We start from the raw sequence: 72089 nt of genomic DNA on the forward strand, positions 1-72089 counted from the left end.
TTCTTGAATCATGTCTTGAGTTTTGGATCCATGCCCTGATTAAAAGTCAACTATCCAGATGAATTAGGTTAAAAACCCTAATTGTCGACCAGATGAAATTGGTGACTGTGGATCTTGAATTGAGGTGTGATGTCCAGTGGATCTTATTGTATGGATCATTTGAAGATGATTGAAGTCTTTAATAGATGTCCTGGAGCTTTTTAGGGTTTCCCAAAGGTGATCCCTGATTTCAGTCCTTGATAGGCTAAAAAACTCTAGTCTGGTGACCTGAGTAAACCTGTACTCAGAGGACTGGGTGTCTAATCAATCATAGGTGAACATAAAAGTGAAGCTTTTGACTCCTATGATTGTGTTAGAGACTAATCCTTTTACTAATTGATCCTTTGCCTGAGTTTTCTTGTCTTTGAACATCCTTGATTAAATGTCAGATGAGGAAGTGACTGCTCTGGGTACTTGCTTTGACTTGATGAAAATCCTGAAGATATGTCATCTCAGGGGGGTCAAAAATTAGGGTATGACACGAGCCTAGTCGTCCCTAGTCTCCGTGATCCCTTCCCTCGTACGGGAAATTTTTTCAGATCCAACCCCTGTGTTGTGCATCCCTCGCCTCTCGTCCAGGCACACCATTTTCAAATCCAATTCCCAATCCCCAGTGGGTCCAATAGCCCAAAATCTTAAATCTGAATCTTCTTTTGATGCTCGTATGTGTCATTCCTTCGATACTCGTCTGTATCTCCTTTTGATGCTCGTCTGTGTCATTCTTACGATACTCGTCTGTATCTCCTTTTGATGCTCGTATGTGTCATTCCTTCGATACTCGTCTGTATCTCCTTTTGATGCTCGTATGTGTCATTCTTTCGATATTCGTCTGTATCTCCTTTTGATGCTCGTATGTGTCATTCCTTCGATACTCGTCTGTATCTCCTTTTGATGCTCGTATGTGTCATTCTTTCGATACTCGTCTGTATCTCCTTTTGATGCTCGTATGTGTCATTCCTTTGATACTCGTCTGTATCTCCTTTTGATGCTCGTATGTGTCATTCTTTCGATACTCGTCTGTATCTCCTTTTGATGCTCGTATGTGTCATTCTTCCGATACTCGTCTATATCTCCTTTTGATGCTCGTATGTGTCATTCTTTCGATACTCGTTTGTATCTCCCTTTTGATGCTCGTACGTGTCATTCTGTCGATACTCGTCTGTATCCCCTTTAAAACACTTGTCTATCTTACCTTCCCACCAGGCATACTTCCGCTCCGACCACTTCCATGTAGTAAACATTTCCTTTGAGAACCTTGTATTGGCACCTTGGGCTACGTTACAAGCTCTCACCATTCATCCAATGACTCGCTGTAAATATTTCCATCAGAAAAACAAAAATTCTCTTTCCCCAGCAGATATCAAAACAAAAATAAAAGAATAAAGACCACTCCATCTCCTCAGGACAAATTTCAGGTCTTCGGTATTTAATCTTCTTCTACTTCGAACGTTCGAAAGGCTGGCGCCAATCTCACATTCGATTATAAGACGATTAAATAGGGGCAGCTGTCATACCCCAAATTTGTCCTACCCTTTAACTTCTAACTGACTTAGGCTTTGCATTCATGTACATACGTCACTTAGGTCATAACTCACACCCATGCATTCATATCATTGGTATCAATCAAAGACCAGCAGGAAAGAACTTTTGTTGCAAGGAATATCCTACCAGATGTGTGGATCTAAGGTAATCAGGTGGCTCTACGTTCATGGAAGTCCTCCTGGATTAGGTTTTTCTCAGTCTCAATCCAAGGCATTGGTTGAAGGATACTGGCTTGCAAATCATCCGGTTCTTTAAATCAGGGTTTCCTTGACCAAAGTCAGCCAGTTGACCTTCTGGTCAACATTTAATCAGGAATGGTTTCTATGTGTGAAAAGCTTCTCATACTGACTATGTGGATGTGTTTGTTTGACTGGATTTGATTGGAGGAGATTTAATCGGGAATTTCACCAATAGTCGGAAAAATCAGAACAGTTGACTTTTGGGGTCAAAATCAGAAGAATTATTCAAATATTGACTTTTGGTGGAAAATCAGTCAAGAAAAGTCAAAGAATGGATAAAATCAGGAGGTTTGACAAAAGTTGCCAAAAATAGCAAAAGGGCAAATTTTCAACACTTAGAAAATCTTTGGTGCCTTAAAATCTTGGTGAGCAGTCCACTTCAGCACTAGATTACACGTGGCAAAAGGCATTTTCTGAAAAAATTTCCAACATCAAAGTTGTTCCTCTCATGGAGGAGAGCAACTTTGTAGTTGGACACTTTTTCATATGAAGCTTGTATGAAGAGTTAAAGTGTTGGGAAGTTGCTGAAAACTCATTCTATCCAAGTCACAATCTAGGTCACAAGTCAGGTCATGACCTGGCATTTTAACAAACACATGGCATGCCAAATCTCCAGCCATTTTTAGAGCTCTACAGAAATGCCATGAATGCAAACTTGATATCATTCTCTTCCTTGCCATCTCCTCTATCCATTGAAAGAAGAATTGGAACGATCGAACAAATAATGAGTGAGATACAAGTCCTCAAAGTGATGCCCCAACACTGGCCAAACTTTGCAGGCAGCCGAGGCAGATTCTTAAGGCACACGCATGCATTTCAGCAAACACATGGTGGGCCAAATGTCAATGCCTCTTTCTTCCTCCACAAGTCACTATCTTGAACAAGCTTGATTCTAAGTCACTCTTTGCCATGTCCTCTATCTATTGAGCCCAGTATCACCAATTTTGGACATGCATGGGGGCAAGTTGCAAGGCTACAAAGTCACTCCTCTACCCAACTGCATTTCTGCCAAGGCCTGTGCACAAGTTCAAGCCACACGCCCAGGCACTCAAGTGTTTTGAACCAGCATGTTTGCAAGCCCCTCACTCCATGTACAAACCTCATCTCAATGACTCTCAAACACCAAAGTTCTCTAATCACATGCCCTCTTCATGATGCACTTGAGTTTGGAAGGATTGGTGCTTTATAGCTTGAGATATCAAAACTCAAAGTAGGGGCATGAACATGATTTTGTCACTACCATTGTTGCTGCAGCATAGTGTACAAAGCCATTCCACACACCATCACATTGCCACACATAGCCATGCAAATACCCTGCACCTTGAAAGCTTGCCTAAGACTTTGCTCTATAGGGGATACTTGTTCATTAAGCATTGTAAAGCCTTTCACTACAACACATACATCACACCATAGAAGTCCCACATGGAAGAAATGAAAAGAAACTTGCTGCAAACCACTCTAGAGTCCCACATTCAAGGAATGTGAATCACAAACTAATGGTTGGCAATATATAAACAAGCATGCTGTAATCATTACACGGACTCCTCACTACACACACTCTCATTCTTTCTCTACCCTCTCTCATTTTTCTTTCTCTTCACCCTCTCATCAATCTCATCTTCATTCTCTCGGTTCTCTCTCTCTTCTCTCTCCCAAACCACCTTCTCACTAGCCTAACCGCCTCCATAACTAATTTCTCCGGCCACCGTAACCGCCATAAGCCAACTGCACCTTCAACTCATCTCCATTGCAGCGTCGTCATCTTCCTCAAGTAGCAACCACCACTGCCCTCATCTAAGCCTCGAGATTCCCCTCAAGCTCTGGCTAAGCATCGTCACCATTGTTGTTGCGCATCAGCATCATCATCAAGCATAGTTGGAGCTCGTGGAGTTGTCCTCATCATCCTGCGTAAGACTTCATCAAGTAAGCTCTTACAAACTCCTCATGCATCCATACGCGTGCTCTATGATCTTGCTAATGTGTTTATTATGATGATGCTTGGAGTGAATGCTTGCTATCCATTGTATGAAGTTTGTTCTATCTTTTGGACTCTGCTAAGGTGACTATGTAGTTTCTCGGAATTAATCCATGAGTGTGCACGTTAGAGTGTATAGGGGAGCCATTGATGCATTTTTCTGAGTTTTAGCATAGGTCTTGTACGTTAGGGTTTTAGATCTGGGCTCGGTCTTAAAGATTGAGCAAGAACTGATGGGAACTGAGGCCAGATCCGTGACCTACGCAAAATTCCGAGCCAGTTGATGCTAGCCTCGTCGATTTCTGCAAACAACCATATAGCGCCGCCGTGAGAGCCACCGGAGAAGATGATCGGGGAACGGCTCCGGCGGCTGGGCATGTTTGGATTGTTTTTCCCTCAGGTGCAGACGTGGCAAGGTTTCGTTGGCTCCCCCTCCCATTCAATTGTTATTTTTGGTTGTATTCCAATGATTAGATCTCGTGATGGCGAATGCTGATTGGTCTTTTGCTATTTTTGTCCTTTAGTCACTTAGAGTATAGTGCACCAATTGATTTTGTTACTAACATCCTCATGTCACGCTGCAGATTTTATTTTCACATGTTATATAATAGAAATAAAAGAATAGAGATGAGAATATGGTTTAATGCGTTGGGTCTCGCGTACTATGGGCCTATAACATTTCCGGATTGCACCCCTGTGTTGCTAGTGCACACATTCTCTTCATGGACCGGGCCTGAGCGCCCCTGCTACTTCCACCCCCTGCTTTAAGCCCATGTTTTTACTATGATCAATTCCTAGTTCATTTTAAAATTACCTGTGCGCCCCCTTTTTTGCACTAATAAAAATCATAAATAGTTGATTTCCTTTAATTCTTTTTGCACATTAATTCACTTTTTTCCTTAAATAAAATTAACAAAATACTTTTTCATCCAATTAGATTTTTGGAATATTATTTTCTTTTAATTGTTTTTAATTGATGCTTCTCTTAGTTTTGATTGTTTGGAAACTCATAAAGACAAAAATAGATAGTTTCCTTTGTTAATTCAAAATAGTTCTTAAACATGAATAAGCTTTGTTTGTGTAAGTACTTTCATAAATTGTTTAGATTTTAGTTCTTTTCCTTTTGTGATTGTTTTTTTTCTTTTCTATTAGAATAATCAACAACAATTAGGATTAAAGTTAAGATAGTCCCCCACTTTCATTCTTTTTCTTTTACAACATTAAAACATCTAAAAATACTTGAATAAAAATCCCCTTTAAAAAAATACAAAGAAAATACTTAAAACACTAATAACCAAAGTGAAAATTCTTAAAAAGGGAATGGAAGCTTGAACGTCCCTTGCTTAAGGGAATGTTCGAGTGCTTGGATCTCCCTTGCTTAAGGGTCCCATTCAGGCGTAAGTTCCCAACTTCTAAAAAACACCAACCAAAGAGTAACTCGAGTTTCCCTTGCTTAAGGGATTTCCTCGAAACACTCAAAATCACTCTCTCACCTCCTTTCTTAAGGGCATTGTTATCTCCGCTCTATTGCATCCTAGGCTGTCCCTTATGCAAGAGCGCGAGCGTTAACTCCGCCCAACTAAAAAACACAAAAACAAACAAAAAATCTTTAGCCGAACTACGGCGCTCTGATTCCTGAAAAGGATACGTAGGCATCAAGTCGCGGGGCTTGAACGAGCACATTTGTAAATATTCCTTCTTTTCCCCGTATTTCTTTTGCATTCATTCGCATGTAGACATAAACATAGATCACACCCTTTAGATAGAAAGAAACATAGGTGGATACCATCGAGTACGATGGGCGTGAGGGGTGCTAATACCTTCCCCTCGCGTAACCGACTCCCGTACCTAGATTCTCTGGTCGCAAGACCCTGTTCTTTCCTTTGTTAGGTTTCCTGGTATTCCTTTCCCTTATGGGATAAATATATTAGTGGCGACTCTGTTCCTTTTTCACGAGCGTGCGACAAACACGTATTCACTATTTCTGGAAAAGCATGCGTGCAGTTGAGGGGACGCCTACTTAGGTAACTGTGCTAATCACTTCTTTTGTCATAATTATCTCTCCTCACGTCATGTAACATTAAATGCTATCCATCATTTCTTTTTATTTCTTTTCTTTTATATTCTTCAAACGTTTCTTTTCCCTCTCATATTTCTCTCTCTTGCATTCAGTTTCTTTCTCTCTCTCTCTCTCTCTCTGCATTCATATCATAAACCCTAGCGGTTCTTCTCTATCTGCAACTTCACCATGAATCCTTCGTCAAGCTCATCAAATCAAGCAACTGATCGTAAACAAAAGAGAAAGGCAACCGAAGAATCTGAAAACAAACCAAAAAGGATAAGGATCACCTACGATCCTCTCAAGGTGAATCCTTTTGAAGCTATGATGTCTGGAAACTACTCTAGACGTGTGTTTAAACCCCTTGAAGGTATCCCTCAATCACCTCCCTCTTCACAGACCTCTACCACCTCTTCCTCTTCATTCATCTCTCTGCAACCACCATCATCACCGTCTGATATCTCTTCCCCCTTAACCCATCTCACAGATATCTCCTCATCTCTCTCACACCCTTTTCCCACCAGAACATCTAACCCCTACAGCTGTGTGTATCCTGATTCCAGATTCACAGTCAACCCTCCAACACCTACCACTCATACCTATCTAGAGCTTTTACACTCAGATGTAAATAGATGGTTGGAGATTCTGGGTGCTGCACACCTTAACCATCTGGATGAGCCTGCTACCTGCAACCTCTAGGAAGCTTTTCGCCAGGATTTTCTAGTTAGGGCTATGGATGTCCAGAGAAGGATCATGATTGAAGCACCTGGTGCTCGTGGTCTTCTTTTAGAAGTTGGTGAAAGCAGCTATCACCATCTCATCAGGAACAGAAGAGTTCTTAAAGAGAGGATACCTGCAGATGAGATGGAAGAAGGAAATCCCTGCAGAGACATCGTGGTATGGAGACCATGGAATCCAGTGCTGACTGGAGATTTTCAATGGTTGTTTAATTGGTTCAGAATGAACCCTTCTGAAAGCGCTCCTCACATGGTCTTTCCAGAAGTGGTTTATCCTGCAGAAGTTGTTGGTCCAACTCCTCCAACAAACCTAGCAGCTATTCTTCAGGCGTTGGAAGTTGGAGCTTCTGAGTTGCCTGAACCAGAATATGCTGAGGCTGCTTCTGAGTCAGACTCAGATGTTGAGATGGAAGGTGCAGAAGCTGAAGACCCTTCAGAAGATCGCCCTGCTGAGATTGTTTTCCCTGTTGGCAGAAGCTCTGGCGCTTCTTCTTCTGGTGAACCCTCAGCTCTGATGAACACTTTGGATGCTCTACATCAGAATCAAGCCATGCTAGCTTCTCGTTTGGACACGCAAGAAGCAACCAATGCTGAGTTTCGCTCCTTCATGGCAAGGCAAATTGCAAGCACTGACAGGATTCATGACATACTGGCGCAGATTTTTTCTAGGCTAGGGTCTTAGTCTTTGGTCACTGTAGTTTTCTTTCCTTGTTGCATCTGTTTGTTCTGCATCTTTTTTTGTGTACTTTCTCTTTCAAATCAATGAAAAAGTTTAATTCTGTTTCATTCCTATTGTCTTTTGTTTTTCATCTGAATCTTTTATATTCTTTTTGATGTTATGACAAAAAGGGGGAGAAAATGTGATAAATGATCTGATTAATATTATCAGTTACCGAGTAAAAAGGCCCCACATTTCTAACAGAATTTGCAAAGTTCTATGCTTTAAGTTTTGTTGTTGCAGGAATTGAAGATCCTCTTCAAGGAGAAGCAAGTCTAAAGAATCAAGCTCTTGGATTCTTGAAGCAAGCTGAGTGCTATGAAGCTTCAGAATCAGAAGCAAGAAGCAAGAAGGAAGAATGTTCAGATATTCTGATGATAGAATATGCTCTGAAACATTATGTCTATTTGTTCAGATACATATTATGTGGCTCTGATACATATTATGTGTTCTGAAACATATTCTATGTTCTGACTCATTCATGCTGACTTTTGTCGTTTAGCTTTGTTCTGTAACATTTCAGGATGTAGAGATGCTCTGATGATGCTCTAGTACATTCAACAATGTTCTGATACAATCTAGCATGAAGTGATGTAAGAAGAAATTCAAGCTCTAAAGCTGTCCTGATGGAAGCAAGAATCAGAAGCTGTGAATGTTCTGAAGATCAAAGAAATTCAAGTTCTGAAGCTGTCCGATGGAAGCAAGAATCAGAAGTTGTGAATGTTCTGAGGATCTAAAGAAATTCAAAGTTCTGAAGATGTCCTATGGAAGCAAGAATCAGAAGTCATGAATGTTCTGAAGATCAAGCATATGTGAACGTCTCTACTGAAATACTCAGGGAAGTCTTTTATTATTAAAATTCTTCTAGTATTTATTTCAGGGGGAGATTATCTATCTCAGGCGGAGATTATAAATCTCAAGGGGAGACATATTCACATGCTTATGCTTTAGCTGTGTAATTGTCTTTAGCCGTCTGCTCTTTCTGATCGCAAATTCATATCATTTATATATGTTTTTGTCATCTTTAAAAAGGGGGAGATTGTTAGAACAAGATTTGTTCTGATCAATATTCTTAGTTTTGATGATAACAAGGATATGAATTTTGGATGAGATAATGTGGTACTCTAATACACTGCAATTTCCCTTTCAGGAAATATATAAAGAGTATGCACAAATCAGCACTCAGAAGCTTTGACTCAGAAGGTTCAGCATGCAACATCAGAACATGGTCTGGCAAGACATCAGAAGATGGTCAAAGCAGAATCAGAATATGGGTCTATGGAAGCATCAGAAGAACTTGAGTTCAGAAGCAGAAGCACTGAAGTTCTCATGGTATCACGCCCAGAAGCTCTTCAAGGTCAGAAGACAAGAAGATGATATGCACCAAGCTGTTTGACTCTGATGATATTCAAACTTTGTATACACAAACATCAGATCAGAAGCAAGTACAAGATGGCAGGCTACGCTGACTGACAAAAGGAACGTTAGAAGCTATTAAAGGCAACGTCAGTAGACACAGCGTAAACAAGGCTCGAGGTAGTTGACAAAAGAGTGAAACATTAAATGCAATGCTGTACGGAATACGCAAAGCATTAAATGCTCCCAACGGTCATCTTCTCAAGTGCCTATAAATATGATGTTCTAATGAGAAGCAAGGTTACCGATTCTGACGAATTCTGTGAATACAAACTTGCTGAAACACTGTTCAAATCAAAGCTCACAAACTTCATCTTCATCAAAGCTCACTACATTGCTGTTGTAATATATTAGTGAGATTAAGCTTAAACTTTAAGAGAAATATCACTGTTGTGATTATAGCTTTTCAGAAGCATTGTAATACTCTTAGAATTGATTACATTAATTTGTAAGTAACTAGAGTGATCAAGTGTGATCAGGATACTCTAGGAAGTCTTAGCTTGTGTCTAAGCAGTTGTAACTAGAGTGATCACGTGGTGGTCAGGATACTCTAGAAAGTCTTAGCTTGTGTCTAAGCAATTGTTCCTAGAGTGATCAGGTTGTGATCAGGATACTCTAGAAGAATTAGTCGTGGGCTAAGTGGAAAACCATTGTAATCTGTTGAGATTAGTGGATTAAAACCCCAGGTGAGGTAAATCACTCCAAGGGGGTGGACTGGAGTAGTTTAGTTAACAACGAACCAGGATAAAAATAACTATGCAATTTGTTTTTATCGTTCAAGTTTTTAGACTACACTTATTCAAACCCCCCCCCCCTTTCTAAGTGTTTTTCTATCCTTCACATATATTGGGTGAACGTATGCACCTTATTTCTTTGGATCCCCTATGTATTTTTCAAAAGCATCATTCCACTTCCTCTTTCTTCATATGAATTTTTAAGGTACAATTCATATTCCTAGTTGTTGATATATTATTTGGATATTAGATATAATCCAAGTTATATAAGCTCAAGCCCAATCTGGGTTGTATATAAATAGTCATAGTTTGTATCATTATTTGTACAATTCAAGTGAATAATATAATCCTTATTTCCTTTATTCTCTCTATTCTCTCCTCACTTAAAGTGTCTCACACACTAACAAATTGGTATCCAGAGCTTTCGGTTATTTTTCTTGATCGTGTTTTCAAGAATTTCACGCCAGATGTCGTGTTTCCAGGGAACGTAAATCAATCGATGCAAAGATTGATGGTATTAACGGCATTTCGAATTCTCTTTTAATGCTTGATGGCAAGAATTAGATTCGATAGAGAAAACAGATGCAATCTTTGTTTGGCCTTCATGAAACTCTAGAAGTGGTTACTAATGGAGTTCCTGTGTTAGCGGCAAATGCATCCGACGCATGAAAAACTGCCTATGCCTAAGCCAAGAAGGACTGCAAGGCTGCGTATTGCATTCAGACAGCGGTCGATACGGCTAACTACGGCATAATCTCTCATGCTAAATCGGCGAATAAGGCATGGGATATTCTTGTCAATTATTATGAAAGAGGTGAGAAAGTCAAGGTTATTAAGTTGCAGACCTTGCATCGATAATATAAATTATTGTCAATAGGAGAAGACGAAAAGGTTGCAGAGTATGTGTCGAAGGTGCATAAACTTGTCCATATCATGAAGGGTTGTGGTGAAACCCTAACTGATAAGATAATAGCTGAGAAGGTAATGCATACTTTAATCTCTCACTTTGATCAGGTTATCGTAGCTATTCAAGAATCCAATCAACTTGAAACCCTAAAATTGGAAGATTTGGTTGGTTTGTTGGAAGCACATGAGATTAGCATTGTCGAAAGGAAATGAGTGCAAGATTTGATACAATATTTATAGGCTCAGTCATGGAAAAAGAATGGTGGTTCCAACAAATTCAAAGGCAAAGTCAATAAGACCCAGGGCAAGAAGCCTTGGTCGAACTCTCACAAGCAACAAGTCAAAGATAGAACTTCTGAATCCTCGAAAAAAGGAGGTAGAAACTATCGAAAAGAAAAAGAAGATAAGAAAGGTGTGCAGTGCTATAATTGTGAGAAGTGGGGTCACTTTATCAAACATTGTTGGTACAGGAAAGACAATGGATTGACAAAAGGCAAGGACGAAGGAGCGAACCTTTCACGCCAAGATTCAGATGATTCTGAAGGTATGATGGTTATGGCTGCAGTTCCAGATAACCATGTCGAATCTAAAATCTGGTTTCTCGACTTAGGATGCTCGAATCACATGACTGGTCAAAAGGTGTGGTTGGCAGATTTCGACGAGTCGAAGAAGAGTAAGGTAAAACTTAATGATAACAGTTCGTTGCAAGCAAAAGGTACTGGCAACATAGTCTTTAAAATGAGTAATAGAGGGAAAGATATGATCAAAGATATGATCTATCTACCTGGAATGAAGTGCAACCTACTAAGTCTTGGATAACTAGTCAAAAAAGGTTTCTCAGTTGTCATGAAAGGTTGAGCTTTAAAATTGTTCCACACCGAACAATTTGGTCTTGAAATATCCTATGTCGAAGAACACGACGTTTAAGACCATGATTAGTTCGACTGAAATACAAAGTCTAAAAACTGTCGTCGACCACAAGGATAGTTGGTTGTGGCATTTAAGGTTTGGACATTTGAATTTTTGATCACTCAATCGACTAATTACTCAAGATATGGTTACTGGTATTCTAAGTCTTGAGATGCCTGACAAATTTTGTGAAGGTTGTTTAGTTGGAAAGAAATCCAAACATTATTTTGCTTCGACTATGCCAATAAGATCATTCTGCATACTCGAAGTGGTACACTCAGATGTATGTGGTCCATTCGAAGAACATACCATTGGTGGAAATATATATTTTGTTTAGTTTGTCGATGAGTTAAGTCGAAAGCTGTGGATCTATGTGTTCAAGAGAAAGGACGAAGTATTTGAAATCTTTAAGAGATTTAAGATATTTATCGAAAACCAGAGTGAGAAGAAGATCAAAATTCTGCGAACAGAGTGAGGTGGCAAATGCACATCCAAGGTGTTTGATGATTTCTGTGCAGAACATGGTATCGATCATGAGGCAAGTGCTCCTTATACGCCTCAACATAATGGAATTGCATAAAGAAGAAATAGAACCATACTGCATATGGCGAGATGCATGCTAAAGCAAAAGAATTTGCCAAAGTCCTTATGGGGTGAAGCTGTTTCGGCTGCAGTTTATATCCTGAACAAGTGCCCTACCAAGAAGTTGAAGAATAAGATTCCTGAAGAAGTGTGGAGTGGAAAACAACCATCGGTGAGTCATGTGAAGGTGTTTGTCTCTATGTGTTACAAGCATGTTCCTGATACAAGAAGAAGGAAGCTTGATGACAAGAGTGAACCTATGATTCTGGTAGGATATCACAAGACTGGTGCATATAGGCTGTTCAATCTAGTTAATACAAAGATTTTGTTGAGTCGAGATATTGTGGTTGATGAAGATTATACTTGGGATTGGAATTCGAGTAATTCAGTTAACAAGCCATTGATGAGCTCTAACTTCAACGAGGAAACTACTGAAGTCGAAGTTGATGAAATTTTCAAAACTCTAGTCGAAGTTGAAGCGGTTGCCAATACTCACGACACAGTCGAAGTCAAAGAGGGTGTAGCTGATACAAGCCAAAGACCTCAAAGAACTCGAATTCTTCCAGCAAGACTTCAAGAATATGAAGTGACTGGTGATGATAAAGTCACATCTGATGGAGAATTAGTTCATTTTTCTTTACTTGCAGGTGATGAACCAATCAACTATAACGAGGCTTTAAAAAGTCAACAGTGGAAGTTAGCTATTGCCTAAGAGTTACAGGAAATCGAAAGAAACAACACATGGGAGTTAGTCGAATTTCCAGCACATACAAAAGCTATTGAAGTAAAGTGTGTGTTCAAGTTGAAACACAATGCTGATGGTTTGATAGCAAGACATAAAGCAACATTAGTAGCTCGAGCTTTTCTTTAAAGAGCAGAACTCGACTACTCTAAAGTATTTGCTCCAGTAGCAAGATTGGAGATTGTTCGACTAGTTGTAGCATTTGCATACAGTCGAGGCTTGTCGATATTTCATCTAGATGTGAAATCAGCATTTCTAAATGGTCTTTTAGACGAAGAGGTCTATGTCACTCAACCTCCAGGGTTTATGATTTAGAAGGAAGCGAGTAAAGTATATAAGTTGCACAAAGCGCTCTAGGGCCTCAAGCAGGCACCTAAGGCGTGGAATAAGAAGACCGACTCATACTTAGTCGAATTAGGATTTGTCAAATACAAATCTGAGTATGGTGTCTAAGTTCAGGTTGTAGCACAAGTTATAACAATCATCTGCTCATATGTTGATGACTGCTTATATGTCAATGACTTATTGGTGACTAGCAATAGCTTAGAAAACTTATCAAAGTTCAAGGAGGTGATGATGAAGGAGTTTAAAATGTTGGATCTGGGAAAATTGTATCATTTCCTAGGCATGGAATATCAAATGTCTAAGCAAGGTATGGTGCTATATCAAAGGAAGTATGTTAAAGAGATACTAAAGAGGTTTAAAATGGATGATTCGAATCCTGCATCCTCACCTGTCGAACCAAATTTGAAGTTGGAGAAGAATGGAGAGGAAGACAAATTCGATGTAACTTTGTTCAAGCAAATTGTGGGATATCTGAGGTGTATCTGCTTACTAATCTCAATATTTTGGTACATGAGCTTATATGTGCAACAATCGACTTGATATAGGTTTCGCAGTCGGATTAGTGAGCATATACACGAGTGAACCAAAAGTGTCACACATGAAGGCTGCAAGTAGAATTCTAAGAGACTTAAAAGGATCGATAGAGTATAGAATTATATTTCGATGAAACTTTAAAGACAAAGAAGCAACAGTTACTTGTTTTTCAAATGTTGATTAGTGTGGAGACAAGGAAGATCGAAGAAGCACAACTGGATATTTCTTTTAAGTATTTGGTGCCCCAATATCATGGTGTTCGAAGAAACAACCTGTGGTGGGATTATCATCATGTGAAGCTGACTATATAGTAGGATCCTATGCTACATTTCAAGCAATTTGGATCAGATCGGTACTTGAAGAAATGGATGTCGAAGTAAAGAAACCTCTTGTGTTACAAATCGACAACAAGTCAACCATAAATCTGGCGAAGAATCCAGCTCTGCATGGAAGGAGTAAGCATATCGAAGCTAGATTTCACTTCTTGAGGGAAAAGGTAAATCGAGGTGAACTTGAAGTTAGGCATTGCTCGAGTGAAGCACACTTAGCCGATATTTTCACCAAAGGATTGAAGATCGACAGATTCCTAAATTTGAGAAAGAAATTAGGAATAGTTCAGATTCACTATTTTTTTTTAGTATGTTCGACAACTTGGATTATAGGGGGTATGTTGAGATATTATCGAGATATTAGATATAATCTTAAATATAATCAAATCTAATAATATTAAATACTTCATCCATCCCAAAATAAGTGTCATAGTTCACAGTTTCACCCAGATTTAAAAAAATGCAATAAATTAAAGAGAGAGAATACCAATTTTACTTAATTATCCTTATTAACTATTTGTGTATTCGAATTAGCATTAATGCAAAGTGAGAAAATAATAAATTAAGAGTATTAATTACAGGGTATAATTGGAAGATAAAAATTAAAATTACTACAAGTATTTGGGGACAAATAATTTTTCTAATTGTGACATTTATTTTAGGACGGAGGAAGTATAATCCAAATTGTGTAAGCTCACGCTTAATCAGAGTTATATATAAATAGTCATAGTCTGTATATTATTTATACAATTCAAGTGAATAATATAATTCTTATTTTCTTTATTTTCTTCTCACTAAAAGTGACTCCCGCACGGGTAAATAATTACTATTAGACTACACAATATCACCAATTATAAGTTAGCTTCTATGAGTCTTAATTGTACATGACTACACAATATCACCAATTATAAGTTAGCTTCTATGAGTCTTAATTGTACATGATTTGATGTTAGTCGTAATTGTGTCACCTTTTCCTTAATGGTTGGCTTAAATAAGTTTTGTTATCTTTCCTAAGTGCTTTTTAGTTTTTTGCTTATTGTTCTTGTTGTTGTTGGGGCATAAGCCGTGTTAGCTTTCCCAATAATGAATATCATGTTTTCATTCCAAACCAAATGATTACTTTGATTCTTCCTAATTAAATTAACAAATAGACCTCATAATTACCAAGCTTCGCATGCACACATATGATATTGATCATCATCATACCCGCTAGCTTTAGTCATTTTCAAAAGAAATAAATCCCACAAAACACAATGGATTTAACGTTTGTTGTGTACTCTGTAGACAATATAGACCAGTGTTCATTGTAGACCCTTTCAAAGGTTCACATATAAAATTTTAATTATTTTCTACATGCTTTTATTAATTTATTTGGATATATACATTGATACATAAAGATGGAGAAAAGAAGGGTTATGGGGTAGATATATGAGCTTGTCTCAAGGAGGAGCGTCTAGCTAGCTAGTGTGGATTGTCATGTCGAGGTGTTCTTTGCATTATTAAAGTTTTGTGATAGTGCAAACTATATGGACATGCATGGACCTCTCCATATTATATAGTGACAATATGGAGACAAAAGAGTCGTTTCTTCAATTATCAAAAACCCTATAGCCACCATCCACCCTTGGTCACCACCTATATATTGTGTTTGAAATAACATATATATATATATATATATATATATATATATATATATATATATATATATATATATATATATATATATATATATATATATATATATATATATATATATATATAGGGTTTGTTAAGGTAGACGCAACTATTATTGTGAATGTTTATTTTAGCAACATGCATTTTCGTGTGTATTTAACTTTTTTTTTACTTAAAACTTGTTAAAACACACTTTCATAAAAAGAATTAGTTGTATTTTGACAAACTCCATAGAAGTTTGTTAAAATACACCCACTTATTTTTTATGAAAGAGTATTTTAAAAATTTAACTAAGAAATTTAACTAGTGTTGTAATTTCAAGTGCAACACTTTTAAACTGTCATCGACAATCCTATTTCAGATGAAATATAATCTAATATTCACAAAATTGTTGATGAAAATGATGGTGGCACAATTGATATAAGAGTCAAATCTAAGTGTGACATAAACATGATCAAGAGCGTGAATGGAAAGTGACATGAAAAGAAAAGAAAAAATTACTTGTAGAGGATGTATCTTATCTCTACGGGGATAGATCAATCTAAGGATTCATCTTTACTAGTGCATCATGGACCATGTTTTCATCTTGTCCATAATAAATCTATGATAATGGGAAATAAAAACTCGTTTTTAATATGATATATCCATGTAAAATAAAGTACTACTTAGCCTAAAGTTATATGTCTTGGCATGGTTTTTAATTTTGTCAAGTGCAACACACTATTCACATTACTTTATTAGATGCATCTCGAGTTTATAACTTTGGAAGCTTAAATAAAAGTTGGTAGTACTTATCTTCATTGGGATTCTTAATAAATTGGTTAATTGATTTAATAGACATGGCTAATTATATAGTTATTGGTTAATAGGATATTTGTATATGTAAAGGAAAAGAAAGTAAGAATCATATTTTGTCATGTTCAAATGCGACATTCTCTTTCTTGTTTCTTTTTGGTCGGAAGTGAAAGATTACGTAACCTATTTTCATAGTATAATGGGAGTTAATTATTTGTCTAAAGTTATTCTTTTTCTCCTCTACATAGTATCCCAACAAATACTCCATTATTGAAATAAACTAGTGAGATACTAGTACATTATGGGGAAATTTTGATTATGAATCATTTCCTTCATAGCTTTCTATCTGGTTCTTCCTTTGTTTGGTAATATAAGGTACTTGTTTTAAAAAATAGTGTATAGACTGATCGTTTGGTTTTGACGTGATTGACGTTCGACTTGGTAGGGAGAACTACAGTTCAATCTCACGCAACTGTGATATGGAGGAGGATAGAACCACTTGATGTCAGAACTGACCCTCAAACCGGACTAAATCGATGGTGAAAAACAAAAAAATATAGAAAAAGTACACAGGTGTTACTTTATCAGCTAGGATGAGTAAAGTCTTAGTAAGATTATTTGAGATTCTAAGCATTTAACATTCATTAAAAGCCATTAAAATTTGATGTGTTAGGAACACTCTCTTTTCAATACTCTTTCAAACACTCAATTTTTTATTGGTTGAAACATGTGTAGCATTCCTTGAAAGATTAAGTAAAGTCTAATTAAGTGTGGTTTCTTAATGAATATTAAACCCATGGTTCCTTCCTCATCACGGTCCATAATATTGATTAATTTGTCTAAAATGCACTCTCTATGCATTTAATTTTTTTTATTCTACTATCCCCTTAGTTTTGGATCAGATGGGTCTACCTAGTCTTTATTTCATTTAAACCGGCTTTGTTATCTTGAGCCGGACATTCACTAGTCTTGGATAGGGCTCTTGTTAATTTTGGGCAGACTTTTTCGATTTCATCCTACATACCGACTCACTTCTAAGGTGTGTGCTCTTCACTATACTACCAAATCCATCTGCACAAAATAGATTTAATGGTACACAATCCTCTAAACATGAGTTGCGTAATGGCGAATTCTTTTTTAGATATATTAAAAGACAAAAAAATTACACATTCCCCAAGCATGAGTCAAGTAGGAGAGAAATGCTTTTCTGACACCGATTAAGAAGTCGAATATTTACACAATTCTCCAAGCACGAGTCGCGTATGGGAGAAATAATTTTCTAAGACCGATTAAGAGTTCAAAAATTTATACACTCCCCCAAGCATGAGTCGCATAAGGCAAAATTCTTCTTAGAAACCAATTGAAAAGTCAGTAATTTACACGGTCCCCGAGCATGAATCTTGTAGGGGAGAAGTTATTTTTGAAGATCGGTTAAGAGGTCATACATTTACGAAATCTCTCAATCATGAGTTGCATAAGGGAGAAATACTTAGATATTGACATTCCTCGCTGGTGAGTTTCTTCTAATTTCATGGATTGATGAACTATGGTTGTGATCAGCTATTGTGTGTTGTTTACCCAAACTTAATTTCTAACTTTTTTATTTATCGTAGGTATAACAACTTTGAATTAGCTGTAATGATTATCAGATGATTTAGAAATCTTAGAATCATCATGGATTACTCCCATTCTATGCATTATTTGGATAGTAGCTTTTAATGTTGTCATTTTTTTCTCTTCCACTTATATCTTTAAGTAGGCTCATGATGCTCATTTCCCTTATTTTATTAATTCAAGTTTCACTTTTCTTTGCACCACCTTCCATTTCCTTCTTACAATTTCTTCACCTACTCTTAACACCAGATAACGTCTTATTGTTTTTGTAATTATTTTTGTCTCTTATTTCTACTCATGGTTTTTATTCGAGAGTGCTATTCATTTTGGAGGGTCACAAAACCCCAAAATTATTCTTAGAGGTGAGCGTTGTGGATAATGTTTGAGGGGCTCAAAACGGGGTACAGGGAATATATATTGGAAGTTTGTTCAATGGAGATCTTTGGTAATTATGATAGTTTATATATTGATAGCTCAAATTTCAGATTTCCTAGTGATATAGACATTGACTTAGTGTCTTCTTCATTGGGTTCAAATAGATCCTTCATGGCGCTCTCCACTTCTTATCATAGATGCTTTTGCGAATAGGTCATGAATATTGAATCCATATGTCTTAAAGACGAATGGGTGCAAGCCTATCAAGTAGGTCAGCAATTCTCTCAATCTTGAAATGAGGCTGACATGATATTGGAGTCATATATGGTAGGCAAAAAGGTTTGCATATGGGAACCTCAAGGGATGATAGATGAGTATTTCAATTTCTATATTTAGGTTTTTGTTGTCTTTAAGGTTGGAATTCCATTTGCCATTTTTAGGCCAATATTCTATGGAACGTCAATGTTTACCCTAACATTTTTCAGGCCAATAATCAAATAGTTGGCTCTTTATTTGAGGATTTAAGATTCTTTACTAAGGCCTTAACATAACATCCAGGCAAGGTATATTCTTCTCATTTTATGATACAAAATGCATAAACCAGGGCAGATGGGTATCTGTGAGTATCATCCCAAGGCGAATAGGTTGCTTTATTGACCATAGATTTAATGTTACATATCATCTTGCCTCAAAGGCATTGTTCAAATATAATATTGTCTTAAGTTTAAAATGTTCCAAGTTATGGGAACCTCTTCTCATTCTAGGCTTTCTAATTTATAAGCTCCTCGAGATAGCTTATTTTGTACTCAGTAGGGCCCTTCCCATTTAGGGAATAACTTTCCAATCTTGGTCGGTGCAATTTCCTGCTTTAACATCAAGGTGCCCTCTTTCATTGTTATGGATTTCACCTTGGTATTATATCTCCTTGTTGCTCTCTATTTTGCTATGAACTCCTAAATTTAGGCCTTTTCTCATATTTCTTCTATTAGGTCATAAGAACTTCTCATCTCATCCTTGTTTCATTCATTATCAAAGTGTTCTTATCTCCATCTGAGAGTGTTGATTGCAACTAAAAGCAGCACATCTGAGCCATGGACCATTATAAAGGGTGTTTCTTTGGTTTATGAGTGTGGGGTCATATCATACAACCATAATACATGTAATACTCAATGAAGTTCTCCATGATTATGTAATCTAATAGATAGGATATTACACATAGAAATTTATAGCTCCCTTTATTTTGATTAGAATAGAAAATAGAATACCTCGTGTATATCTTCTGCTATAGCCCCTTCACCTCATCAAGCTTCTTTTTCATCCTAGTGAGTATGATTTTGTTAGTTGATTATGCCTGACCATTTTCCCGGAGGTTATCTAACAAAATGAACTTCATCTCAATTTAAAAATGTGGACAAAAGTCAACCACAAAATAGCTGACAAATTGTGTGCCATTTTCTTATACGATAGTCTTTGGTAACCCGAATCTATAGATTATATTCCTATAATAGAAACACGGAATCCACTCTTTTGTTATTTTTGCTATTGTTTCTACCTGTATCCACTTTGTGAAGTTGTTCACCCCCACAAGTAGAAATTTGAGTTGACATGGGGCTAACAGGAAAGGTCAAAAGATATCCATTACCCATTGATATAATAACCAAGGTGACGTGAATGAGTGTAGTATCTCGATTGGGGTGTAAATAAAACTAGATATTATTTGGCATTTATCACATTAGTCCGAAAATTCAATTTTGTCCCTCAACATGTTAGTATGAATTCAAGCTTCTCCAACATTATGTTTTGATGAAGACAACTTTAATCTCTCAAGAACATATGCATATATCAAAGGATGAGAAAAATCATCATGAGCCAAAGCTATGGAATCAATACTTGTATCTCGAGTAATATTATCAAATATGACCTTTGGCCTCTTTGGATCTTGATCATCATCTTCTAGGTAAAAGTTGTAATCCATTCTATGATATACTATATGTGCTCAAAAATATGTTGTTAATTTCATACAAATGCATAAGTTGTTTCCAAATATCATGGCAATTGCGTACAAATTATTTTTATAAGTATTTTTTTAAAATTATAGCAAGTGTAATCGGTTACACAAATTGGATAACCGGTTACATGAACGAAATTTTTTTTTTTTAGAAAATTGTTTCAAACATTTTGTTTTTGGTCAATTATGGCACAATTCGACCGGTTTGTAAAATTTCCTTGTTTTGAAAAAGTTAAAGGTGTAACCGGTTACACATTTAAAAAAATTAATTTTCACGCTTTACTTTTGCTGTAACCGGTTAAGATGATGTGTTAACTAGTCACCACCGAAGCAGTGGCACTTTTGGGTGAAAAATATGATTCAAACGTATTTTAAACTTCATACATCAAGGTATGATGCATGTATAAATATCATACGTTTCATATTTCAAAAACTCACCTCTTTCAATTCAATTCAAACTCATTTTCTCTCAAATTTTTAAACAAGTGTTCTATATGTAAAACCTTTGTATGAAACTTTCTGCATTCAATTTTCATTGCATCATATAAAGTCTTAACATTATTCAGAGCACTTGTGTATCATATTATGAATTGGCTACTTGAAAGGGAAGAATAATTCCTATAATTGATAAACATCTTGCATCTTCAAACTTCCTTTAAAAAATCCAAAATTGTGTGTGCACCTTGTTGTCCAGGATTGTTGAAAATAAGATAGTGGAAAAGAAAGGATTGTTTTATTTTTCTACTTGATTGGTGTAGATAACTTGTTGTCCAGGATTGTTAGAAGCAAGAGAGTGGAAAAGGAGAGGATTGTTCTCTTTTCTACTTGGTTAAATCATAATGTGTTTTGCCTTACTAATTGGTTAGAAGCTTGTGTCTAGCAGTCTAGGATTAGGCTTGTACAAAGTTCTAACAACTATTGAAATCTCTTACATGTTATAAAGGTACTATACGTACTCTCAGACAGTGAGAGGAACTAGTATAATCCCTCTGTGTTCTTTATTTTTTTGCATTTACCGCTTTATTCACTAAACCTTAAACCAAAAAAATGACCACACTTTTTTCTAAAAACCATAAAATTTTAAAGTGCCTAATTCACCCCCTCTTAGGTGCACTCCATACTTACAGTTAGGCCAATTGTATTTAACCCTTAACACTATGCTTGCTAAAGCTCTCCCATTATGTGGCCTACACACATGCCCTCGTGACTAAGACCCAACTTACTTCATCCTTTGATAAGCTTTCAACATAGGTGTAAATCTCCTCATCTTATGTAGTTTGTTAGCAACCATGATGTACTTGGCAGAGAGGCTTTTGATCTTCCTTGCTTTCGGTTCGTCATTGGTTATTTGTTCACTTGTCATATATCTAATTATGGGCAACATTCATCCTTCATAGTTACCAAGATTCACCATTTATATGGCCTCGCCCTCTCTACTAAGTTTGGATAAGGTTTCTTGCATTACTATTTTGTTGAGGCATGGTTTTTTGGTGCTGGAAAGACTTGACAATATATCGGTCCTAACATTATCTTCTCATGGGTATGTGGATCTCTTCAAATAAACATAAAGATTTTATCCATCTCTCGAGCCTTCTTCAAGTATTTTAACATTTGGTATTCCTTTTTTGGGTAGTCGCCCTTAATTTGATTGGTGTTTAGCTGGGAGCCGTTTCTTACACATAGATTGGTCGCCCCTATTTCTTTTGCTAAATCTATTCATACAATTAGTTCTTCATAATCTTCCTGGTTGTTATTGGCCTTAAAACCATAATATAATGATTGTTCGATTAATATTTTTCATGGTCCTTCTAACAATATTCATGTTCCACTTCCCTTCAAATTGGAGGATCTGTCTACTAACAAAATCCATATGCGAGGCCTCCTTTTTTATTAGTGAGCTAAACTTGACTAAAAGTCAGATGGGGGTTTAATTTGATTCTTCTTCTTAATACAAAATATATTTCATACTCCGAGAGCTTGACTACCACACCATGCTCCCAACCAGACCTGACTTCTTTAGCACTTAAAGGATGGGATAGTCGAATGTCACTTTGATGGAGTGTCCATGGAAATAAGGATGCAAATTCCTTTTTATGAAAACAATCTTCAAAGAAAGTCATTATATCTTTTGATAACACAGGCCTTTATCCTTCTTATTCTTCTTGGACTAGGACCGAACTTATTACATTGTCAATGATCGACAAATACAGCTAAAGGGGTATAGTTAGTTTCATGGTTTTGGGGTTGGCAACAATTTTTCTAAAACGTGGTTCTTGACAGATGCTGAGCAAGATTTCGTAACATCTTGATTATACTGAAACTGTTGAATTTATGCTTACATTGAAGACGGATGTTCTAACAGAGGTCATAACATTCAGAACCAGAACATCAGTACATGTTGTTTTAAATCTTGACTTATTTGATTTGATTTTGTGATATTTCTTTCAGATATATCTCAATAATATTCGCAGGTCAAGAAGATTTAATATGGAAATACATAATTAAATCAAGTTAGCATTAAGGTTTCTAAAATTGGTTGATTGGACAATTTAGGAACCTTGAAGATTTATTCCATGATTAGAAGAGAATTTTCTACAGACTTATTGCAATTCTCAGCGTGTGCATCAAGTAATATTTGGGTAGAAGTTTCGAAGCCCATGGACTGCTAAAGACTATTTAAATAGAACCCTAACCTAATTTAAAATAACTTACACAATTGTTAAATTAAGGGAAGTCCTAGGTCTGCAGTTTTGAGAGTCTCTCTCGTGAGTGTGTATGTGTGTGTGTGTGTGTGCAAGTCTCCATTTTATCTTTTGATACTTGTGGTATATGTTTTGTTCTCACTCAGAAGCCTTTAGGTAATTAGTTAAGTGTTTTCCATACTCTTTAATATTTTAAGAATAGAGTTTAGTGTTGTTTTTTATCAAAGCTTTTAAGCAAGATCAAGTTTTGTTCTTAGTTGAAGTTGTGAAGCAAGACTAAGTATATTTTACTGGAAGTGTAGTCTTCCTTTGTCACTAGTTTGTGACAAGTTTTGTCACTAAAATTGTGACTTGTTTTGATCCTTTTTGTTTTGATTGTAACAAGTTGTTTGTACAGTTGTTGGATTGTAACTGTCTTTTATCACTGTGGTGATTGGAAGTGGGATGTCGACTTCCTAGGTCTAGATGTTGACTTCTAGGAAGAAGTAGAATTGGGTAGTGATTAGGCGAGAAGTTGTAAACTGGGAGTATTTAGCTTTGAATTAATACTGCTGATAGTGGATTTCCTTCCTGGCTTGGTAGCCCCCAGACTAAGTGTTGTTGCACTGAACTGGGTTAACAATTCCTCTGTGTTATTTATCATTCTGCAATAGCTTTCTACATATCTTTCAGTTTGATAAATATGTGTTTTGTCACCAGATGATGTAAAGACATCTGTCCTGACATTGTTGTTTGAGTTGAGACATTATTCTAAACTTGTGATTTGTGATGGTTGTCATTCTGTGATTTATCTGTTTGCAAAAGTATTAGGTGAACGCTATTATTCTATATCAGGATCAAATGTCATAACAAATGTCGTGATGTCATGTTCTGATGTTGGAACATAAGTATCAACATGTAGTGACCATGTACTAGAGAAAAATCAATTAGCATCAGAGCAAGCACCTTGTGTGTTTATTGGGTGAGCTTTAGGGAGATAATTTTCTGGTAGTGTATGTCTCAGAAAATCTAGAATGATAGCATTTTGGAATTTACTAGACAGCATAATCTTGAAGGTTGTCAAGATTGTATCTTTGAAGGTGTAATCAATGGATCTGATGAGCATTGTTCAGACTGATCATCACAAGTGGTGTGACCAATGATACTTGGGAGATTCTCAAATCCACTCATAAATTCTCAAGTGAATGCTATTATTTTGTATCAGGATCAGATGTTATAACATCTGTCTTGATGTCATGTTCTGATGTTGGAACATCAATATCGACATGTAGTGACCCTGTACCAGAGAAATTTCAGGTATGGAACCATGTTTTGCAATTCAACTAAATAAGTGATCAAAGAAGCTCTTGTCAATGTGATTTTGATTATGGCTACTAAAAGGAGCGTTTGTTGATGCAACCTATGTGGCAAAAATATTTACAACCTATGAGGATTCAAGCATAACAAATGGTTAAAGATGCAAGCAGATAAGTTTGAGTTTGATGATCACTACAAACATCCTCCAATGATGGTCCTCAACTTAAATAAATCTAAATAATCATCTCCAAGAAGAATTCAGGAAAGTGTCTATATGATTGTGTTGCTTGACAAGTTTTGAAACTTCAAAGTGTTAAAGAGAGGAAGTGCGAAAGCTCACCCCGATGCGTCTGAGTGAACAGTGTGTTATAAAAACACAAGGGTTTATTTTTTAAAGTGATACGGCTAAATCACACAAACACATAAATTTTTAAGCCTTTATTTCTTAATAAAATACAAAAAATGCTTTGGAATCGTGGCAGTTGAATGATAAACTGTCTGAATGGTTTTTGACAAAAATTGTACTATTCAATCAATTGACACTCATACTCAATCGGTTGGGTTAATTCAAAATGTCCTTAAACATTTGGGACAAATGAAGGACAATGAATTTATATCCTTTATTTCCTTTTTAAACATTCTAAATGTTTGTTGTAAGGTCTTCCAATTGATGGAGCAAGGTGCCAATTGATTGACACATTAAATTTTGCCCAAGAAAATTCCTTTTTTGTGTCACCCTCTAGCTTATAAATAGAGGATCTTCCCTTTATAATTTCACATCCAGAAACATGAGCATCGTATCTCACTACTCACTATAAAATATTTTTCAACTTTCTCTCACATAATTTTAGTTGTAGTGCTTCGAGAAAGTCCTTTAGTTTAGTGAGGTATTTTTGTATTATGGAAATGGACTTGTTGCGCTTCGAGAAAGTCCACTTACAAAAAAATTTCCCTTGAAAGTTACTTGAAGGAAAAATCTCCAAATAAAACTCTCTCATCCGACTCTCGAGCTTCAACGTCACATTTCTACCAGCAGGTCCTCCTCATACTACCTTCACTGAAGCAATCTCCTTGCCTCTCAAGTTCTTGATTTTGTGATCTCCAATCCGCAAAGATGATGTCAAAACAGTAAAGTTCTCTCGAACTTGTACATCATACAATTGGATCACATGAGACGGATCAGGAATGTACTTTAGAAGCTGCGAGACATGAAAGAAATTATGAAGATTTGAAAGAGACGGTGGTTATGCCAACTCTGTATGCCATCTCTCCTACTCTCTAAAGGATCTAATATGGTCCAATGAAACAGGGCATAAGCTTTCGAGACTTTAACGCTTGACCAACACCAGTTACCGGAGTCACTCTCAAAACACATAATCCCCCTCTTGGAATTCAAATGTTTTCCTTCGTTTATCATGATAACTCTTCTGGAAACTCTGTGAAGCCTTCATCTTCTCTTGAACCTCCTTATCGTCTCAGTGGCCTACTAAACAATCTCATGTCCAAGCATGGTACTTTTTCCAGATTCATACCAACACAAAGGATTCATACACCTCCTTCCATACAAAGTCTCATATGGTGTCATTAAAATAGTAGAATGAAAACTATTGTTGTAGGTGAAATCAATCAACGACAAGTAACTATCCTAGTTACCTCCTTCTTCATACCTAGCCACCAAAACATCTTCTTGAGATCTTGATTCATTTTCGTACACCTGGATGAATACTCAAACCACTTTTTTAACCTTCCTCAAGAATCTTCTTCTTAAGATTTGGAAAATCTGGTACACAGACCCTGTCCTTGAACCTTATAACATCACTCTCATCAATCATGAAATCCACCTCTTTACCTTGATTGATCAGCACTAATCGATCAATCAATCCCAAATCTGATTCCTAGCCCTCTTTGATCTCGTCTAGAACATTGCTAATCAACTTCAACATACCAAACTTCACACTCTGCGGCGTCATCTCGCATACCAAACTAAGATCTTGGAACTACACAATCAAGTCCATAACTCTAACCATTAATGTCGACATATGCAAGGACTTCCTAGTCAAAGCATCTGCACCATATTAGCTTTTCCCGGATGGTAACTCAACTCAAAGTTATAGTATTTCAATAACTCAAGCCACCTTCTCTGCCTCATGTTCAATTCTTTCTGATCAAACAGGTACTTCAAACTTTTATGATCGTTGAACACTTCAAACCTCACACCGTACAGACAATACCTCAAAATCTTAAGCATAAACACAATAGCTGTCAACTCTAAGTCATGGGTAACATAATTCTTTTCATGAACCTTATGCTATCTCGACGCATAAGCTACCACATTATTATGTTGCATAAGCATACCACACAAACCCATTTTCGAAACATCACAAAAAACCACAAAAGATTCATTAGCATCTGGTTGAACCAAAACAGGAGTTGTCGTCAACCTCTTCTTCACCTCTTGAAAGCTTTCCTCACATTGAGCATCCCACGCATAAGCTTAACCCTTTGGAGTCAACTAGTCAAAGGCAAGGCAATCCTCAAAAAGCCTTCTATAACGTTCTAGAGGCAAGTCATAAATATCTTCAGGATAAACTTCAGGAAATTCACACACTGCCGACATATCACTAACCTTCACATCATTCTCCATTCTCAAAGAAGCAAATATCAGCAATATATGATCATTCTCCCTTAAAGATATCTAAACTTGACCGCCAAACAAGAATCTCGAATATGCATTCTCTCCAGGTTTAAGAAACAACACAGTCTTGTTAAAATAGTTGATGTCTAGTTGAACTATATCCAATTTATCCCTAAAATTACATCAAGATGACTCAACAGTAGACAGACTAAGTCCATCCCAAAGTCCTTACCAAAAATCGTCAAAGGACAATTCAAACACACTTGCGAAGTAGTCACTGAACCATTAGCTAAGGTATCAATAACCATTTCCCTATTCACAGAGGACACTTCAAGTTTCAACTTGTAAACACACTCAAGGGAAATAAATGAATAAGTAGCACCAGTATCAATCATAGCAACCAGGGCAACATCGTGAATAAAACACGCACCTCAAATTAAGTTATCTATTTTTGAGACATATGCCCCACTCAAGACAAACAATCTACCATTAGTCTGAGCAATAGTAGCTGGATTCTTCTTTGGTTTCTGCCATTGGGTGCTAATGTGATCCGGCTCGCCACAGTTATAACACGTAGGAACAAGGCTCTTGCACTCAATAGAACGGTGTCCCTGCTTGCCACATTTGAATCACTTCAGGCTCGCACTTTTGCACTCAGCAGCACAATGACCTACACTATCACATCTGAAACATCTCACAGTAGCAAGGACGCTTCCCTCACTTCTCTCTTTCCCACTTGCGGATTTTTTATCAGCCTTCTACTTCCACTAATCTGCTAGATTACCATAAGGCTTCCCACGATTATGATATTTCCCTTTCTTCTCAATAATACTCTTGTAGTGAGAATATTGGGCTCTATTATCTTCATCATAAGTCCTACACTTATTCACCAGTATAGAAAATTGGTGAATTTCCTGATACCTAATACCTTGCTTGATCTCGGAACGTTAGCATCTTTTGAACGTGATGCACTTCGACCTTCAGCCTCTGCACTATTATAGTGTGAAAAAAACTTCACTAGCTCTTTGAACTTAGCGGAATACTCAGTAAGTGTCATATTTCCTTGTTTTAGCTCGAGGAACTCGATCTCTTACTTAGTGCGCACGTCCGCTGGGAAATACTTCTTTAAAAATTCAGCTCTAAACAGAGCCTAAATAACCTCAGTACCCTCATCTTCCATTCTCTAACGCCCATCATCCCACCGGTCTTTAGCCTCCTCTAACAGCATATGAGTACCAAATTGCACTTTTTGGTCATCAGTGTAAGCCATCACTCGAAAAATCTTCTCGATCTCTCTAAGCCATGTCTGAGCACCTTCTAGATCATATCTTCTCTTAAAGGTAGGCGGATAGTTTCTCTAAAACTTCCATAATCCACGAAATTCATCAACAACTCCTCCATTCTAATTCTGTGGAGCCTGCAGCGCCTGAGCCATTGCTTCTAAAGCATCAGTAATAGCTTGGTCGTTTCTTCCTCTAGCCATATCTCTGCACATCAGTAAATAGCCATTAGAAGAAACATTACACTGATAATGTTCATACACTTATCGCCTACTAGGGAATAGACAATATTACAAAAAACCTGGTCGGATGGACTAATCAGGCTCTGATACCACTATGTAACACCCTAATTCTCGACTCGACATAAAGTAGAATAATTTAATACATAATTCAAACAATTAGAGTGTCACACTTGGTTTACCAACCATAAAAGCAACCAACTAAAAATAATTTCAATTACGCAGTGGAAAACAATAACGCTTTGACATAAGTCTCATCAAACACAGAATCACCAAAATGGTTCAACAATACCAAAATGAAATAAAATATGCAACAACAAAATAGAACAATATGTCCCCCAGCGTTACATATCAGAGCGACTACACTAAAGACCCAAACAATATAAGCAACTAAAGAGGTATCAACGCTGTCTTCTACCTCAAGTATTTACTCATTAACCAAATCATATGTGCTCCAAAGGAGCACAGACACCACAACAAACAAACAGAGGTGAGAATATGTTCTGCAAAAATTATCAGTGCATAAAATTGTTAAAGGGTAAACATATACAACATATCACGTATTCATATTAATCACCCTCATCACTAACATGTTCATAACTCAAGTACAATCATCACCAAATACAAACACATATGTCACCAATTATATTTACATTCATCACTGACTATCAATGCGGATATATATATACAATGTACTCTTCACCTCATCACCATATGCATGTGGACCAACCCTACTTACCAATTTGGATGTAAGATTTATATTGCTGAACAATCCCATCACCAATTCATCACCAATCCCTAACTCTGATATAAATGATACATGAAAATATCGCAACAATATAATATAAAAATCATCACCAATAGTTCGTATCTGAACAACATACTTCACCATAATGTACACCATATAATGACCCACCTATACATATGTAATATCACGCGACGCATCATCAGTACAACACCATAAAATTCACCATCAACAATGTTATACTCATAACATACATACAACCATATGTCACGGCTAATCATACAATTTTCATAATTAACACAATTAGTATTTCATCATGACAATAACTGATAAATCCATATTAAACAGTATCAGATAGTGATGATCAATACTCTACACAACCAAACCATCACAAAAACAGAGCTCTATCGTGTAAATCGAGTTGAAACGAATCGGCTTTGTGGGGTCAACCTCGCTAGGCAACACACCAGCTCGATGGGCGAGCTCTCGCCATGCGAAGGATCTCCTCGCTAGGCGAGATCACCAGAATTAGACCCCCTTCTCTTTGCACAGCTCGCCAAGCGAGCCTCTGTTCTCGCTTGGCGAGAACACACAAACCTGCCAAAATCAGATTACAATTTTCACCATCGGAGCTTCCCCAAAGCTTCGATTTCGCCCCCGATTCACCCAAATAAATAAAAAATTCACCACCCATAATACATTAACCATAAACCTCCTCTAAAAAACACCAATTATACATCACCATCAATTAAATCATGCAATTTCATCAATAATTTTTATCAACACCAAAGTATAACACAAGATAGCACCAATTCAGATTTTTCCATACATATGGCATACGAATTTCAACATATAACCATTGCATAAAAAAATTAAATCACTACAATTGAGAGATAGTATACATCGCCATCTCATGAGGTCAATCTTATCAATAATGGAGGAAGAAGGTTAGGATCCCTCAGACCCTTTACAATGACATACACCCATTAGAGAATAATTTCCCCAAAGCTTTGATTTTTAGCAATGGTAGTTCTTTTTCTCCCTCATGCCCTTATAGTTACATTGCCTCTTTTTCTTTCAAATTGCTCAGCTTCTACGTACTAACAAGTTTTGGCTCCCACTAATCCCTTTTAATCAAAAACCTAATTTAATCTTTTGATTATTACACCTTGACCTAACTCACTTTTCAATTATCACCACTTACCCCATAATTCTCATGTTTTCTATTTTCTACCCAACCTTCTAATTTCTCTATTTTCTTTTTATTTATTATCACTCTAATATTTTTAATCAAATAAAATTAATTAAAATTCTAAAGAATTCTTACCACTCTACATAAGTCCCACAAAATACCCACCAATGCCAAATAATCACATATCACATATCATCATAGAGATAAATAATTAAAGGCGTGCAAAATCACCCAAATAATTTGAATAAAATGTATTTATATAATTTAATTGAATTCGGGGTGTTACAAGATGCATCTTCGAATTAACCCTTGGCAAATTGAAGGGAACTCAACAATTTGCACTTATTTTATGTGAAAATTGTGTGTCCGAAAATGCATCTCCAAGAACTTGAGGCATTTTTAACTTTTTGCCAGAAGTTGGGAAGAACATATAAGGGTGAAAAAGAAAATTTACCATTATACTCTTGCCTAAAGTCACAAATTTTCAAAAAATATACGTTTCTACTGAAAATTTGAGGGGTATACGGAAATTTCGAAAAAATACCAGATTTTTAAAAATTTCCGTGAGGATTTACCGAAAAATTTGAAAAATTACCGGCTTTTTAAAATTTCCGATATTTTTTGCAAACAAAAAATTGTGATACTATAAATTTAAAATTTCTGGTTTGTACCAGAAATTTCAAATTAACTAAAATTTCCGGTATGATGTACCAGAAATTTAGAAAAAATTACTGGATTTTTCGAAATTTCCAGTACTTTTTGCAAAAAAAAAACTGTGATACCATAAATTTGAAATTTCGGGTATGTACCGGAAATTTCAAATCAACTAAAATTTCCGATATGATGTACCAGAAATTTAGAAAAAATTACCGGACTTTTCGAAATTTTTTGCAAAAAAAAAATGATATCATTAATTTGAAATTTCCGGTATGTACTAGAAATTTCAAATTAACTAAAATTTCCGGTATGATGTACATGAAATTTTCGGTATGTTGTACCGAAAATTTAACTGCATAACAGAAATTTCTTCCGAAAATTTTTTGTATCTCAATATTTTTCAATAAAAATAAAATTGGATTAAAAGAATATGAGGGGTTGCCAATGCCAAGTATAGAAAAGGAAGTGGCATTTAGATTTCTCCAAGATTAATCCACATATCTATTTACTACCCCCTAATCTTCCCATAAGAATTTGTTCTTCATAGTGCATTTCAGAAAGAAAAATAAACATAATTTTTATATAAAAAGAAAAAAAAGTTTATTACAACTTGTCAAATTTCTGATTTAAATATTCAATCCAAATTCAATAGTTCTGTGTTTGTGTGTTGAAAACAGTGTTTTAAAAATCGGATCGGACCGGCCGGTCAGACCGGTTGAACTGGGAACCGGCCAGGTAACCGGTCTGGCTCGATTGCTGGATCGAATATGTCATTGAACTGGTGTGAACCGGTCAAAACCGGTGTGAATCGGTAAAACCGGCGGTTTTCCAGAACCGGTGGTTTAAATGCATTTTTTAATTTTTTTATTTTAAAAACTTAAAATAACATCATTTTGATTATTTTAATAAAAAATTAAAATAAAATATAAAATAAATATAATAAAAAATAAAAATAAAGATGTTTCGGATACAGTTGATTTTGTTGCAGATGATTTTGATATTGAAGAAGGAGATACTAACATTGAAACAATTTTTTCTTCCTAAAAATTAAATTTAGTAGACAATGAAGTTATTTTATTATAATTTATTCAATTAGATTATGTTACGATTAAATTTTGTTTGCGGATATACTTCGTAATTTTGTACTATTTTGTTAGTGTGATACCTATGTTTAAAATTTATTTTTAAATTATGAACTTGTGAATTTATTTATGATATGATCTTTTTAGAAAAACTTAAGTGCCGATTATATATTGTTGACTTAATCATCCTGTTCGGCATGTTTTATACCTATATAGTTTTGTTATATCGACCAGTCTATTCAACCGAGTTATCCGGTTTAATTCGATTTAGTCATGTGGTTCGACCAATAAACCAGTGACCAGTACCCTAACCGATTTGATGTCCGGTCCAATTTTTAAAACACAGGTTGAAAACTTTATTAATAAAACTTCTGGTTTTAATATTTAAATCAAATACATTAAAGATGTTAACTTCCAATAGAAATTTCAAACTGGGACTTTTTTATCCTATTGAAATTTCGAGAAATTTTTTAACTTCATTTTCTTATAAAAAATATGGGACTAAAGAGAGTAAATTAAAAATATATATATTTTGAAGAAAGTGTATTTTTAGAGGAAAAAAACCTTAAAGGTTTTTTGGAATTAATAGAATAAAAAAGGGGTTATAAAAATTATAGAATAAAAAAAGGGTTATAAAAATTCATTTTCATAATATTTTATATGATTGCAATGGTGATGGAATTTTTTTGACCAAAATAAAGCTTAGATTTAAGAAGCTTAAAATCTTAATGGATGGTCTTCGTTGGTATATTCCTCAAATTCCACTCCATTTACGTTCAAAAACTCCAATAGTGAAACACTAAATTCAATCAACATAGCTACTCCATACACACATAAGTCACACCCACTTCTCATATTTACTATACATTCTTGCAAACAACAATTTTCTAAATTCAACCAACATGCAAATAGAAAAATAAATTGTCGTAAAAATAAAAGGTTATTCATTGAAACATTTCAAAATTTCATATCTTCATTTTCTGCACTGGTTTTTTCTCACATCAATACAATCTTTGCACAAAACTGTTAATGCTAAGCAAATAAAAAAGTTACTGTGTGTGTATATTAGCCAATATCAGTGTTTCCACAGCACAAGCTAAGACACTAAAATAAGGACAATAAATTTCAGGTCCTCCCAGGACAAAATCTTTTATTCTTCGCTTCTAACTTTCCGCTTCTTTCGTTTGGGAGTTGGCGGCGAACTGTATACAAAATGTAAATAAAAATATTAAAAACAGCTCAAGTGCAGAGGATAGCATAAGAATAAATCAATTTATAAGGTGAGGGATACCTCCCATTTATAAACACATTTCGAGGTCATAACTCATCTAATGTAGAATACTTAACACACCTCGGACCGAACATTTGAAGTGTGACTCAATCGATCAAGGGTAGACCTTGATAGCTGCTAGAAATTTAAATTGGACCTAACTTAACTTTACACAATTGACTTGTAAGATGAGAGATATAACTCATAAAACTCAGGTCATATATCACCCAATGTAATACAGCCAGCACAACCATTTGACACTCAATACTAGACTTTTAGTATATCTGATCTGATTGCAGAAGGCGCATCGCATATTAGAAGCTCTAATTGGATGGCTCAGGTCACAATTCAGATATTCAATCTTTGGACTTGAGAGAGTTGTATGGATAGTATCATATTTGACAAAAAGACCTGAAAATGTGTTTACATAAGTTGACTTCCTCACCTTACGAACTAACTATGTAAGGTTGAGCGGAGCTTAACATAAATTTTAAGACAAATAAATCAAAAACTCATTAGGTTTGTCCTCTTTTGTGTATATGGTTCTAGTGGAAATTTGATGTATTCATTGATTATTAAATTCAACCAGTTGGTTAACTGCTACATCTTTTACAGCTGCTCCATGGTGAAAATGGATCATATGCCATGTAATTATTTGTAATAAAGTTCAAGTTCTACCATAGAAAATAATTTGCACATTCAATCAGACAATAATCATATATTTAGTCCATTCCCACAAACAGTAGAGTTTGGCATAGGTACCTTGTTAGAATTGGTTGTATATCAGCACCAACCGTTTTACTAAGCTCTTCGATAGTTGCAGAAACCTCGTTACTGCCTTTAAGTATGTTGCACGCATCTAAGAAAGCAGTAGATTTTACCGAGTCTGGTACAAGTGATGTGTCCTTTACCTCTGTTTTGAGATTTTCCATCAAAACAAATGCTGCATAAATAAAGATTCACAAACTATTTGAGAATTCAGATATTGAAATAGTTCAACTACTTAATAGTCATATATTGTCTAGCTAATAGCTATTAATGCAAGAAGTGGATTGGTTTTCAAGCACAGGATATTAAGAATTTCAATTATTTGAAATGAATACAGCAATATTCAACTAAATCCAATACTAAATCTCAATAATTCAAATTCTAAGAAAATTAGACATATTGCAAAATCAAGTATACACATGATTTTTTTCAAAAGTCATGTGTATTATAGGTTTTAAATAAAAGCATATGACATACCAATAGCCCGAATTGTCTTAAGGTCGAATCTGTCAGCCAAGTTTTTACAGCCTATCCTTTCTGCTCGCTTCCTGATCAACAATTTCAAGCTAATCATAAAATCCTGCCAAGATTTCAAATGTTGAATTTCACAAACATATATGATAAATCACTAAGATGAAGGGGAACACTAAAATTCATCAAAGAGACATGGAACATTTAGCATTGTTTGGCATTATCAACTTCAGACAAGATTTGCACATATAACAGGTCAAAGCCAGATGCACTGTTACCAACACATTTTAATGAACTGGCTAGATGCATGTTGGTTTCTAATTCTTGCATTTTCTTAAAAAAAGAAGTTTTATAAAAATAAAAATAAAAGAGAGCGGAGACATTAAAGAGGAGGAAACTATCTATAAAAAAGAAAAATAATTGCACAACTAGAAATCAGAGTAGTCAATAGCGGCCAATAGCAGTGCTATCCTGCTATAGCAGAGCGGAAGCCGGCCGCTATGGGAAGAGCCTAAGCGGAGCAAAACACTATAGTGGTCACTATAAGGTAAATAGCGGTTTCAGGCCCTGAGCGGTTTTTGTCGCGCTATCCCTTTCCCCTCCGAAAAACCAAAATTACCCCTTTAATTTAAAAAGTTTTATGGGTAATTTTGGATTTTTCAATCAAATTTGAATAGAGACTCAATCCTAACCTTCCTTCACCAACGTTTCAAAGAAAAATCACAAGTTCCTCTCTCAACTATCTTTGCACTCCGTTCTTCCCTCTCCACTTCATACCATATTTTTATAATTATTATTAATGTAATTTGTCCAAAAAATGATCAAATACTGGACATCCCGCTATATGCTATCCTGCTATCCCATTTTTGGGGTAGACCGCTGTGCGCCACTATCCGGGAATTCACTACTTCACAAGAAATAGCTCTATCAAGACAAAGAACACGCTCAATATCAGGCAACACACAACAGAACTTATCCCAAAGTGTAGCAGCTTCCATAACATTACAAGAATATTCTATAGAGAGGAATATAATAGTTAAACCTCTCAATTTCCTTCATCACTTTTGGTATTACTATTATAAATAAACAAAAATATATTCATGAGGATTAAGTCAATAGTTAAAAAAGTATCACAGATGAATAAGTCAATAGTCAATATTACAGAAACAATATAAAAAATTACATTCATAAATATACGAGAATAAGCTTACAATCTCAGACTCTGAAAGGGAGCAAATCCAATCGACATCTTGAACCCTAGTCTCACTGTTGCTTTTATCCAACTCAACAGGTCTTTCCAATCTCCTCTTCAAGTTTCTAAATTTCTTCATGGGATCAAATCAACTACTCTAACTAAAACCTGAAAAACATTTGTTAAAAATTGTATTCAAAATTAACAAATGTCTGTGAATTAAAAAATACACCAAAAAATAATTGTGAATGTTATTAGAGTAGTAATCATCTGTGAAGACAAGCCCAAATTGAATTAGGCAGCGTGACCCACTCTTCTGATTTCTGAAACCCTAATTCCAACTCAGAACAAAATTTGATATAAATACGTTTGGACCAATCTCGTTTGTTACGGTCTAAAGTTTAAAGTTTACCATGTGTCTAACTGATTATTTCTTTTTAAAAAATAAAATATATGATATATATAAAGAAAAGTTACCTGTTTTCTCAATTCACCCACCTAGGTCGCCTCCGTCACCGTTTTTCACTGGGTTCACCGCCGTCGCCGCCTTCGTGCTCTTTATTGTAGAAAATAGATGAAACAATGAGCAAATTTATGTTTTGGTAGCAACTAGCGCGGCGCCGGCAAGTGAAAACTATAAAGGATTTCAATAATTTTCAAGATGCGATGGAGATTAGGTCTGATTTTGATTGAGTTTGCAGAGGTGTGAGGGACACCGACGGATTTGTGGACTAGGGCGGCGTGAAGGAGGAAGGCGACGGCGGTTCCACAGACTGAGAATGAGTGAGAATGAGGCGTGAGCTGGTTTAAGCATAAACCTTTCAGTTAAGATACCGAATTCTTGGAGTTTTTTTTTATTGGGGTTAAATAATAAGAAATTAAATTAAGTAGACTAAATTACGTGAATCAATTGTGACGTAAATTTAAATAATCTTTAGTTTATTTAATTTATTTTTGTTTTAATAGTGGTTGTATATGAATAATTCAAGTTTAACTTCGTATATTTATATTTATTTATTGATACTTATTTTAATTCAAAATTAATATTAATTTAACTATTTTAATTAAAATACTGTTTATCGATGTTTTTGGTATATAAGTATACTATGCTTGTGAGATTAACTAGAATAATTTTAGGAGAAATTTTTGCAGAGTATTTATGTGAAAAACAGCATGTGTTAATTAAATGCAACCGTTAGTATAAAGGCAAAATAAATGCAGATAAATGTATATTTTAATTAAAGAAAAATTTTGATAAATAACAAACATGTAAAATGCAATAAATGATATCTATTATAATTATAATATATTATAATTATAATTATAATTATAATATATAAAAATTAAAGTATCTGGAAATTCCACATTAACCTAACTGATTCCAAACATAATTAAGGTAATTTAGTCTAATTAAATAATATTCAAATTTGATTGATTTCGTATTTAATGTTGTTGATTTGGTCCAACAATTTGTTAGGATATATATATATATATATATATATATATATATATATATATATATATATATATATATATATATATATATAATCAGTTTTTATTCAACTCATTATATTTGTTTTACTTTCCACGATTGATTATCAAATAGCATTTAATATTTGCATTTGGAACTGAACAAGTAGCCACTCTATAGTTTATTAGTATGATAATTTCATTGTTATCAACCTTAAAAAATCTCTTCCCAATAAGTAACGCTTCTTTTTTATGCTAAACCATAATCCTCTCTCTCAAGTTTCTCATTCCTCTACTCTCTTCCATCTCTCATGTTTCATCTTCTGTTTTGTTTTTTTTCACTTCCACCCTTCTTTTTCTTCTTCTTGCATAGAGTAGTTTTATCACTGATAGTCCTCTTTGAAACTGAACCTGGTTAATTTTGATTAGTCAATAGATTTTGAATTAGTTAAAAATGTTTTGGGTTTAGTTTGGGTTTATTTTTGTAGGTGGTTAAGGGCGGAATATTGCAGAAGAACTCGATCTACGGAAGTCAATGAAGTGGGCAGCGGAGGTGGTGGTTGTTTTGCTGATGGATCTGAAGGTACTATTGTTGATTTCACTAAAGAGAAACTTGGGATTTAACATGGGTTGTTTTCTCTATTACTTTCTTAGATCTACACATTGAATATGGTCTCAAATCCCTCAACGATTTCCTCTCCGAAAAAACCTTTATCTCTGGGTAAACTCAAACCCTTTCAAATTCAATCCCAATTTATTTATTGTTTCAAATTTTTTTGAGAATTTGATCATTGAAATTTTGTTTTTTTGTTTGTTTTTCCATGATTCAGGGATCAATTGACAAAGGATGATATTAAGGTTTATGGAGCTGTTACGGAGAAAAATTGATTATTTGAAATAACCCGTCTAGATCCGGCCACCGCCGTTGTCAATTGTGTTTCCACCATCACACAAATCTCCATCATCACAACTCATCAAATACAACCAAAATAAATATGTCATTTCTTCCACCATGAAAATGAAGGATAGAAAAACACTTAGAAAGGGGGGGTTTGAATAAGTGTAGCTTTAAAAACTTGACAGATAAAAATAAATTGCACAGTTATTTTTATCCTGGTTCGTTGTTAACTAAACTACTCCAGTCCACCCCCGCTGAGATGATTTACCTCAACTGAGGATTTAATCCACTAATCGCACGGATTACAATGGTTCTCCACTTAGTCAGCAACTAAGTCTTCCAGAGTCTTCTGATCACACACTGATCACTCCAGGAACAACTGCTTAGATACCCTCTAAGACTTTCTAGAGTATACTGATCCACACGATCACTCTAGTTACAACCTGCTTAGATAACCTCTAAGACTTCCTAGAGTATTCTGATCCACACGATCACTCTAGTTCCTTACAACTTAATGTAATCAATTCTAAGAGAATTACAATTGCTTCTTAAAAGCTATAATCACAAACTGTGATATTTCTCTTAACGTTTAAGCTTAATCTCACTAATATATTACAACAGCAATGTAGTGAGCTTTGATGAAGATGAAGATTCTGAGCTTTGAGTAGAACAGAGTTTCAGCAAGTTAATATGAGTTGTTTTTGTGCAGAATCGTTAACCTTGCTTCTCATCAGAACTTCATATTTATAGGCGTTGGAGAAGATGACCGTTGAGTGCATTTAATGCTTTGCGTGTTCCGTACAGCATCGCATTTAATGTTATACGCTTTTGTCAACTACCTCGAGCCTTGTTCACGCTGTGTCTACTGACGTTGCCTAGAGTAGCTTTTAACGTTCCTTTTGTCAGTCAGCGTAGCTTGCCACTTGTACTTCCTTCTGATCTGATGTTTGTGAATACAACGTTTGATTATCATCAGAGTCAAACAGCTTGGTGCAAAGCATCTTCTGATCTTCTGACCTTGAAGTGCTTCTGAGCGTGATACCATCAGAACTTCAGTGCTTCTGATCTCATGTTCTTCTGATGCTTCCATAGACCCATGTTCTGATTCTGCTTCGACCATCTTCTGATGTCTTGCCAGACCATGTTCTGATGTTGCATGCTGAACCCTTTGAGACAAAGCTTCTGAGCGCTGAATTATGCATACTCTTTATATATTTCCTGAAAAGGAAATTGCATTGGATTAGAGTACCATATTATCTTAAGCAAAATTCATATTATTGTTATCATCAAAACTAAGATAATTGATCAGAACAAATCTTGTTCTAACAATCTCCCCCTTTTTGATGATGACAAAAACATATATAAATGATATGAATTTGCGATCAGAAAGAGCAGACGGCAGAAGACAAATTACACAGCTATAGCATAAGCATATGAATATGTCTCCCCCTGAGATTAACAATCTCCCCCTGAGATAAATAATCTCCCCCTGAAATAAATACTCGAAGAACTTTAATAAAAGACTTCCCTGATTATTTCGGTAGAGACGATCACATAAGCTTCTGTCTTCAGAGAATTCATAGCTTCTGACTTCTGCTTCCATTGGACAGCTTCAGAACTAGAATTTCTTTAGATCCCTAGAACACTCACAGCTTCTGATTCCTGCTTCCATCTAGGACAGCTTCAGAACTTGAATTTCTTTGATCTTCAGAACATTCACAGCTTCTGATTTCTGCTTCCATTTAGGACAGCTTCAGAACTTGAATTTCTTTGATCTTCAGAACATTCACAGCTTCTGATTTCTGCTTCCTTTTAGGACAGCTTCAGAACTTGAGTTTTCTGGATCTTTAGAACATTCACAGCTTCTGATTTCTGCTTCCCTCGGATAGCTTCAGAGCTTTGAATTTCTACCAACATCACTTCATGCTAGATTTGTATCAGAACATTGTTGAATGTACCAGAGCATCATCAGAGCATCTCTACATCCTGAAATGTTACAGAACAAAAACTAAACGACAAAAGTCAGCATGAACGAGTCAGAACATAAAATGTATATTAGAACACATGATATGTATCAGAGCCATATAGGCTAAAATGATGTATCAGAGCAAATAGAATTTTGTCAAAGCAAATAGACAAATATGGATCAAATTCTATTATCAGTGCTTCTGATTCATTCTTCTTTCTTGCTTCTGATTTCTGAAGCTTGATAGCACTCGGCTTGCTTCAGTTTCCATGAGTTTATTCTTTTTACAGAATAACACTTCTTATGGTTTTGCTTCTTGTGTTTGCTTTGAAGATTCTCTTCATTTCTTTATACCTGCAAAACACTTAAACCATATAGAACTTGCAGTTCTTGTTAGTAAATATGTGGGAGCTTTACCCAGCAACTGATAGATTAATCAAATCATTTATCATTTATCTTCTCCCCCTTTTTGTCATAACATCAAAAAAAGCAAAAAAGATTCAGAGACAAACAAAACGAAACACACAGAGGAAGAAGATGATTTCATTGAAGTTCAAACAGCAGGTACAGAAGTACATGAAGATAAGTAAGATCAGATGCACAAAGACAGATGCAACGAAAAGAAAGAAACAACACAGACTCAATCTAAGATGGCCCTAGCCTTGACAAGATCTTGGTCAGCATCTCTTGAACCTCATTGTTGTGTCCTTCTTGCCTCACCATGAAAGCTCTATACTCATCATTGAGTGAGCTTTGCTCATCCTGTCTCCTCTAAATTTCTTCCAGAGTCCTTGCAAGACGAGAAGATTCATCAGAAGAAGCTTCACCGCTTTCAACCACAGGAATAGCAACTTGATCTGTAGCTTCCATGGATAGATCATTTGCAGGGATTTCCTCAACAGGATCTGAATCAACAACATGATCTTCAGCATCTGCTTCTTGCATAGAAGCATCTCCATATTCTGCAGCAGGAATTTCCGAGTCTCCATTCTCAAGTGCCTGAAGAATGGCAGCTATATTCCTGGGAGCAGAAGGACCTTCAACTTCTGGTGGGTCAACAACTTCTGGAATGACCAAGCTTGGGTCTTTCTCAGAAGGGTTTTCCCTCAGAAAGTCAAATAGGGTCTTGAAATCTCCAAGAAGAACAGGATAATCAGGAATCCAGATAACCATATCCCTGCATGGATTTGCTTCCATTTCAGCGGCCAATCTTAATTGTTCCATCTCATCCAAGAAGGGCTTCTCTTCCAACAGATGTCTTCCTTTGAGACTAGCAAACCAGAAGTCTTCATAATTCCTCAGAATTCCACGAGGCCGTGGGGCAGCAGCTACACAGGCTTCCTGAAGTTCTAAAAACAGAGCATCTGATTCTCTGCGAAGGATCCTCCAGAAGTTCCGCATAGCAACATCATTCAATCCAGAACTTTTAGCAATTCTGAGAGTATCAAAGATACTTCTGAGATTCCTCTTTATGTTTTCAAAAACTACACCAATAGGGTATACAGGGCGAAATTTTATTTGGGTTTTTGAAAAAGGCAGGGTTGGAAGTGAAGTACGGATGAGGTTCTCTATCCAACCTATAAGAAGATTCTGCTTCAGTATCAGAATCCAACACTACTACTTCAGCTTCAGGACGAGGCTTGGGAGTGTAGTTGCAATCACGGAGCAGCTGCTCATGTGATGCAGAGGTTGGAAGAGGAGAATCACAAAGATTGTTTTGAGAGGTGGAGGGAGTATGTTCAAAGGTGGCATTGAGAGAAGGTTGAGATGGAAAGAGAGTTTGAAGGGGTGGTATATCCAGAACAGGATTTATGGTAGGTGGAGAGGAAGGAAAGGTTATAGGAGAAGATGGAGGTGTAAGAACATGGACAAAAACCGGTGATTCTGATGTGGCTTTTTCTGGTTCAGGTGTAGGGACAACCTCTATTGGTGCAACTTCTGAACTAACAGCAGGAACAGAATCAGGTTCAGAAATGCATATACCTTTGGAACCTCTCAGAAAAGCTTTGGCCACATCCTCAGTCTTCTTCTGCTTTTTACTCTTCGGCTCTTCAATAATCTTTGCTTTGCCTCTAGAGATTTCTTTCCTTCTGACATAAGCCAGAACTTCTGGTTGATTCTCAGCCTCTTGAGCAGCATTTTCTTCATCTGAGCTTTGAATAATCATCTTCCTTTTTCTGGTTATCTTCTTCTTAACAATTTCAACAATCTCATCATTGTTATTTGACTTCTTCTTCTTTTTCTTCTTCTCAGCTTCCTTCTTATTCTTCTCAAAATCAGCAGATACGGCCTTAACAACTTTTGCAATTACTTCTTCTGGGACTACTTCATTTTTAGTGGTAGCAGCAACTTTCTTTGCAACTTTCACTTGATTAAAGGAGGGATGATCAAACTTTCTTTTGGTTCTTTCTTCCTTCTTGCGATTCACTTTAATAGGAGCACCTTTGTCTTGATCTTTAAGACTCTTATCCTCTTTTTGTGACTTCAGATACTTAGTTCTGACTTCAGGTACCTCACTATTGAAGAAGATTTCAAAGTCAGCTAGAACTGGTTTTCTTCTGATTCTTGTTCCAGCTAGAGGTTGAGGAACTTTGAGGATAGTGTCAATTATTTTCATCTTCTTTAAAGAAAAAGCATTCAGACAGGCTCCAGAGGTGACAGCAAGGTCTTTGATAATACCTTCAGACTCCAGACTCTCAACAATCTTGGAATGCACCAGAAGGTTTGTAATAATTCTACCAAAAGGAATGATTGTTCCACCATTTTCTTTTCTGAAAGCGTTTCTGGAATCCTTTACTGCTTTCCACATATGGTTGAAGATAATGTAAATCGCATCAACCTTCTTCTGAGTGGCAATGCAATAAAGAATATACCTTTGATCATTACTGATGAAATCCGAGGCATGTGTTCCTTTCCTATGGTAGAAGCACCCAAGAAGGATCTTTGTCCAGATTCTGTAGACATCTCTCAAATCCTTGACGTGTTTTGTTTTCTTGACATTTGGATAGAGAGTGGATAGAACATCTCCCAAATCTGCCCTTTGATCAAACTCAAAAACCCCTTCAGGGTTTTTCAGATCAAACATCATTCTTAGGATGTTTTCAGTAATAACAACAAACTTTCCATGGACGAAAGAAAGTATAGATTTTGGAGCAACCACAGCATGTGCCCAGAACTCCTTGACAAGATCCGGATAAACTGGACCAACGAACTCAGCAAACAACGAGGTCCATCCTTGAAAGATGATGTCTTCTTTAAGGTGAAATTGGTTTTCTTCAATGTTGTCAAAGTCAACCATGAGTTCACACAGAACTTCCAATTCATCTTTAGGAATGGAGCATGCAACAACAGGGGTGAGTTCCTGGTTTGTTTCATTATGAATATGGAGAAGAGTAGATGAACCAACAATTTGAGAAGAGGAAGCAGCCATTGAAACAGAACGAACAACTAAGAGGAACAAATTCTGGGTTTTCGGTTAGGGTTTTAGAAACGACTAAGAAGATTTCAAAGGAGAGTATGCAAGAGGAAGGAGAGACACGGAGCGAAAAAAAATATATGAGATGATTTGAAAAGAATATATAGAGACGGATTTGAAAAAGAAAATAATAAGAAATATAAACTGAACAGTTCCAGAATCAAAAGAAATCAATTTTATTAAATGATGAGTGACGTAAGGAGAGGGAACGTGGTAAATGAAATGATTTATAACAGTTACCTAGGTCGGCGTCTTTTCAACTGCACGCTTTGTACTAACCGTACAGACACGTGTTCATCATCAAATAATGGATGACAGGTGTGAAATGTTCAATAGGCTTTACGCCTTCTGATTCCGATCACTGCTTCTGAATTGATCAAGTTTCTCTTCTGGAAACACTCCTTCTGAAGTGTGCTGATATAATTCTGAATGATCTTCTGATCCATTACTTCTGATATACACAGCTTCTGGAGATTCACTTCTTTGTTCTGCAGCTTCTGATAAGACAAAAACTGTATCTGCAGAAATTCTTAAGCTGCTTTGTTTCATCAGAAACAAGTTTATCATCAAACCAGATATTTATTGATTCGACCACGATCAATGTTTCAATATTGTATATTCTGTAGCATTTAGAGCATTCAGAATAATCAAGAACGAAACATCATTGCTATAGAAACAAACAAAACACATGGTTCCAAGACTAATAAACTTTCTTTTCTGATCTCCTACGAACATAGTTTCTTCAACAGATTTAAGTACCAGAACTTGGAAGACAATCCTTCTTCCCTTCAAGTGTTGAGACCAACTTGAGTCCAGGTGACATGACATGTTGACTTTTATCTTCTTTGTCGCCAAGAGAATCTGCAAAAGAAATAGTCTTTTTCTTTGGTACCCACATCTTCTTGGGTCCTTTCTTGTTAGTTCTCCTCAAGTTCTGATTGACTTTAGGTTTAACATTGTAAGCAATAGGAGGAACAACATGATAATTCTTAATGTGAGTTTCATGATATTTCCTAGGTTGTGTCACATGCTTTTTGGTGTGTGTTATGTGAAAACTTTGAGCATGTGAAGTGTTCCTAATATCATGGGAGTGGCCATACTTGAACTGATCATACAATGGCTTGTATGTGAATTTCATTTCATCAACAGGTTCAAGTTTGTATGGGGTTTCACCCTCAAAACCAATGCCAACTCTTTTGTTTCCAGACACAGCATATATCATAGAAGCTAGCTGACTTCTGCCAATACTTCTAGATAAGAACTTCCTGAAACTTAAATCATATTCTTTCAGAATATGGTTTAGACTAGGAGTGGATTTTTCTGAATCAGAAGGAGATCCAACATTATTGGATAATTTTAAAAGTTTTTCTTTTAATTCAGAATTCTCCAACTCAAGCTTCTTTGTTTCAAATTCAAATAGCTTTTTTAGCTTTTTGTATTTGAGACTAATCTGAGACTTGAATTCCAAAAGTTCAGTTAGACCGGAAACTAACTCATCTCTAGTAAGTTCAGAAAATACCTCTTCAGAATCTGATTCTGATGTAGATTCTGATCCGTCATCTTCTGTCGCCATCAGCGCACAGTTAGCCTGCTCATCTTCAGAGTCTGAATCATCTTCTGACTCATCCCAGGTTGCCATAAGACCTTTCTTCTTATGAAACTTCTTCTTGGGATTTTCCTTCTGAAGTTTTGGACATTCATTCTTGAAGTGTCCAGGCTCATTGCATTCATAGCACATGACCTTCTTCTTGTCAAATCTTCTGTCATCAGAAGATTCTCCACGTTCAAATTTCTTTGAACTTCTGAAGCCTCTGAACTTCCTTTGCTTGTTCTTCCAGAGTTGATTTAGCCTTCTGGAGATCAAGGACAGTTCATCTTCTTCTTCAGATTCTGATTCTTCAGGATCTTCTTCTCTAGCCTGAAAAGCGTTAGTGCATTTCTTGATATTGGATTTTAATGCAATAGACTTACCTTTCTTTTGAGGCTCATTTGCGTTCAGCTCTATTTCATGACTCCTCAAGGCACTGATAAGCTCTTCCAGAGAAACTTCATTCAGATTCTTTGCAATCTTGAATGCAGTCACCATAGGCCCCCATCTTCTGGGTAAGCTTCTGATGATCTTCTTTACGTGATCAGCCTTGGTGTATCCCTTGTCAAGAACTCTCAATCCAGCAGTAAGAGTTTGAAATCTTGAAAACATCTTTTCAATGTCTTCATCATCCTCCATCTTGAAGGCTTCATACTTCTGGATTAAAGCGAGAGCTTTAGTCTCCTTGACTTGAGCATTTCCTTCATGAGTCATTTTCAAGGACTCATATATGTCATAGGCCGTTTCCCTGTTAGATATCTTCTCATACTCAGCATGAGAGATAGCATTCAGCAAAACAGTTCTGCATTTATGATGATTACTGAAAAGCTTCTTCTGATCATCATTCATTTCTTGCCTTGTCAGCTTTACGCCACTGGCATTTACTGGATGTTTGTAACCATCCATCAGAAGATCCCATAGATCACCATCTAGACCAAGAAAGTAACTTTCCAGTTTATCTTTCCAGTATTCAAAGTTTTCACCATCAAATACCGGCGGTCTAGTATAACCATTGTTACCGTTGTGTTGCTCAGCAGAGCCAGATGTAGATGCAGGTGTAGACTTTGCAGATTCATCAACCATCTTTTACTGAAGCGTTTTTCTCTTCCTGAATCTTTTCTAAACACGGTTAAGTGCTTGCACCTTAGAACCGGCGCTCTGATACCAATTGAAGGATAGAAAAACACTTAGAAAGGGGGGGTTTGAATAAGTGTAGCTTTAAAAACTTGACAGATAAAAATAAATTGCACAGTTATTTTTATCCTGGTTCGTTGTTAACTAAACTACTCCAGTCCACCCCCGCAGAGATGATTTACCTCAACTGAGGATTTAATCCACTAATCGCACGGATTACAATGGTTCTCCACTTAGTCAGCAACTAAGTCTTCCAGAGTCTTCTGATCACACACTGATCACTCCAGGAACAACTGCTTAGATACCCTCTAAGACTTTCTAGAGTATACTGATCCACACGATCACTCTAGTTACAACCTGCTTAGATAACCTCTAAGACTTCCTAGAGTATTCTGATCCACACGATCACTCTAGTTCCTTACAACTTAATGTAATCAATTCTAAGAGTATTACAATTGCTTCTTAAAAGCTATAATCACAAACTGTGATATTTCTCTTAACGTTTAAGCTTAATCTCACTAATATATTACAACAGCAATGTAGTGAGCTTTGATGAAGATGAAGATTCTGAGCTTTGAGTAGAACAGAGTTTCAGCAAGTTAATATGAGTTGTTTTTGTGCAGAATCGTTAACCTTGCTTCTCATCAGAACTTCATATTTATAGGCGTTGGAGAAGATGACCGTTGAGTGCATTTAATGCTTTGCGTGTTCCGTACAGCATCGCATTTAATGTTATACGCTTTTGTCAACTACCTCGAGCCTTGTTCACGCTGTGTCTACTGACGTTGCCTAGAGTAGCTTTTAACGTTCCTTTTGTCAGTCAGCGTAGCTTGCCACTTGTACTTCCTTCTGATCTGATGTTTGTGAATACAACGTTTGATTATCATCAGAGTCAAACAGCTTGGTGCAAAGCATCTTCTGATCTTCTGACCTTGAAGTGCTTCTGAGCGTGATACCATCAGAACTTCAGTGCTTCTGATCTCATGTTCTTCTGATGCTTCCATAGACCCATGTTCTGATTCTGCTTCGACCATCTTCTGATGTCTTGCCAGACCATGTTCTGATGTTGCATGCTGAACCCTTTGAGACAAAGCTTCTGAGCGCTGAATTATGCATACTCTTTATATATTTCCTGAAAAGGAAATTGCATTGGATTAGAGTACCATATTATCTTAAGCAAAATTCATATTATTGTTATCATCAAAACTAAGATAATTGATCAGAACAAATCTTGTTCTAACAGAAAATACTGCTAAATTAGGGTAATTACTCAGCTCATCAAATACGTAATTCATAGATTATTTTCTATTTTACTCTTAATACTTTATGATTTTTTAATTCTTTTTTTGTTTAACACTGTTTAATCTTCAATTATTGTTGATGTTGTTTTTTCAATATGGTTTTGATTTGTTTGGAAAAGTAGAGTGTGAAGTAAATTGATGAGGTTGAATGCTTATTGTTTTGTCATGTTTTCTAACAGGGTATATTTGATACATAACATTTGAACCACGTTGTTGGATTGGGATATATATATATATATATATATATATATATATATATATATATATATATATATATATATATATATATATATATCAATTTTTATTCCACTCATTATATTTGTTTTGTTTTTCACGATTGATTATCAAATAGCAATTGCGCCACATCACGCTTCAGCTGCGCAACTCTGATTATCCAACTTAAGTCATTATTCGATACGTCTTACTCTTTCATATCCTCTTCTTCATAAGTTTACACAACATGGTGATCGATTATCCTCACGATTTAATATCCATCACTTACCTACTATTAAAATAATAAGACAAGCTCATCCTATCTATATGATTCGTCTACTACCAACAAGAGATTAAGGATGATCAAGTCCTCAATTTGTTAATAGATAGTCAAAAACCGTATTTAAGCATAAATCGTCGTTATTACGTAATAGCTTCCTTTCCGAGTTTGCACTCAACTCATTAACAACGTCATAATCGAATAATTTCACTTTGAGTTTTACAACTCTCACAACTTTCTTCTCCTTCGATCTCGTCGACAAGATACTAACGTCTAAACATTTTACCCAGTCTGCTTCGTACTAACTTAGCATTACACAATTGTTAATTGTTCTCCAACTCTAGAGTTATTAATATACTCGTACATCACCATGTGTCTTGTCCCAACCAAAGTCTTTATCTTCGCAAAAGACCGCAACAACATTCCTAACTCGTAGTTTTTATCTAATTCCCATAACATCTTCCATTAGGTAGAATATAATTTCACCTCTTCGTAGGCTCAAACGGTACATCAATCTGATACTCGGAACTCAAGATACAAATTTTCCAATGCCATTCGAAAATGCAAACATCGACGCCATGCGGCGACACTCTTTACGGTATCTCCAAAACTTCTCAAATGGTACACTTAATTCTTAAAATTTCTTCTCAATAAACATTTTAATTACTCCTTCAATTCACTCAACTCTGACACTAACGTCCAGCGCGACACCAACGCACAAGTTCGGTCCCAAGAACAAGCGTAACCGCAAACTTCATCTCTTTCCAACACCATCTTGTTACAAATAATTCTATTAAAGCTGTTGGAACCATTTTTAAAATAGATTTCATCTCGTTAGCTTTCCAACACTTCAAATGGGACTCGAATCGGATGTCCAGAACTCAATTTATGAATTTTTAAAGTTTCACAAAATTTCAACAATTTCCTGCGTTTTGCTTGCGGAAATTCCACTTCAAAACTCATTTTTCTTCAACTTAAACATATTCCAAACAACTCTTAACATATCTCCTCACTCCCAAACTTTTTATAACTCGAGAGACACATTCTTTCGCCTAAATTCAATTTCCGAAACACCAAGACAGCAATCCTCTTTGCGAACTTGCAACTGAATCACATCCAAGAAGCAAAGTTTCTCCCCCACTTCACTCAAACTAATTCCTGCAACAACCAGAAAGCAACAAGTACCGACAGTGTTTCACACACTTGTCGCGTACAGAGGAATAAACAACATTAGACAACTTGGTCGGACGGACCGACCTGCTTTGATACCACTAATGTAACACCATAATTCTATCTATCGAATATTAATAAAATCAGAGTGCAGAAAATTTAATCATACAATGGATCTCACATTTAGTTCACATAAGTAACATACATTAATCATAATTATGCAGATACATAACACTTAGAACCTGGATGAACTTATAGCAACATATTTCAATTCAATTAATCAACTAAACAGTGGAATCATAATTTTCAACGGTAACAACATCACATCTTTTATTCACTGGAAACACTTCGCAACTATTAATATTATTCAACTTCAATTCGATTAACATATTTATTCGACTGAACAACTTCAAAATCAACATGATAATTCATAATTCAACTTAAGGTAATAACAACATTTAAACATAACAATCGTCCATCCCCTGAGTGCTACGTATCAGAGCAAAACCCTCTTGACTTATTATAGAGCAACATGAAGACTTCATAAATTAACTTCAAACTTCCACAATTATACTTGAGTACCTGCCAATTTCCCATGGTAGGGGAAACATCAGCAGAAGGGGTGAGATATCTAACAATATAATACGATGCATGATAAATAATATAATAGAAATCAGATCGTATAATTTACCACTTAACAACTTTCAAACAACAATTATAACAACAAATATAATAACAAATAGCAACGACAATTATAACAATAGCTACAATAGCAATTAGCAGCAACAGTTGTAATAACCCTTAGGGTGTGTTTGGTTCGGGGTAGATGGAGGGGAGGGGAGGGAATATTTTTAATTAAATGTGTTTGGTTCAAATTTTATGAGGGGAGGGGAGGGAAGGGGAGGGGAGCAAAATCCCTCCAAAACACACTTTTTGCGTTCCTCCAAATCGGAGGGATTTGGAGGGGAGGGGAGGGAATCTCAATTTTAATATTTTAAAAGTTATTATAATTACTATAATATCCTTAGTTTAATTTTAATATTTTAAAATTATTCATTTTCTTTTGTATTATTGCTCTCTTCTGTGTGATTTTTCTCGATTGCTTCTATCAACTTATTATAATTATTCTCTACCTTCAAATTATTTTGAAATTTTTGTCCTTAATATAAATCATAATCATTTAACTTTTGTGATTTTTTTATAACTCTTTTATGTTTATTTATGTTTTTTTTTTCTAATTTTGTTATGTATCCTATCATATTTTCTTTTATATCAAGTTTTAAAATTTTCATTTTAATTTATTTATTTATTTTATTAAAAAGTTTATACTATTTATATTTAATAATAAATTATTTTATGTATTTTATGTGTTAAATAATTCATTACGATTTCAAAGTTGTTATCAACATATAGTTTAATTTGTTTTTGAACATTTTATTCAAATTAAGTGAACTCAATTTTTTAACGTTATGTAGTAAATTATAACTTTTTAGTCACTCAATATTAAAAATTTTACTAACAAAAAAATATGTATAAATTTTTCACATTTGAATATCATATTGTAACACTTATATAAGTAATAACGATAAAAATATAAATTAATAATAAAACCCCTCCCCTCCCCTCCTGAACCAAACATATTTTTAATTAAAATCCCTCCCTTCCCCTCCCCTCCCCTCGTTTGAACCAAACACCCATCTGATTAAAAAAATCCCCTCACCTCCCCTCCCCTTCCCTCCCCTTCATTAAAATCCCTCCCCTCCCCTCCCCCTCATTTGAACCAAACACACCCTTACACATTTTTCCAATAATACCTGTCACAACAAATCGTTAACATAATTTCACACTAAGTCATCAACAACATATTACAACAAAATCATCAATTTAATACAACACTTGTCCATCATCACAACAACATCATCAACAACAATTAATCAACTCAAAATGCGACTCATAATAATGCATATACATGTGGTACCATTTGGAGTAAAACTCCCAACTTAAACATTTGTCATTCATGCCATCGTCACTTTTGCCATTTTCAGGCCAACTTAAACATTTGCCATTTTCAGGCCGTCGTGTTTGCCATAATTTTCGGGCATGCATTATGCAAATGGATGTGAATCAATGAATGCAACAATCACATACAACACAACAAAAATCTCATCACGAGGCATACGCCTATATCACTGTTATTACCAATTATTAGAGGTAATCATCATCACAAAAGGCATAAGCCTATATTGTCGCTACAACACTGGCCATAGGCCTACAACATCATCATCATATCAACAGCATAATCATAACGATAATATAATCATAATCACATCACAACATCACAATATCAATAACATATTATTACAACAACATAACAACTATACCAACATCAACATAGAACAATTTTCAACAATAGATTTATTGACAGTAGAACAATTTCAGCAATATCAGAAACAACCACCACAAACAACCACACACCGCAACAATTTTACACAACCACAAACAGAGGCGATTATACAAACCCAATCCCACATACAACTCATCATAAATCTCATTATAGAGTCAGACCCCCCCCCCCCCTTACCTTGGATTGGAGATTACTCTATAATTCTACCGATAGAAGCCTTCTAGCCTTAACTTCTAACCATTGCCTCTTTTAATCAGAATCAAAAGCTGGAAATTTTCCCAAATATGCAGCTACAGTGTGATGATGATATCTCGCAACTCATACCTTATTTTGAAGATCCTAACGGTCAAAAGTTATATATAGGTGTTGCGAACCTACCCTCAAATTTTGGCCACGATCCAACGGTTAATGAATCGGGGATCTTCGATTCTGTGAGACTGCTGCAAGAAAAATGAGAATGAGTTTCTCTCTTATTTTCTCTCTTCTCTGCAACTTCCCATGACCAATTCCCCAAGACTTTTTCCCTTCTAATTAACCTAATCCTTATCTAAACCTAATTTCATTAAACCTATTGGGCCTAAAATTCACACCCCACCTTTTAATACCACCATCACTTAATTAAGTCCATATAGTAAATCTAGTATTTCTTGAATACTATTTCTACAACTTAATCAATTAATTAATCGACTAATTAATCATAACAACCCATGTCAATAATTCTCAACACTCCATAAATTCAACAATTAAATTCGAAATAATTTGAAAATATTTAATTAAATAATTAATTAAACATCGGATGTTACAGCCACTGCCGCTGTCGATTGTGTTTCCACCATCACACAAACCTCCATCATCACAACTCATCAAATACAACCAAAACAAATATGTCATTTCTTCCACCATAAAAATACTGCTAAATTAGGGTAATTACTCAGCTCATCGATTACGTAATTCCTAAATTATTTTCTGTTTTACTCTTAATACTTTATGGTTTTTTGATGTTTTTTTGTTGTTTAACATTGTTTAACCTTCAATTATAGTTGATGTTGTTTTTTCCAGGGGTGGCCCTGAGCACGGGCTCGCGGGGCGGGAGCCCAGGGCCCCATAATTTTAGGGGCACCAAAAAATTTATTTACCCATATATATATATATATATATATATATATATATATATATATATATATATATATATATATATATATATATATATATATATATATATATATATATATAATTTTAGGGGCACCAAAAAAATTTATTTACCCATATATATATATATATATATATATATATATATATATATATATATATATATATATATATATATATATATATATATATATATATATATATATATATATTAAAAGAAATTTTTTTCTAATAGAAAAATACTTGCTAGAATTTTATTTTTGAAAAATACTGAGTAACAAAATTTTAGGGGCACTACAAAGTTAGAATTAATAAAAGAATGTGATTTCTCATAAATAAAATATAGAGTAGAATAAAATCATTTAATTCCCCTAAAATAAAATCAACTAATATTATGATGAAAATCCCCTAAAAACAACACTATGATGAAAATCCCCTAAAAACAACACTATGATGAAAATTTGTGTCAACTCACAGAATTGATTTTTGAGTCTGCTGAAGACTCTTTCCGAAATAACTATTTCTTATATATTGTAGATCAAACAATTGACTCACTTGATAGAAGATTTGAGCACTATAGCACACATGAAAATATTTTTGAATTCTTGTTTAGTATTGAAAGGCTTAAATCATTATCTGATAGGGACTTGAAAGCATGTTGTAAACATCTTGAAACTTGTTTATAACATGACGATTCTCTTGATCTTAATGGTGGAATTTTGTTTGAAGAATTTAAAATTATTAAAAAAGTTTTAACAATTGAATCAAAATCAAGCTATATGATATTGAGTTCTTTAAATACTTTTAATTGTTTTCCTAATGCACATATAACTTATAGAATAATATTGACTATTCCTATCAGTGTTGCATCTGTTGAAAGAAGTTTTTCTGAATTAAAATTATTAAAATCTTGTTTGAGATCTACTATGTCACAAGATAGATTAAATAGTCTTGCGTTGATTTCAATTGAAAATAATTTTTTGAAGAACCTTGAGTATGAGAAAATTATTAATGATTTTGCAATAAAAAAATACTAAGAGGACGATATTTAAATAATTTTAAAGGTTTGGTAAATTTTTTTATAGAAAAAAAGATCGGATCAAGAAGAAGAAGTCTCTTTATAGTGATTTGTGTTTTGATGTAGTATAAACATTGATTCAAAGATCCATACTTGTATTCTTTTTGCACAATGTCAAATGAAAATGTGTTTTTATCCAATTATTTCTTTTATCCTTATGTATTTATTATTAAAAACAATTTTTGGGACACCACTCTTTTGATTCGCCCAGGGCACCCAAATTCAAAGGACCGGCCCTGGTTTTTTCAATATGGTTTTGATTTCATTATAATGTCAAGTAACTCTATTTTGTGGCATGACCGAAGTATATATATATATATATATATATATATATATATATATATATATATATATTTTTAAAATAGAATTAATATTCAAATATTAATTTAATAATTTAAATTTTGTTGGAAAAGAGAAATTCATTAATATATTTTCACTAATATTTAAGAAAAGTAAAATTATTCTTTAAAATTTTAATAAATTAATATATATTAATGATGTGGGTGGGAAATTTTATTTGTTTTCTCTAACTTTAATTTTGCCCTTAATTAATGATATAACATTTTTGAAACAATAAAAATGCAAATTATCATATATTAAAATTCATGTTTTTAACTTTTCATCGCAAATTCAATTTTTCGTTGCTCAATGCAGTTAATTTGAAAGGTCACACAGGAAGATGAAAAGTTTCTTAATGCAGATACGGAAACTCAATCTTTTTAGCTTTTCGTTCAAAATTTTGATTTTCTTAAATTCAATTAAATGATAATTATAATATTGAATGAAATCAATATTATGAATTGAAAACTAAATAATTTCTCATAATTATTAATTTAAAGTATATTTATAATACAATTAAAAGTCCGGTATTATTAGTGAATTTATACCTATATTTTTGAATTTTTATAAGAAATTAATTAATATATGTATTAAGTTGTATAAAAAAATAAATGTCAAATTATTATTTAATATTTTAATTGATTTTAGTTATTCTTAGATCTGATTTTTGATTTACCTACTGATATCTACACTAATAAATATTAAATTTTTATAATTTTATTTACCTACTTATAATTATTCAATATTCTTAGAACAAAAAGATTTTTGTTTTTTCTCTTTCCTATATAAAATTTAATACTCAATTTAATCCTTGATTTTTTTTTATTAATATTCAATTTCAAATATTTTTACTTTTTTTTTAAAGTTATGTAATTTGATTATACTACTAATATGATTAAATGAAAGTTCTAACATGAAATAAAATATATTTTGTAATTATCTATATTATTAGAAAAATGTTAGTAAAAACAATTCAAAATCAATAGAGATAAAATTTATAACTTTTTACTATAACTTATAACTTTTTTTATTGCAAAGTTAAATATTTAATTTTTCATTATAAAAATATAAGAATAAAAATTATTTTGTAATTATTTAGATCCTTATTTGAGATAAAATATATTTTGAAATTATTTAGACTTTTATAGAAAGGTTAATAAAACAAAACAAAATTAATTGAGATTTTGTAATTTTTGTAAACTTATAAAATAACTAAAACTTATCAAAATCTTTTCAAATTAAATTCGTAAATGTAATCATGATAAAAATATGTTAATGGGTAGTCATGAAAATTTAATGATAAATGGTAATAAAAAAAATAATGAAAAAAGATAAAAAATTTATTAATATAGTCAATTTTATAAACTGAATAAGCTACGATTGTTTTTATAAACGAGAATAAGTTACAAAGCATTTTAAATTTGAGATCTTATATTTATAACACTATTCAATGGAGACTACTTAATGTGATTATTTTAAATATATGAGAATAAATATATATTATTTACCATAGGTTTTAAATTTCTATTTTTTTATATTTGTACATATTCAAGATCTAATTACTCTATTAACATATTCATATTTTCATTATTTGTTTAATTTTTAAATATTTTATCTTTTGCTTTTGAATCTTTTGATGGGTACTGTCATACATTTTAGATTTATAAAATATGTAAATTTGAAATTTGACGGGGAGCTGTCATATATTTTACGTTTGAAAAAACGTAATAATATCTAAAATAGGTTTAATAAATTTTTAGAATTAACTCATTTGAATTGAACCGGGGTTTGTTAACTCATATAGATTATCGGGTAGATGTGAACGTATCTATGAGATATCAGCCATTGCATAAATGTTTGAAATATATAAAGGAACTTTGCAATTCAGAATTAGATACATGTAATGTGAAATCCCGACCAGACTCGTGCGACAGCTGTCGCTACCGCGAAAAATGAAACCAGAGTCGCCAGTAATATATTTATCCCATTGAAGGAAAGGAATATCAAAACGCCTAGCAAAGAATAAGAATAGGTTTTACAACCAGAGAACTAGGTACGGGAGTCGGTTACGCAAGGGGAAGGTGCTAGCACCCCTCACGTTCATCGTACTCGACGGTATCCACCTATGTTTGTTTCTATTTAAAGGGTCTCTACTAATGTCTAAAGCCTAATGTGAATGCATGCAAAAGAAACACCGGGAAAAGAAAGAATTATTTACAATTGTGCTCACTTAGGCCCCGCGACCTAATGCCTACGTATCCCTTACTAGGAATCAGAGCCCCGTAGTTCGACTCAATAATTTCCATTTGTTTTGTGTTTTTTAGGTGAATAGAGGTTAAGGTCACAATCCACGATGCTCAACTTTTGAAGACTTACACGCCTAAGTATGGAATTGACTTAACATGCTCTTAGAAGAAAAGGAACATTGGTTTGTGTTTTTTGAGGTAGATGGATGATGAACAATTCCCACTACCGGGTCACTCATCATCTTTCTACTTTGTTTTAATTTTGCATATTTATTAAGTGTTTTGAGTGTTTTTGGTTGGTGCTTTTTAAAGGGAATTATTTTTGCCATTTGAATCACACAAAAGTATGTGAGTGGTGTCGAAGCAGATTAGGGAATACACCCACTTTCTTCTCTCCCACTAAGGTATGTAATGGTGTGATTCGCCTCTTTAGTTATTATGTGTTTTAAAGTTGAAAAAGAAAAGGGAATGCAAAAGGGGGACTAACCTAATAATTCTATCCTAATAATTGTTGTTTTATTAATAAAAGGGAAGTCTAAGTTCAATTAAGATTGAACTAATATCCAAAGGGAGATGAATAAGTAGAAGGAAGTGGAAAAAAGTCATTTAAATTGACCAAAATCAACTTTAACAACTAAGGGTATTTTGGAAATTTCACAAAGTATAGAAAATATTCACAAAATGAAAAGAAATAAATTCTAAACTAACAAGGAAAAAATCATAAGTGCAATGGTATTTTTATCAAGCTTAAGACTATTTTATGAATTAAAAACTAAAAAAATTAAGTATTTTTTTATTATGTGAATAAATCAAAAATTGAAGAAAAAAATAACAAACAATCAATTAAAAATCCTAAAAAATATACCTATGGACTCCTAAAATTCTAATTGGTTAGAAAATATTTTTTATCATTTTTTATTTCAATGGAAATTGAATTAAAAAAAATCATGCAAGAAACAAATTGAAATAATTCCTAAAAAGCTGCCTAAACAGGGGGGATTAGCTATTTAGGAATGAACTGAAACATGTTGTGATTAGCGCGTGGGCCAAGAACTAGAGGGTGTGGAAAATGAAATTTCTAGGCCCAAGTGATAAGAATCAGAGCGTGGCCCACCAAGAAACAACATCATTTATTTCACCCAATTGTCTCATTTTATTTATTCATTTTGTTTACTATAACCTATAGTTTTATAGTAACAGCTACGTGCATTAAATGGACACGGCATATCAATTGGTCAATGAAAATGTAAGTCGCTAGAAGACAAAAACACACATGAGCCAATCCATAACTAACATATCAGCATCCAATTATTAGAGTAATGACAAAAAAAGCCACTGAATGGGAGAACGGACCAGTGTGGTCACGCCACATACGCAGGCGAGGAGGAAAACAATAATGTAACACAGACGTCGGAGAGCCACCTCCGGTCGTCTTCTCTGGCCACACTGGCGGCGGAGATGCATCAATTTTTTTTCAAAAAATGATAAAAGCTAACACTTTCCTACTCGATTTTTCACACTGATTCTGAATTTGCAATTAGTTTTCCTCAATTCTTTCTCTAACCTACTAACCGCATACCTTCATAAAGCCCTAACTCAAAGAATTTCCAACAAAACATGAACTAATGGCACCGGGACGATCCTCACGATAAGCAACACTCAACTATGCAACTTAATTATTCAAACAACAAGCAATTCGCAAACACTAAAATCAAGTTCAGGAATCAAAGAAAAATCACATAAATGCAACACTGAATACATGACTTATTACATGTGATCTAAGATGCTGAGAAAGATCCTAGGAACTTACCTCAAGGTCTTGAACGAAACTCTAGAAAACTCTACAAGATCCGGATCTTTGTGTGGTGATGTTCTTTAAGAAATAAACTCAGAGAAAACGCTCGGCTTAAACAAGAAATGCTAGTCAACTACTGGACTTGGAAAGAGACGCTAACAAACTATTGGGCTTTATAGAGAGATGCCCGTGACCACGAGACATGAATCAAAGGAGTGCCCATAAACACAGGACTCGAAGGGATATGCCGATAACTACCGAACTTTAAAGAAAAGGACTAGTAACCACTAGACTTGACCAAAGGATGCTTATAACCACAGGACTTTCGCTGATAACGATCGGACTTTGAAGGAAAGGACTAATAACAATCATACCTAACCAAAGAATGCCCATAACCACGGGATTTTCGCCGATAACGATCGGACTTTAAAGGATGCCCATAAACATGGGAATTTTGTCGATAACGATCGGACTTTGAAGGAAAGGACTAATAACAGTCAGACCCGACCAAAGAATGCCCATAACCACGGGACTTTTGCCGATAACGACCAGTCTTTGAAGGAAAGGACTAATAACCACTAGACCTGGCCGAGGGATGCCCGTAATCACGGGACTTTTGCCGATAACGATCAGTCTTTGAAGGAAAGGACTAATAACCACTAGACATTGTAACACCCATAATTTCAGTTTATTAATTTAATTTGGATTTAAATTAAATAATTGGAATTTTAGAATTTTAAATTGGATTTAATTGGAAAATGATGAAATATGAGATATTGGGCTTATGGTGTGGTGATAGTAAAAGAGGGGTGCTATATTGGTTAGGCCTTATACTAAGTTGTGATATTTTATTTTATTTTATTTTCATAAAATAAGAAAGAAAGGGAACCATTTGGGGAGAAAGGAAGAACACGTGAAAAGAAGAGAAAAGAAAGAGGCAAGAACGTGAAACCGGAAGGAGAGCATTCAAGAGATTCATCGAGGTAAGGGGGGACTCTTCCTTTTAGTATCTCTTATGTGATCTTAGGTGATAGGTAGATTGATGTATGGTTTGGTTCAATTAGACATTGGGATTGTTAGGTTAGGGTGTTCTAATTTGGATTGAATTGATGATGATTGTGTGAACTATTTGGTTAATAATGCGTTAAATGATGTTTTTGTGGTGTGTAATTGAATATATGATGATTGTATGCCTGCATGTGATGTCTGGAATCGTTTTTGGGTGAAAAGAGAGTGAAATCGCAGGGTCTGTCGCAGACTTGGGGTTTGCTGAAATCGCAGGTCCGCTGAGCGAAGGGGGGGTCCGCTGAGCGGAGGTCCCAACGTAGTTCGCTTCTGTTTGACGTCGCTTGAGGTCCTCTGAGCGGGGGTTGGAAGGGTTTCGCTTCTGCCTTGCTCCGCTGAGCGAACCTTGCTGTGTGTAAAATTTTCCAAACTTCAAAATAACGTATCTTTTGATCCATTCAAGTTAGGTCTACAGAACTGATTTAGCCTTTCAAGTTAGACCTAATTTAGCCTTTCTAACTTGTTTGGATAAAATAAAAGTCGGTGGCGACTCTTGCTTACCGCAACATTTCTATAAAGTCAGTTCACCGTATTACAGAACTGGCGACTCTGCTGGGGAAATATTTCGCGAGGGTACCATTCGAATCGTATGGACCTCACGAATTTACCTATGGCCTCAATTAGGTCTACAATTACCTGCACTGAAAAGCCCTAAAAAAACCCTAGGAATTCGTTCATGGCTAAACATGTTTATCGTGCCCAGAATTCAAATTAACGTTCCAGAAACAATGAATACATCACAATAATCACAGATATGCAATTAAAATTCGTTTATGATGCATGTTGTGGAGTAATCGAGTAGGTTTTTAAAGGGACAAAGAACGACTTACAGTGCCCTGTTCTTGGTGTTTTGATTGCGTGTAGTGATCCTAACAGGTTCAGAATGCGTCTGTGAATCTTTTGGGATGCTAGGAACGGCTTGAATCGCACTCCAACTCCAAATTCGTTCTTGACTTGTTCTTGAAGTTTAAGAACAAAACTAGGGCTCCTGGAGGCAGAAAATCGTCCCCCAATGCTCTGTGTTTGTTGTGTATATATAGGTGAAGAGATTAGGTTAACAAATTTGGATCAAATCTTCCTTGAATCTTGGATTGCAAGTTTTGGAAATTTGTTTGGAAATATGTTTTCAAATCTTTCTAAATCAGTTCCAATCTAATATTTTCTTCCCCAATGAGCCTTGCACGAAATTTCTAGTGCATATTGGATATCTTGATGGTTAATGATTATTAAACTTTGAATAAATCTTGTGAAATCAACAATGGTTATTTGTTGGAAATTAGATTTATGAAAGTTTCTAAAACAAGCCAATATTGGTTCAATTTGCTCAAATCTTATTTGGTCCATTAATTAGAAAATATTTGATTGAATCTTGGCCAAAAATTGAAGAGAGATTTATATCTTTTTTACTTTTATTATTTTACATGATTAATTTATGATTTAAAATAAATAAAACCATAAAATAATTAATAAAAATAATAAAAATAATGAGATATAATTTTTGGGGCGTGCATGGGTCTAAGATGAAGTTTGGATAAAGAAAACATAGGCCCATTTGGAAATATTTGAAATTTTGAGCCTTTTCTTTTCACATTTTTCCCTCCAAAATAACCAACTTTGACATGGTGTATCTCCCTCATTTTTTGAGATATGGGGGTGTTCTAAGACATTCTGGAAACCTTGGAGTGTCCTCTAACCAATGTCTTTGGTCTCATATCAAAATTATTTTCCATGCTCATTTTATGTCCTTTTGAAAAAAGTGTCTTTTTGTTGACTTTTGAAAAGGACCTATAATGTATGGAGCCATAATTCTTAAACCATTGACCTGTGAGCTTTGATTCTTGGACCATTGGATAGAGGAATGAATTCTCTTCAAAATGAGCTTTGGTGGGAATTTTTCTGATGAAGTATGAATATTTGGTGAATTTTCAAAGTTTGGTTGACTTTTTCAGTTCATGCCAAAAATAGTAACTCTTGACTTTTGACTTTTCTGATCTTTCCTTGCATCATCATGATCAATCCTTGATCAAATGATGATTTTAGGGTTATGAGGATGTTGTTGACCAAGTATCTGGAACTTTTGACTGTATTTTGGCTTGAAATGACTGTTTTGCCCTTGAGAGTCGACTGTTGACCTAGTCATGATTTGTGGGACTAAGTTTGCTCTTTTTGTCTTGAAACTTTATATGGAGATGCTTTGGGATGTTAGTGACCTTATGGAACCACCTTGAGCCATTGACTCAATGATTTTCCTCTGAATTATTCAAACCCTAGTTTAGAACTTCTGTGTGGGAGACTGTGTTTTGGAGCTTTGTCTTATGATTTGGTTTTGTGTATGAAAAATAGCATGGGCAAATTTTGGGGTATGACACCTTTCTTAATGCCGTTTTGGGCATTGTGCAAGTAATTAAATGTTTTATATGATGAACGATGAATATTGGTATTATCCAATCTTATTTCTTTAAAACTCGATTTAATTACTTGATAAGAATTGAACAATTGTGTGCATATGAGATAGGTGTGACAATGTGTTTGATGTGATGATGAATTGGTGTGATTTGTTATTAAGATTGTGATGGATGCATGACTATTTGAATGATGTTGAAAACATGTACATACTTATTCGGTGATGTGGTGTTGAGATGAGTTGCTCATCGTGATTTAGTGTGTTTTAAGTATGTTATATGTGTTTCATTCATTCATATGCATCGATGTTGGATCCCGGTGATGTTTGGATCGTTGGTGGACATATTTCCCATTGTGTGGAAATTGTGTCGGTGGGCCGTATCTCGATGAGGCGTAGATCGGTTAGGTGGATTGATACCACAGTTTATTGGTACCACATGGATAGTGTCAGTTGTGTCATATGCATTTTGTCATAATATGATTGTATGGATTTCTGTAGTATGTGTTGTAATCTATTATTGTGTGAATTAATAATGGATGTGAATCTGAATATGTATAATTGGGTGAACGGTATATTATGATGCTTGTTGCTTATGAATTGCATAATATTTACTAATTGAGAATTAGACTCACCCTTACATGTTGTCATTTTCAGATTGAGGAGTAGCGGCATTAGTGCTTGGTGAGGATGACTCATAGAGTTTATCCGTTTATGTTGGGTCGTGTCGGTCATGCTCTGATCTGTAACAGTGGGGAACGATAGTTATAGAGTTTTTATGAAATTATCCATTTTATTTGGCGTTGAATTATGATTTCATTTGGTTGTATTTGATGATGTTTAGTATTCCGCTGTGTTAAACATGATTGTGTTTTGGTGAATTGTTTCCTAATGAAGCATGACTTTGACCTTAGTTGATTTATTTATTTTAAATAATTGTGGCACCCTTATGCATATGTTTTTACTCTGATTAATTATTAAAATTGTCGCGAGGTTTAGAAGGGTGTTACAATAGTGGTATCAGAGCATAGTTGGTCGTTTGAGTCAGAGTCTTAGTATCAGTTAATCCCTCGTATGCGAATAGTGTAAGGTTGACACTATCGATACTTCTTGTTCTAATGAATATTGTTTGATATTTAGCAGAACAATGGACGGAAGAGGAGGAAGAAACGACGATGCAATTGCTGAGGCTCTGGGCATGATTGCTGGGGTACTGGGAGGGAATGTCAATGGAGCTGGTATTGGTGCTGACAGGCAGCTGAACAGTTTCCTGCGGAACAATCCTCCGTTGTTCAAGGGCACACATGATCCTGAAGGTGCTCAGAAATGGCTTAAGGAGATCGAGAGGATTTTCAGAGTCATCGATTGTGCTGAGAACCTGAAAGTGAGGTATGGTACTCATATGTTGTCCGAAGAAGCTGATGACTGGTGGATGGCTACCAGGGCTGAATTGGATGCTGATGGTGTAGCTATCTCCTGGGTTGTGCTCAAGAGGGAGTTTCTGAGGAGGTATTTTCCTGAAGACGTTCGAGGCAGGAAAGAGATTGAATTTTTAGAGCTGACTCAGGGTAATATGACGGTACCAGAGTATGCTTCGAAATTTGTCGAGTTGGCGAAGTACTACGTTCACTACAACAATGACGAGGCTAGTGAATTCTCAAAGTGCATCAAGTTCGAGAATGGTCTTCGTGATGAGATCAAGCAAGGGATCAGGTACCAGAGAATTCGGCGATTTGTCGATTTGGTGGACTGTAGTAGGATCTTCGAGGAGGATAACCTTAAGCTGAAGTCATCTCACTCTCGCGAGTTGGTTGACAAAAAAGGTAAGAAGCCTATGGATAGAGGTAAGCCATATGGTAGAGGAAATCCTAGAGCTGGGGATTGGAAGAGGCCTAGTGGGGGAGATTCTGGTGCTCCCGTTAGGTGCTACAACTGTGGAGAGACTGGGCATAGAAGGAATGAGTGCAAGGGTGGAGAGAAGAAATGCTTCAAGTGTGGTAAGGCGGGTCATATTGCTTCAGATTGTAGGATGAAGATTGTGACTTGCTACAATTGCGGCGAAGAGGGTCACATCAGTCCGCACTGCACTAAACCGAAGAAGGATCAGGTTGGTGGAAAAGTCTTTGCTTTGTCTGGGTCAGAGACTACTCCAGAAGATCGTCTAATTAAAGGTACGTGTTTTATCCATGACACACCTTTAGTTGCTATTATAGATACTGGAGCGACTCATTCGTTCATTTCAATGGATTGTGCTAAACGATTGGGATTAGAAATATCTGTTATTCATGGAAGTATGATTATTGACACTCCTGCGTCGGGTTCAGTAACTACTTCTTCTGCTTGTTTGAACTGTCCTGTTGACATATTTGGTAGGAAGTTTGGAATGGATTTAGTATGCCTTCCTCTTGAAGGACTTGACGTCATATTGGGAATGAACTGGCTGCAATTTAACCGAGTTCATATCAATTGTTTTACGAAGACGGTTATCTTTCCTGAAGAGGTTTGTGTTGAGGATTTGACTATGTCAGTCAAACAGATGAATTTGGCTATCAATGATGGGGCGGTGGTGTTTATGTTGTGCTCCTCGATGGAAGTGAAAGGGGGCGATAACACTGGTGAGCTGCGGGTAGTGAATGAATATCCAGAAGTGTTTCCAGAAGATGTTAGTGAGTTGCCACCTGAAAGAGAAGTGGAGTTCGCTATAGAATTGATTCCTGGAACTAGTCCTGTGTCGATGGCACCGTATCGCATGTCGGCATCAGAATTGGTTGAACTAAAGAAACAATTAGAAGAATTGTTGGAGAAGAAGTTTATTCGTCCTAGTGTGTCACCGTGGGGTGCGCCGGTACTGTTGGTTAAGAAGAAAGAAGGTTCAATGAGGCTATGTGTTGATTATAGACAACTGAACAAAGTGACAATCAAAAATCGATATCCTTTGCCGAGGATTGATGATTTGATGGACCAGTTGGTTGGAGCTTGTGTGTTTAGCAAGATTGATCTGAGGTCTGGATATCACCAAATTCGTGTGAAGGCGGAAGATATTTAGAAGACGGCATTCCGAACGAGGTATGGACATTATGAATATTCTGTTATGCCATTTGGTGTTACTAATGCACCTGGTGTTTTCATGGAGTATATGAACAGGATATTTCACCCGTATCTTGACAAGTTCGTGGTAGTGTTCATTGACGACATTCTGATTTACTCGAAGAGTGATGAAGAACATGCAGAGCATTTAAGAGTGGTGTTGGAGTTATTGAAGGAGAAGAAGTTGTATGCGAAATTGTCTAAATGTGAATTCTGGTTGAAGGAAGTAAGTTTTCTTGGCCATGTAATTTCGAAGAACGGTATCGCAGTGGATCCTATGAAGGTAGAAGCAGTATCTCAGTGGGAGACGCCGAAGAATGCTTCAGAGATTCGTAGTTTTCTTGGTCTGGCAGGTTACTATAGAAAGTTCATTGAAGGATTTTCGAAGTTGGCATTACCAATGACTAAGTTAACAAGAAAAGGACAAGTATTTGTATGGGATTCAGAATGTGAAAAAGGTTTTCAAGAATTGAAGAAAAGATTGACAAGTGCTCCGATCTTAATTTTGCCTATTCCAGCGAAGTCTTTTAACGTGTACTGTGATGCTTCACTGATGGGTTTAGGTGGTGTTTTAATGCAAGATAAGCAGGTAGTGGCCTATGCTTCAAGACAGTTGAAAATTCATGAGAAGAATTATCCGACTCATGATTTAGAATTGGCGGCTGTTGTGTTTGTGTTGAAATTGTGGAGACATTATCTCTATGGTTCTCGATTTGAGGTATTCAGTGATCATAAGAGTTTGAAGTATCTCTTCGATCAGAAAGAGCTCAATATGAGACAGAGAAGGTGGTTAGAATTTTTGAAGGACTATGATTTCGGTTTGAATTACCATCCTGGTAAAGTAAATGTTGTTGCTGATGCATTGAGCAGGAAGTCTTTGCATATGTCTATGCTAATGGTGCGAGAATTGGATTTAATTGAGCAATTCCGAGATTTGAGTTTGGTATGCGAAAGTACTTCTAATAGCGTCAAGTTGGGGATGTTAAAGTTGACTAATAGTATCCTTGAAGAAATTAGAAACGGACAGAAATCTGACGTTGGCTTGGTAGATAAGTTGACATTGATTAACCAAGGTCGAGGAGGTGAATTCCGAATTGACGAGAATGGTGTCATAAGGTTTGGAGACCGAGTGTGTGTACCCGATGTTGCTGAGATCAGGAAGAGTATTCTGGAAGAAGGACACCGGAGTGGATTGAGCATTCATCCTGGTGCTACCAAGATGTATCATGATTTGAAGAAATTATTTTGGTGGCCTGGAATGAAGAAGGAAATTGCTGAGTTTGTTTATGCTTGCTTAATTTGTCAAAAGTCGAAAATTGAGCATCAGAAACCGTCTGGATTGATGGAACCGTTGTTTGTTCCCGATTGGAAGTGGGATGGAATTTCTATGGACTTTGTATCTGGTTTACCTAGAACGAGCAGGAATTGTGATTCTATCTGGGTTATTGTAGACCGGTTGACGAAATCTGCTCACTTTATTCCAATAAGAATGGATTATCCGATGGAGAAGCTGGCTCAGTTGTATGTTGAGAAGATAGTGAGTTTGCATGGTGTTCCGGCTAGTATTGTGTCGGATAAAGATCCGAGATTTACTTCTAAGTTCTGGACAGGATTGCAGGAAGCCTTGGGTACTAAGTTGAGGTTGAGTTCTGCTTATCATCCGCAGACAGATGGTAAGACGGAGAGGACGATTCAATCGTTAGAGGATTTGCTACGAGCTTGTGTATTAGAGAAAGGTGGTGCTTGGGATAGTTATTTACCTTTGGTTGAGTTTACCTACAACAATAGTTATCATTCGAGTATTGGTATGGCTCCGTTTGAAGCATTGTATGGTAGGAGATGTAGAACACCTTTGTGTTGGTACGAATCTGGAGAAAACACGGTGGTTGGACCGGAGATTGTGCAACAAACTACAGAAAAGATCAAGATGATTCAGGAAAAGATGGGAGCTTCTCAGAGTCGTCAGAAGAGTTACCATGACATGAGAAGGAAGGATATTGAATTTAAGGAAGGAGATCATGTATTCATGCGAGTTACTCCGATGACTGGTATTGGGAGAGCCTTGAAGTCGAAGAAGTTAACTCCGCGTTTCATTGGTCCATTTCAGATTACTAAGAAGATTGGAAAGGTTGCTTATCAGGTTGCTTTACCGCCTGCACTCGCTAATTTGCATGATGTGTTCCACGTATCTCAGTTGAAGAAATACATTGCGGATCCGTCTCATGAGATTCAAGTAGATGATATACAGGTGCGAGATAATCTGACTGTAGAGACGTTACCTATGAGGATTGAAGATCGTAAAGTGAAGCAGTTGCGAGGTAAAGATATAGCAATGGTGAAAGTGGTTTGGGGAGGACCAGCCAGTGGAAATGTTACATGGGAGTTAGAGAGCCAGATGAAGGACTCTTACTCAGAACTTTTCGTCTAAGGTATGTTTTCGAGGACGAAAACTCTTTTAGTGGGGGAGAGTTGTAACACCCATAATTTCAGTTTATTAATTTAATTTGGATTTAAATTAAATAATTGGAATTTTAGAATTTTAAATTGGATTTAATTGGAAAATGATGGAATATGAGATATTGGGCTTATGGTGTGGTGATAGTAAATGAGGGGTGCTATATTGGTTAGGCCTTATACTAAGTTGTGATATTTTATTTTATTTTATTTTCATAAAATAAGAAAGAAAGGGAACCATTTGGGGAGAAAGGAAGAACACGTGAAAAGAAGAGAAGAGAAAGAGGCAAGAACGTGAAACCGGAAGGAGAGCATTCAAGAGATTCATCGAGGTAAGGGGGGACTCTTCCATTTAGTATCTCTTATGTGATCTTAGGTGATAGGTAGATTGATGTATGGTTTGGTTCAATTAGACATTGGGATTGTTAGGTTAGGGTGTTCTAATTTGGATTGAATTGATGATGATTGTGTGAACTATTTGGTTAATAATGCGTTAAATGATGTTTTTGTGGTGTGTAATTGAATATATGATGATTGTATGCCTGTATGTGATGTCTGGAATCGTTTTTGGGTGAAAAGAGAGTGAAATCGCAGGGTCTGTCGCAGACTTGGGGTTTGCTGAAATCGCAGGTCCGCTGAGCAAAGGGGGGTCCGCTGAGCGGAGGTCCCAACGTAGTTCGCTTCTGTTTGACGTCGCTTGAGGTCCGCTGAGCGGGGGTTGGAAGGGTTTCGCTTCTGCCTTGCTCCGCTGAGCGAACCTTGCTGTGTGTAAAATTTTCCAAACTTCAAAATAACGTATCTTTTGATCCGTGAATCCTTTCTTAGTGCCGTTTTGGGCGTTGTGCAAGTAATTAAATGTTTTATATGATGAACGATCAATATTGGTATTATCCGACCTTATTTCTTTAAAACTCGATTTACTTACTTGATAAGAATTGAACAATTGTGTGCATATGAGATAGGTGTGACAATGTGTTTGATGTGATGATGAATTGGTGTGATTTGTTATTAAGATTGTGATGGATGCATGACTATTTGAATGATGTTGAAAACATGTACATACTTATTCGGTGATGTGGTGTTGAGATGAGTTGCTCATCGTGATTTAGTGTGTTTTAAGTATGTTATATGTGTTTCATTCATTCATATGCATCGATGTTGGATCCCGGTGATGTTTGGATCGTTGGTGGACATATTTCCCATTGTGTGGAAATTGTGTCGGTGGGCCGTATCTCGATGAGGCGTAGATCGGTTAGGTGGATTGATTCCACGGTTTATTGGTACCACATGCATAGTGTCAGTTGTGTCATATGCATTTTGTCATAATATGATTGTATGGATTTCTGTAGTATGTGTTGTAATCTATTATTGTGTGAATTAATAATGGATGTGAATTTGAATATGTATAATTGGGTGAACGGTATATTATGATGCTTGTTGCTTATGAATTGCATAATATTTACTAATTGAGAATGAGACTCACCCTTACATGTTGTCATTTTCAGATTGAGGAGTAGCGGCATTAGTGCTTGGTGAGGATGACTCATAGAGTTTATCCGTTTATGTTGGGTCGTGTCGGTCATGCTCTGATCTGTAACAGTGGGGAACGATAGTTATAGAGTTTTTATGAAATTATCCATTTTATTTGGCGTTGAATTATGATTTCATTTGGTTGTATTTGATGATGTTTAGTATTCCGCTGTGTTAAACATGATTGTGTTTTGGTGAATCGTTTCCTAATGAAGCATGACTTTGACCTTAGTTGATTTATTTATTTTAAATAATTGTGGCACCCTTGTGCATATGTTTTTACTCTGATTAATTATTAAAATTTCCGCGGGGTTTAGAAGGGTGTTACAGACATGACCGAGGGATGCCCGTAATCACGGAACTTTTGCCGATAACGATCGGACTTTGAAGGAAAGGACTAATAACCACTAGACCTGGCCAAGGGATGCCCATAATCACGAGGATTTTGTCGATAACAATCGGACTTTGAAGGAAAGGAATAATAACCACTAGACCTGACCAAGGGATGCCCATAATCATGGGACTTTTGTCGATAACGATCGAACTTTGAAGGAAAGGACTGATAACTACTAGACTTGACCAAGGAATGCCCATAATCACGGGACTTTTGCAGATAACGATCGGACTTTGAAGGAAAGGATTAATAACTGTAGCAACCTGCCTAAAATTGAAGGTTTTAGAGTCGCCACCTATTCTGAAGGGCGAATAGGAAACCCTACGCAGTAAAGTGAGATTCAGGGTAAGTTATTATAATCAGGTCGAGGGAAGGTGTTAGGCACCCTCGACCCTTTCCTAAAGGCTAACATTGCAAAGATAGTGGTTTATGGCAAAAAGTAAAGGTTTATAGCTAATGAAATGAAAAGGGCAAAAATTATGATTTAAAACTGAATTGAGATTTTAGGGGGGAGACTCGCCTTGTTACCAAATGCCTACGTACCTCCTTATGGAGGATCAGAGTCCACGTAGTTCGGGGACAAGGTTGTACGCCTTATGGTTGAATTTGTGATTTGAAATTATTTTTAGAGGCTTTTTGAATAGCCTATCGTAGTTGAATTCGATTTGAAGGGTGAAAGTGTTTTGAGGTTGGCGTACAACCTTGATTTAATTTGTTACTGTTAGATGCGGCGATCGATAGATTCAATCGATATAGCTAACAAATTTATTGGCATTGCTGGTTACTCGGATCGATAGATTCGATCATCGCGAGCAGCAAATTAATTGTATTTTAATTTTTAAGTATTTTATCTCTCGTCTAAAGCGACTGATAGTTTCAATCGGGTCAAGGAGAGAATTGATAAGAATTAATTAAATTACAGATTGATCAGAACAATTTATTTCTCGTCTAGTACGACTGATGGATTCAATCGGTTCGAGGAGAAATTAAGTTATTAATAAAAAAACGATTACATAAATTTTAATCATTTAGTTGTAAAGAAATAATTAACAAATCTTAGAGTCTTAATAAAATAATAAAAAATAAATAAACATTTTTTAGGGATTTAATTAATTAATTTCATTTTTCGTATAGGGGTGTATATTGTAAAGGGCTGGCAATCATGGGGGCGTGTGAATAGAAACGGATTAGGCCCAACAGGGTCCCTGGCTCGCTGATCCCATGCGGTGAGGGTGTATGGCTTGTGATGCGCTGCAGGATTAAGAGCGCTTGGATCTGATCCTAAAACGATCGAAGGGCCTGCATGTATTGTTAGTGGAGGGTGCATGGGATGGAGGCACACTGAATCACGTTCAGTGATGCCCGCCAAGTGTCCATAGAAGGACAGGTGGCGACGACTCGGCTGCCCAGGAGAGATTAACACAGGGATTCCAAATATCCCACTCTCATTTCTCTCCGTTTTTTCTCTCTCTAGCTTCTCTCTCCTTTCGTTTCTCTCTCTCTCAATATGAACGAAAATCCAGAAAAATCCCCCTATCCCACCGTCGGCCACCGTGAACCGCCACAAAACACCCCCAATCACCCAATTTCCGGTTGAACTTCAACCGTGAAATTCATAGATTCAAACTTCCCCACCCAGAAAACCCAGAACATCACACATACATTTAAATCACGCATGAACCCTAACCCTAAATCAACAAATCCAAGAACCCTAACCCCCAATATTTCCAGATTCACGAAACAAACATGCAATCGGTTCAAAAATCTAAGCTAAGTGTTCGCGATTGTTACCTGTTATCTTCAGTTTCTGAACGTGTTCGCTCCTCTCCTAATCTCTCTCTTCGCGTGTGATTTGCAGGTACCCAATTGAAGAACAAGCGGCGGCGCTCAAGGGTTTTTCTGCAGAAAATTTTCGATCCTTTCTCCTTCTTTTCTTTTCTGATTTATAGACTTAGGTTTAGATTATTTTTAGGAATGTTTAGATTTGATTAGATTATGATTTGGTTGTAAATTGATTCGTTGATTAATGGAAAAATTGATTTTATTTCCGATTTGATTTCGTTGTTGATTGAGATTCTGATTTGATTATGTTATGATTTGATTTGCGTTTCAATCTTGTTTGCGTTTTGATTGCGTTTGGGCCTGGGCGGAGATTGAACTAGGGTTAGTGAGGTTGAAGGTGGCGGCCGCCGCTGGAGGTGAGCTAGGGTTTGCAAGGTTGGGGATGGTGAATAGTGGAGCGGGTTCAATCCGGTTCGGTCCATGACCCGTCTTGGTGTTGACCCGGCCCACGCGTGAACCGGTCCATTGCATCCTTGGCCCAATATACACTTGAGTCCAAAAAAAATGAACAAAAACCATTAAAACCCAATTAATTTCATTAACCAAATAATCCCTCATTAATCTTATAATAATTAGTTATTAACGCTAATATCAGTCTACATGGTAGATAAAAAAAAATAGAAAGATTAGTTTTGATTATTTTTCCAATTAGATTACATAAGATTTTAAATAAATACTCATTTGTTGAAAAATTAATATTTATAGGAAATTTTAGAAAATCCGAATGGGCCTAATGTTGAACCCAATTTTCTTATTCCTCAAAAGACACCCCCCCTTATCTTTTTTTTTCAAGGAGCAATTTAGGAATGGGCCAAGTATCAATTGGATTTAGAAGGGTTTTGTTATTTACACCCTCTCTTTTATCTTAAACCAATTTATACAGGAGTTTTTATAGGAGAGCGAGTTTAATAATAGATATATCAAACCCTATGGCTCCTAATTTTTAACTCCCTTAATAAATTGAAAAATGAGAATTAAACCGGGTAAATTATGGGGTATGACAGCTGCC

At 35.6% G+C, this 72089-nt stretch overlaps 2 protein-coding genes across 3 annotated transcripts; one reads left to right on the forward strand and one right to left on the reverse strand.

Annotated features, from left to right (window-relative positions):
* Positions 1–11878: 11878 nt before the first annotated feature.
* On the forward strand, positions 11879–12568 carry LOC131618977 (uncharacterized). Its single transcript, XM_058890123.1, has one exon. The coding sequence runs from the start codon at positions 11879–11881 to the stop codon at positions 12566–12568; it is 690 nt and encodes a 229-aa protein (XP_058746106.1).
* Positions 12569–33027: 20459 nt separating this feature from the next.
* Positions 33028–36641, reverse strand: LOC131620504 (uncharacterized). 2 transcript variants are annotated; one of them, XM_058891606.1, is made up of 5 exons: positions 36279–36641; positions 35821–35969; positions 34616–34718; positions 34133–34313; positions 33028–33302 (listed from the first exon to the last, which is right to left on the reverse strand). In XM_058891606.1, exons 2-5 carry the CDS (start codon positions 35938–35940, stop codon positions 33251–33253), a joined length of 456 nt encoding a protein of 151 aa, XP_058747589.1. In that variant the 5' UTR covers positions 35941–35969; positions 36279–36641; the 3' UTR covers positions 33028–33250. The 2 variants fall into 2 exon arrangements, with proteins under 2 accessions (XP_058747589.1, XP_058747590.1); XM_058891607.1 differs by lacking the exon at positions 36279–36641 and having other exon boundaries at positions 34616–34686; positions 35821–35959.
* Positions 36642–72089: the final 35448 nt, after the last annotated feature.

This window comes from Vicia villosa, linkage group LG7 (genome assembly GCF_029867415.1).
Source record: "Vicia villosa cultivar HV-30 ecotype Madison, WI linkage group LG7, Vvil1.0, whole genome shotgun sequence".
NCBI classification, from domain to species: domain Eukaryota; kingdom Viridiplantae; phylum Streptophyta; class Magnoliopsida; order Fabales; family Fabaceae; genus Vicia; species Vicia villosa.

Excerpts from the sequence above, each read along its gene's own strand:
- LOC131620504 (XM_058891606.1), bottom strand. The coding sequence starts at position 35,940 with ATGAAGAAATTTAGAAACTTGAAGAGGAGATTGGAAAGACCTGTTGAG. Across the intron at positions 34,719-35,820 it reads CCCTTTCAGAGTCTGAGATT|GATTTTATGATTAGCTTGAA; the intron begins GTAAGCTTATTC and ends AAATCTTGGCAG. Across the intron at positions 33,303-34,132 it reads ATACAACCAATTCTAACAAG|TTCGCCGCCAACTCCCAAAC; the intron begins GTACCTATGCCA and ends TTTTGTATACAG.
- LOC131618977 (XM_058890123.1), top strand. The coding sequence starts at position 11,879 with ATGGCGAGATGCATGCTAAAGCAAAAGAATTTGCCAAAGTCCTTATGG.